Raw genomic sequence first — 72,089 nt, forward strand, 5'->3', positions numbered from 1 at the left:
TTTTAAATAAATAAAATTTTGGCTATATAAATTTTTATTTTTAACTTTTCAAACCTTCACAATAGTCCACCTTACATGGTTCATCACCATAAAAGGTACTTTGGCTTCATCTTAATAATTTCCAGAAACCCAAAACGAGTATATCACCTGGGATTACGTGAAGAAGTACCAGATCGGAACTCTGTACTTCTACAAATTGCATGAAGATGTTGAGTGAGGAAAAACTAGGAACCCGAAATCGATTCCCCCCTTTCGGCTTTGATACATCCGTCAGGATGCAACCTTAGCGACGGTGGATAGAAATTCCAAAGCAAACCTTGACTAAACCTTAGCACACAAAACTTGGTTACTTTGCCCACCCATTGTTTGACGTGTCCAAACAACAAAGCCTCAACAAGTCAGCTTGTATGTGCTTATTTATTATACATGCATAAATCTATAATAGTTATAATAAACATCTCTAAACATATTTTTTTATCAAAATCAAACGACATGTTTGAAAAGTTGGTTATATGCTCGTAGAATGTCCCTCTTAGAGAACGAAGATTTATTCCTCTAGAGACACCATTTTCACGAAACGGAATGGTACTACCAATGCTACGATTTAAGTATCTCTCTCAAATACACTTACTTCCGAATCCATCATAAGTTTATGATGGAGATGCACGAAAGTGGGATTCGATACACAAGGCCTTCATCTTACGTGATCGCCAAATTTTTCCAACCATCAAAGAATTCAAAGTAGTCATGATGATTGACAATAAGAATATCATAAGGCTCAAGCCCTACACGGAGTCCATGTCTCTTAGGCACCTTATTCACGAAGAATTTGGGTATATTAAGACCATAATAGACAAGATCCTGATAAGAACATACTTGGACCTTCCACGTTGGGTAAAGCTGGTCACTCAAACTAGAGAAATTCCACTGAATTTCAGTACCTCTCGACTCACCATGACGATCATGATGACCCACTTTCTACTCACCCCTCCAGGCAATCGTCCGTCATCCTCCCAAATATTGGAAGTGGCTTATCACCTCAGGGGAGGAAATAAGTATCCCACTAAAATTATCCTAGCTAAAACATTGATATGATTAAATGAATCATACTTCACATACTATCTCAACAAGAGAGGGGCTCCGATCATTCTCTACATATGGCTCTTGGAAAAGATGGACTGTATACCTCCCCCGCTTCTTGGTAATGATATGAATGCCGCCCTCCAATGCCAATACATTAGGAGTGCCAAGCAAGAGATACCCATCCATGATAATGATTTTGTACGCGAACTTCTAATATGGTACGGTATTAAGAAGATGGTCTATCTAATGGATGATCAACCCATAATTATGCTTATGGGTCTCAAATTGATCACTTCTTACTACACTAGTGAGCTTCTTAAGCAATTTGGGCGAGAATGCATGCCTCCCTATCGTGATTGTGCGGTCGTCATAGACAAGCCTATCGAGCACAGTGATTACGCAAACTACCTTGATTTGTGGAACGATCAGTCAAATTGGGTATCCCTAAAGACATGAAAGATTATCTCGGCTAAATCATGGATGAGTATCGACATCAGCAAGCAAAAGAAGAGAGTGAAAGTTTTTTCACCTTTGCATGTTGTAGTAGAACTCGCTCCCCCTAAAGAGGAGGTCTAGTTTTACCAATGTTGTATAAACGCAAAAAGTTAGAAAGAAGTAATATAATCAACTAGAAAATTATGAACCCTGAAATTTTGAAATATATAAAAATTGGGATTCCATAAAGTAAGTATATAAAACGCTTATGAGATGTTTACTCTAAGTCATGTTATTTGCATATGCATTTACTCTTGTTTTTACAATTGCAATACTCCCCTCTTTTGTTATCACAGTCATCAACGATGTCTATGCTGACGGATGTCGAGTTGGTCCCTTGGATCGGTAACTTTCACGCTAACGAATAAGAATTATCAATCTTATGGCCTCATCCCCATTATTAGGTTCATAAACTTCAAAGTTAATTCAAACTTCATGATTGAATTGCAGCAAAGATAGAATCCGATTAAATGAGCTTACTTCCTCGGTGAAGGGTCTATATGCCCAACCATAGAAGAATTTCGGGTATTTTGATGACGAACAATAAAAATGTTTTACATTTAAGGTCGTTCATAGACTCAATTTCCATTAGAAAGCTCTTACTGGAAAATTACGGATAATCCAAAGTTACATATGATACTATCATCACGAGAACGTACGTCGATTTCCAGACTTGGACCAAGATGTAAATAATAGATGGAGAAATCCCTTTAAAGTTGGGATCATCTATGATAACGATGTCAGTCCTACTGGCTCATTTCTTTCTAACACCAGCAAATGGTAATCCTTCCTCAAGAATCATTGAGGTAATACACGAAATGCAAAGAGGCAATAAAGATAGCTCTTGTGTTATTTTAGCAGAAACACTAATGAGCATGAACCGCTCATGTAGGTCTTCTAACATAAGTAAAAATGGTTCTCCCTTAATCCTCTATATTTGGTTGCTTGACAAGCTCAAGCATCTACCGCTAGTTCTGCTTGATAGCATCATGTCCCCTTTCATTCAATATCAAAGAATGAAGAAAGCCTTGCATGGACTTCTAATACAGAGCAACGATGAAATCTAGGACATTCTTCTATGGTATCCCATCAAGAAGATGACTTTCATGATAAATGATAAGTCACTAATCAATTTTATGGGTTTGGAATGAATTACTTACTACTATACACATAGCATCTTCAAGCATTTCGGTTACAGCTTTAACGAAGCTACCTTCATTGTAGATAAGTCCATCGTTCGTAGGACCCATGTAGGATATCTCAAAAAATGGAATGACGCTTTTCAAATGAATATCCTATTAAAGTGGATGAAATACTTGGACCACATCCTCAACCAGTACGAGAAAGTTTAGGAAATTGAAGCAGAAGAAGATACTAGTGTTGGAATAGACTACGTCTGGACTTAAAACTTATAATTTCCGTCAAGCACTTTTTCCCATTTAGACTCTCTATAAAATATCAACAAAAGAGTCTTGTTTGTAACAAACTTTGTGAGTATATTTATATACAACTCTATGTTTATTTTAATCGAATCGCAAAAAGAGATCATCATTCTCTCATATTCATATTACATGCATTTGCATTTTTACTTTTGTTACATCTGCAAACCCTTACTACTCTCTCTTCGCAATCGTAGTCTACCACTACAACAAGCTGGGACATCCTCACGGACAAGAGACCCCAAAACTGGATGTTTTATGGGCCAAGAAATGGCCGAAGGAACTTCAAAAATGATAAGGATACGGTGTCTCCTACTGATTTTGCTGAAGTAAAGGCTACACTTTAACAAGTAACAGAATAGTTTTGCATTATTAACGAGTTTGATGATCAAGCATGTTATTCCTGTTCAAGATCAGCCATCCTCGTCACGACAACCACAAAAAAAGGTTCCACCTATCATCTCACCAATTAGGATTAACCTTCAAACTCGTTGTAACGTGGAAGAAGACTCTCTCTATGAGAAGCCTGAAGATGTTGATAATAGGTCAATGGGAACCCAACTATAAGTTGATGATGATCTTAACGCTCAAGAAGGCGTAAACCCTACGAACATTCCTCCTACAGAATATGAGGTACAAATGGCTCAACTAAGTGCCAACCAAGCCAAATTTTAATATCAACTGAATCAATTGACCAAAGATAGCATTGATGAACACCATGATTGAAAAAATGCTATGAAAACTATCGAATGAGCAATCATCCCATTTGGGGTAAAACTTTTGTCTTTATCAAAATACGTAGGCAAGAGTGACCATGTCGCTTTCTTTTAGATATATATAATGGCTATGACACATTTATATCTAGGAGAACCAATGTTCCTCCATCTATTTCCACGATACTTAGATGATGCAGCCTTACGTTAGTATCACCAAAAGAAGGTAGTTTACCTTCAAACTATTGATGAACTCGCGTAAACCTTTATAGAATGTTTCAGCATGCATCTTAGCTTGGAACGGCCTGAGAAGAAGCTCAAGAACGTGAAACAAGGCGAGAATGAGAAATTCACGTTTTTCATCGAAAGATGGAAGGCTATTGCTGAAGAAATCGATTATTTACCTAGCGAACAAAGACAAATCGATATGATTTTGGATAATGTTAACGGTCGATATTCTGTTGGATTTGCCGTTAAAACCTTCTAAAACATGAAAAAACTCCTCAAAACAGGTAATAACCTTGACGAAGAATTTGAAAAAGAAAAGGAGGGTAAAACTATGAAGACATATCTTGCTCATGTGAGACCTTAGAGGAAGGACAAAACTAGAGTTCATCAGGTCACAATTGTCTGGCAAGCTCCGTCCTCTTCTAAGCTAAGTCCAAGAAAACCTGTGTTGGCTAAAACAAATGTCCCAACGGCATCTAAGCCGCCAATACCAAAGGCCCTGAGGCCTCTTAGAACTTTTGATGACTTGGGTATGACCTTGAGTCAAGCCCTTACTCTTCTCCAATAAAGAAATCTAATCAAACCCTTAACTCTAATAGAAGGTAAAGAGTTCCTCGGAAAATTCGAAAGTTCATGGTGTGCATACCATCAAATGAAAGGTCACTCCACTGATAACTGTAGTGTCCTTAAGTACCAGTGTTAAGACCTGATCGATCAAAAGATCGTCCCTAAACCTAAAATCGCAAAAAATACTTTACCCGATCACTAGGTAAATATGATCTTCGTGAATGAACTTATTGATAACTTGAAGTTAATATGGTCAATCCATAGCCTAAAAAGGAGGATTAAAGAATCCCACCTCCGTCGATGGTGTCTCGAAATTGGTTGATACCTGATAATCCTAGTGTGAGTCCTCCTAGGAAGAATGTGCGACAAGAAGTCCTAGCAACCCGAAGTGAATCTGACTTCTAACCCAGTTTTATGAAAACAGCCCTACCAATACGGCTAACCTTCCTAGACTATTTAATGACCCAAGGAAGAGAAATGGGCACAAAGCTCAAAATTCGGGCGACAGTCTTCTTACTCAACTAAAGAAGACAAGTGCCAATATTTTCATCTTAAAACCTTGATGTAATCTATAGAATATAGGTAGGCTATGTTAAATGAGTTAAGCAAGACTATTATACCAGTAAACACAACCCCCACAAAGTTGGTTGGAATCATTTAAGCAACTTCACAAATCAACATGATTGGATTCGAGGACAAACACTTACATGCTCCTAACGAAATCCATGTTAAGGCACTCCCGTGACTCTAATCGATAATGGTTCAGCATTAAATATATGTCCATTGAGGACTCTACAAGAATTGGAATCTCCACCAATAAAATCATTCCATCAGACTTGTGTGTTCGAGGTTTTGATTATTCTCGTCGAGAAATTATGGGTAACATACGAACAACGATTTATGTAACTGATATATCATTTGTGGTAGAATTATGCGTGATCAATATTAAGGGTGTTCAATATTTGGTCTGAACTAAATATCCAACCGAATTTTAATTCACCGAATTTGAATAAACTAAATTCGAATTACATTTTCGGTTTTCGAATCGAATTTTAAACCGCTTCGAATTTAAATACGGTTTTCGGTTTGGTTTTCGAGTTTAGTTTCAACTCGAAAACCAAACCGAAAACTGAATTCATTCTTATTATTTGTTTTTATTATATATTATATAACTTATTGTATATTAAATTATCACGGGCCTCCTACTAGATCCCTACATTAAATCCATAATCTCTAATTCATTTTCCCATTTCTCTAGTTGTCAACACCTCTCAACCGCCATATATTGTCGTTGTCGACACTGTTTTACTTTCGTCGTTTAATTGTCAAATATATATTAGAGTTAGTCACTAAGCTAAATTTGCGTGATTTATATTTTTTTTATAATTTAAGCAGATAAGATCTCTTTAATAACTTATTTTTTTTGTTAACTCTTTTAAAAAGAATTATCCTATGGGTAGGTGATGTTCTATATTTGGTCTAAATATACGACCGAATTCGAATAAACCGAATTCGAATTTATTCAAATCGGTTCGGTTTTTGAATTTGCTTAAAAAAATAAAAATTCGAAGAACTCGAACCGAAAACTCGAATAACCCGAAAACCAAATCGATAAACACCCATAATCAATATGCGACTATCATACAACCTAATCTTGTGTTAGATTATAATTTATGAAATGGTTTTGATAATGAATAGATAAAACTAAGACCATATCCAACCCATAAACCCATTCTCAAACCCAAAATGCAGTAAACATTACATCAAACAGTAATTCATCTCCAACCCAAAAACTCATTCTCAAACCCAAAAGAATATTCTTAGAATATTTCTTTCTTACACTAACTTTTTAACCTTATTAATATTATTTATATATTTATCAACTTTACATATTTAACCCCAATATTTTCTCTTTTATTTAATAAAATTAAAATAAAACTAATTATATATAAATAATTAATAAACAATAAAATAATTTTAATACATTTAAATAAACAAACATATTATATTAAAACAAACATTGTTAACATATTATAAGATAATTTATAAAATTAAAATTATAAAATATAAGTTAAAAATATATAATAAATTATAAAATATAAAATAAATTAAATTAAATTTCAAATATAATAAATTTAATGATTTAATTATATATTTAAAAAATAATTTAACTTTTTATCTTAAAAATAAAAAGAAAATATAAGTTAAAGGATTGATTTAAATGTAAAAAAATTAAAAGTTATAAATATATATATATATATAAACCTAAGAGTCATTTTTTAAAAATTGCCCAAATGCAGGATCTACAGTCCAAACGCATATATGTGTTTGGTATGCGTTTGGCTGGAGGAGAGAGAGTAAAAAAACTCATTTTGAGTTTTTTTTCAGTAGGGTTGGAGCAAAAAAGGGCACCCAAAACCTATTATGGGTGCCCGTTGGAGATTATCTAAGTTCAATTATATATATAAGTTAAATTATATATATATAATTGTTAAGTCATATCAAGTATATTAATATATTTAAATATAATAACAAGGTGTTATAGTACAGTGGTAAGTACTCACATTTGTTATACAGGTGATCAGGGTTGGAGTTTTATTATTTCAGGGAAGCGTCCAGCTAGATTCGAGTTCGGTTGTGCGCATCCGGTTTGGCTGGAAGTCCTAAAAAATCGAACTCCAAAATACTGAAATTGCCACGTAGGCGCATCCGGTATTACCGAAGTTATAAAACTGGACGCGCTCCTAGTACACCACGACCTATTTGGCACATTATCATCCAGTACAGACAAGATCAAAATAGCATATTTTGATGCACTATCCTCGCACTTATCCAACGGAAGGAGGACAAGTGTCCATTGAAGAATATAGAACCGTTGATGTGTTTTGGATATATAAGAAGATTAAAGGAAAACAGAAATACAGACTTGACTTTCGAGGCACCCTTGCTAATTAAAAACTCTCTCTCTATAACTTTATCTTAGAACTTTTGTGAGAGATTGTTCATACCGAAAAGCATTGTATCACTCTTATTTAATTGTGAGCTCTTTATAAGTTGAATAGATAGTATTTATTCAACAAGTGTTGTGTGTGCTAGGAGTTCAGAAATAGGTAGTGTTTAAGACCTGGTTTCTGACTGAATTTGTGTAGAGGTGCTATTCAAATCAAATCTTCTAGTGGAATCCTTCTCGAGGTCGAGAAGAAGGGGTGACGTAGGAGGGTTTTGCTCCGAACATCCATAAACAAACTATGTGTCTTGTGTTCTTTACTTTCTGAATCTTCCAACCCTTTATTTGTCGCTTCAAGTCTAAACAAACACTTCCGCACTTGACTCAGTTCAAGAGTTTGTGTAGATTTGTGAAGAATAGAAACAAATATTAACTTCTAACAGGTTAATATGAAATCAAAGTGTGTAATCATCCAACATAGTCAGACACCGACTCTATTGTTATACCCGATCCTAACATCTTGGGAAGACCTTAGTTGCATCGAGCTAAGGTTTTGGCCTCCACCCTACATCAGAAAATACGGTTCATGGCTAACGGTAAACTCATCACCATAGAAGGTGAGAAGTACATCACGATCATCATTGGTTCAACGCATTCTAGTATCCTAGAGGTTGTGTTAAGTGGATTCGATATATGTCCTATATTTAGTTAAGGCCACGATTCATCTCACATTACTAACTTTACACCATATAGTGTCATGTCCATGCGTCTCATGCTAAAAATAGGATATTTCACAAGAATGGGTCTAGAACCAAATGCTATTGGCATGCCTTCTTTTCCTTGGTTTTATTAAGACTCAGATAACTTTGGTATTGGATATATGGGTGTAAATGAGTTGAGTCGTTCGTGAGCTGCTTGTGAGTGGCTCGGTCAAAGTTCGATTCGAATTCGGTCAAAATCGAATTCGAGACGAGCTTGAGATAGCTCGTTTAAGATTTGAACCGAATTCGAGCTTAGGTAAGACTCGCTTGATGGCTGGTCGAGCTTTTTTTAGCCTAATCATATCAATCTGTTTTATTATATTTACTTTTCAATCAAAATTTGAAAAATACCCATACATATATGGGCTTTTTGTTTATGGGTCTCCCCAAAATATACTTATAAATTAAAAAATATATATTATATAATACTTATAAGGAAATAAATAAATTTGATATTAATTTAATTAAAGAAACATAATTTTTGAAAATCAAATCCAAATATAATTATACAGTAATATTATTTAATATATACAATCTCAATGTATTATATTTTATAAGATGTAAAATTATTTTCATTTCACTATAAAGTATTTATTAAGATATACCAAAATAATATTTTTAAATTAAAAAATGTATATTATATAATATTTATTAGTTATAAGGAAATAAATAAATTTGATATTAATATAACTATATAAACGTAATTTATAAATCAAATCAAAATATAATTATAATGTAACATTATTTAATATATGCAATGTATTAGATTTTATAAGATTTAAAATTATTTTTATTTCACTATAAAGTGTTTTATTTTTTAAAATAAATATAGTATAGTCTAATATGATTTCAAGTTCAACACAAATACAATACACGACTTACAAATATTTTTCTCAAACTTGCTTGAATATGAATAACTCTCTTAGGTATTCTACGTGTATTCTTACGCGAACTAATACGTCCATTCTTACGTGAACCAAGTCCCAATTGAGGAAGAGTTACGGGGCGTAAAACAAAAAAATATGCGAAGGGTTGTACGGTCCGATGAATGGAATCTCGACTTCTATTATATTTTTTTAATATAAGAAATTAATATATAAATATATTTAAATTCGAGCCTTTCGAGCCGAACTCGAGCCTATGGTTATTTGATCGAGTTGAGTTCGAGCTTAATATTGAAAGCTAGATCGAGCTCGAGTCAAGCCAATAAAACACGAGTCGAGCCGAACTCGAGCCAAGGCTAGTTCGAGCTCGGCTCAGCTCGTTTACACCCCTAATTGGATATACTCTAACAAGGTCATGTAGGACTGGGACCGAGAAATTTGACCAAGGATCGAGACCAAGGAACGATGTTCTTAAGTTAGGATCGAGACTTATGACCGGTATTCTTGAGAAATGACTGAGAAATCTGACCGAGGATTCTAACCTAGGACTAAGAGGTCTGAACTAGGACCAAGACTCCCAAGTCCACGACCGAGGAAGCTAGATCTAGGACCGAGCCTCCTAAACTCTAAAGACAAACCCTCTAATCTCTTGACCGAGTGTCCCGAGCCCCGATTCAGACCACCCCGGTCTAAACCGAGCCCGACTGAGTCCAAATCGGTAAAAATGAACCCAAGTCCTAGGACTCCGATAGAGACCCGTTTGGTTTCACTTTTCAAAATTCATAATTATTTTTATAATTTTGGAACCCCAATTCATTTTCAAATAATTCCAAAAATTCAGAAAATTATATTTACATATTTTTGGGATATTTCCCCTACAAATATTCTGGCTAAGGTCCCATTTGGAATTTATTTTTAAATTCTAATACTTTTTTTATATTTTCAGGGTTTTTAGTCAATCTTATATCAACGCAATCGTAGATATGTCATTTTAAATAATTTTGTACAATTATTTACGTAATTTAAACATATACTTGTTTAGGATCCCTAGATTACTAATTAAAGAAAATAAATTGTTTGATAGCCTGACTTTTACATTAAAAATAAATACCGTCATTTGACGGGCGCGGAGGACATAGCGCGAAAGTCTTTTATCGAGCGTAACTAAAAAACGAACCTCTTATGGAAACTCTGGTATAAAGTACGTTGATATACGTACCATTTTACTCATTTTTCTCTCTCTTCTCACATTTTTATCATTTTTTATCAATGATATGGTGACACATCACTTTCTCTCCCAAATTCTCTCCCCTATCACTCCTTTTTTTTAAATCATTTAGCGACTTATTTTTTTCAAATAAATAATCTTTTAAATTAGTTATAATCAAATTGTTATTTGATCTCCAAATTATTAAAATTTGAATAAAACTGATTATTTTTATATCATTAATTTCAAAAGCTTTCAAATATTTTTAAAATCTTTTAAAATAATGTTTCATTTTAAAATGATGTCTAGCACACAAACCAATGTTGAAACACATCGAATCTTGAGACACCCCGTGATTCTCCGTATTGTCACGTGTCCATCAAACACGTGCTAAGTTGCGAGGAACTTCTCGAAGTTACAAACTCATATATTATAGATTTCTTTTTATTTGATTAAAACTAAAACCAATAATGTTTGGTAGAGAAAGTTGATAAAATCTTGTATCTCTTTTTTTATATACTCTTTACTCAACAAAATAGTTTTATATATTTAAATAATTACATATTTCATATATAATTTTAAAAAAATACTTTGTAAATTTAAATATATAAATATATATATATATATATATATATATATATAAAAAAATATATATATGATTATAAGGGTAACAATAACAAAATAATAAATTTCAATTATGGTTATAATCATTATATGTGAAGGGATAAAACTAATAACAAAATAAGATTATAATAAATTTACATGAAATATTATCAAAAAAAATCCACTATTCCAATTAAGAAAGTATTTGGTCATATTACAAAATTAGTATTAATCTAATTTTATAAAAAAAAAAAAATCAAATTTAATAAAATAGGATCATGCTCATCATAATTATTACTTTTATTGCAATTCAAATTTTTATTAAATTTAATTATCTTCCACTAGACTTTTATGTCTTTACCTAATTAAATAACATTTCATTTAATTTTATCACTTAATTTATTGATAAAAATATTCAAAATATTTATTTTAAATTATTATTTTTTATTAATATATAATAAAACTCTTTAAATCTTTTATAAAAAAAATCATCTTTTCAAAATTTTATCCCTAATTATTTTTTCTCATAACCAAACTATTTAAGAATTTATTAAACAAACTCATTGATTTGATTTTCAAATTATTTTATTTATGAGTTTAAAAGTTGTGTGATATTTAATTATTGTAAGTATTTATATAAATTTTAAAAAAAATTGTTTTTATATTATATTATTATCATTCTAATTATTAAATCACTTTATCTGTTAATAAAATATACATTTTTATTTTTATTTAATTTTTACCAAACAAAATCTTTTTAGATAAAAATTTTAAAAAATTCTACAAATTTGATATTGTTTTTTTCCTCAAAATTTAATATTTTCTATTTTTTAACTTCATCAATCATCCCACTCATTATTTACTAAAATGCAATTTTTTTTTATATTTTTTTTCTCATCTCATCCTCTATTTAGAGAGTAGATTATTCAATAAACCTTCAAAAACTAAATTACAAAAATTTATATCAAACAAAATTCTTGCACAAAACCCAAATAAAAAAAAATAAAAAAATCAACATATAATTTAAATTTTAATAATGTTATATTTAGAAGAAACTAAATCATTTAAAGTATAATTTCAAGCCTTAACCATCATTACGGTCGGGAGTGCACTGCTCTCTCTCTCTCCTCTCCACTTCACTCTACTTCTGAAGCTTCTCCGATTGCTCTTCCGTCCGTTAATCCTCTCTACTTATCACTTTTGCGAAGAAACCCTAATAATTTTCAGTCTATAAACCCTCATTCTCTCCAACAATCTCTCATCTGTTCACAATCAATGCGCCATATCATCAGTCAGTATCTTCTCCTCTTTCAATTATTTTCCTTATTTGTGTACTCAAACACTCGAGTTATACTTAACTTTTCCAATAGATTTACGGATTAGGTTACTATATCGTCTCTCTTTGATCTTTTCTCTTGCAAATCGATACTTTGACAGATAGATCTTGTTCAATCGCGAGGATTTAGCTGAGATTTACACTTTCCGAAGCATTTATTGTATTTTAAAATAGGATATTTGTCGTCTATGAACTAACTGATGAACCAAACTTTGTAAATTGGAATTTTAAAATGATATTTTGTCTATTTTTTTATTCATTCCTTCCTTTGGGTGGTCACAACTCACATGCTCCTTATAAAGTATAAACAATTGAAGTTTCCTCATCTTCTCCAACACAGGACCACTTTGAACTGAGGTGAGGACAATGGGTAGTTGTGTTTCTACCAGTAGACAGAGTTCTTCTTGTTGTTGTATTGGTATTGGAAAGAGGGCTATAAGAACACATTCTGATCATGCTGCTAGATTACAACAATTATCATCAATACCTAATAGGATAATCATGAATGGAAATAGTACAACTTCTTGTGTTTTCACTCAGCAGGGACGAAAGGGTATAAATCAGGATGCCATGATTGTTTGGGATGTAAGTGTTGAGAGGCTTACAATACCATTCTCCTTTTTTTTTTATCAGTTTGTAGCTGATTTTAGTTTTGTCGATCTTTATAGGATTTTATGCCAGAAGATGTGACCTTTTGTGGTGTATTTGATGGTCATGGTCCAAATGGTCATCTTGTTGCTCGAAGAGTAAGGGATGTTTTTCCTTTGAAGTTGTTATCGTTCTTTTCTTCTCACGATTCAAAGTCAAGCGGAGATAGAGAGGAAGATAAATTACATTCGTTATGGAGAGATTTATTTCTTAAATCGTACAAGGCGATGGACAAAGAACTAAGCACTCATCCTTCTTTAGATTGCTTCTGTAGTGGCAGCACTTCCATCACTTTACTGAAACAGGTAAGGAAAAAGTTTTTTACAAAATTGATATGAATACTTTTTTATATATGTGTGTGATTTTGTGTTTTTCTTCTTCTCAATGCAAGGGTTCGAATCTATTCATGGGGTATATTGGGGATTCTCGAGCAGTTATGGGGTCTAAGGATGAAAATGATTCCATGGTGGCAATTCAATTGACTGTTGATCTTAAGCCTGACTTGCCAAGTATGTTTTTTTTTTTCTATTACTTTCGCATAAGAAATAAAAATGTATTTTGCTTATTATTTGATGCAAAAATGTTAATATAGGGGAAGCTGAAAGGATAAAAAGTTGTAAAGGAAGAGTTTTTGCATTACAAGATGAACCTGAAGTTTCGAGAGTTTGGTTACCTTTTGATGATGCCCCTGGTTTAGCAATGGCTAGAGCGTTTGGTGACTTTTGCTTGAAGGATTACGGAGTCATCTCTATTCCTGAGTTCTCTCATCGGATTCTTAACGAGAGAGATATATTTGTTGTTCTTGCTTCGGATGGGGTAAGCTTCTCTATTCTTGAGTTTTACATCTAACTAGTTACATCCTTATATGGATATAAAGTTATTAAGTTCACCCTTTAATGTCGGTTGTTGGCTCGACCCCTACTTGGCATGTTTAGAAAAAGGTCTTAGAACTTAAAATTGAGATTTTAACTTCAATTCTCACTGAAAACACCTTATTTAAAGTTAGTGTCACGACTCACGATTTTAGGATTTTGCATGGTTATTTCAGAACTTAATGTTTTGAACTTAATTGAAGTTTTTGTTCTTGAAATTTCTTTTTGATTTTTGTAACTTGGATAATTACTAGATTGTCATAGTTTTTGTTACATTTTTACTTAAGTAAGAGACTTAATGGCTTCATATATGTGTGTTTGGGTCTTAATGGAAAATGTATGTTATAGCAATCCATAATATTTGGTATAAGGGTGGATTAACTAGGATACATGTGAATTCGCATCAACCTCAAATTTCTTACTTCAATGATATAACAAAAGACAGTTAAGATCTTGAAATAACTCTTAAATTTTACGATTCTGGCTAAGCAAGATTTTACAAAAAAAACAAAAATTCATATTTACAAATTCAAAAAAGTTATTATTTATTCAAATAAATGAATTCCTGTAATTTATTTTGTAAATATAATTTCTTTATAGTGTCATTTGTCTATTATTATTTTTTATATTTAATTATATATAAATAATAATAATAATATTAGTTAATATTCTTTCGAAGTAAATTTTTATTATTTGAAAAAAACTCTCGATTTTACGAGTTTATAACTAGCCAACAATTTTGACTAACTTAGATCCAATTATCTTGAATTTCAAAGCCAACATTTTATGCCCTCACCACCACCGAGCCCAATCAGATACCGATCAGATCACTATCCCCTTTTTTTCTTTTTTTTTTCTTTTTCCTTGCTTGCAACGTCTTACCGTAATAACCCATACTTCAATCAATGTTGTTTCAGTCAGAATTGAACCTAAAGTATAGCCTTAAGTGACAAATCCAAGTTAGTTAGACCATTCCGAACTATTAGTTTTGATGGTTTGATTGATTTGTGTTCAGGTTTGGGATGTCTTGAGCAACGAAGAGGTAGTCCAAATAGTATCATCATCCCCAACTAGGTCATCAGCGGCTAAGACCCTTGTGGAGTCTGCAGCTCGAGAATGGAAATTCAAATACCCCACTTCAAAAATGGACGATTGTGCGGTTGTATGCTTGTTCTTGGATGGGAAAATGGATTCCGAATCCGATAACGAAGAACATGGTTTCTCTTCCGCAACACATGATAGTAACGCGATCGAATCGGATGATGGACAACAGTATAATAGCGAGCCATGCCTGCAGAGAAATTTCACTGTCAGATCCTCCTCCGATGAAAATGACCACAATTATAAGAATGTGGCAGCAGTTGAAGATAATAGTGGAGACTTGAATTGGTTGGGATTGGAAGGGGTTACACGAGTCAATTCTCTTGTACAACTTCCTAGATTTTCTGAAGAAAGACCAACAACTTCCTAGTTTTTTGTTTTGTTTTTTATTTGCAAAGCAAGTATTAGACCCAAAGTTTATTAAGTGTTTTGATTCTATCAGCCTTGCACCGAGGACAAACTATATGTGTTTTTTCGACGATGAGAATGGGTAATGTATAATGTTGAATGTAGATTTAATGGGTTTTTTACTGGTAAGTTGATGTTGATTTCATTTTCTATAATATCCTTCTGGTTGATAATTAATCTACAAAGAAAGTCCTTGAAAATACTTTGAATTTGAATTCCAATCTAGATTAGAATTTTTCAATAAAATTTTAAATATATCCAAGTATTAGTAGTACAAGAATTTAACATTACTATGGAAAAATTGGAAATTTGAAGTTTATTTCCTCCTTATCCAACCATTACTATACTTCTTATTGGAAATTTTTATCAAACAAGCATATCATGTTCCAAATATTTTTAAAAGATAAACACTCATTTATGTTTACATATTAATTTGAATGAATCATTTAAATTTCATTACGCTATAAAAGAATAGTTTAAACAAAATAACAACAGACAAATACTCTTTTTCTTGAATCAAACCAGAGAATTCGAATTTCCAAGTGCTATTGGTTTTGGCCCGACACGGTCGGGACAACAAGAATAAAGTTCATATGAAGTGTGGAGAACATAATTGTTACTTACATAAAACTTATACAAGTATCTTCAAAAGTGATCAACAGCCTAACAGTACAGTAAATAGAATCGGTTTCGAAAGCTTACGCCATCAAATTATTTATCATTAGACACAATTAATTTGATGAAGAAGCACGATCAGATTCAATCATCGATTTGATATAATATTCACCCGCCTTGTATGATGACCTCACCATCGGACCAGATGCCACATAACGAAATCCCTGCAAAGTCCAGGCAAAGAAAACACAAAGAAGGATACAATAATATGAGACCAGGATTCTTCTTTTAAATGAGAAGAAATGAATAATATTAGGGTTTTCACCATTTCCATGCCAAGAACTTTATACTTGTCAAAAGCTTCTGGAGTGATGTATTCGGAAACGGCCATGTGTCGCTTTGATGGCCTCATATACTGACCGAAAGTCATCACATCAACGCCCGCTGCCCTTACTTTCTCCATCGTAGACACCACTTGTTCAGGTGTTTCACCACAACCCAACATTATCGAAGTCTTGGTAAGAGTCCCGGGAGGAGCAAACTCTTTGGCCATCTTCAGAACATCAATTGATTGCTTGAAATTGGCCCGATGATCTCGAACTGAACTCTGAAGCTCTTCGACAGTCTCGATGTTATGGGCTAAAACATCTAACCCTGACTTGGCTACTTTCTCCACACACCCACAATCACCTCTAAAGTCAGGAACTGTTCCAATAACCAAACAAATCACACCAAAAATGAGTTTAGGGTTTAATGTATACACTAGATTCATTTGAAAACAAGATTTCTCTCAGATTTCACATCCAGATGGATCAAAGATTCAGCAATTTATTAACAAATTTCTCTACTATCCAGATTCAGATTGAGAAACCAAAATGTTTTCAAATTCAAACGGGGTTTCCGTCAGTTTTTCCATCCAAATAGATCACATAGAAACAAATATTTCTCAACTTAGTGCAACACAAATTCATATATTTATTCCTATCCAGATTCATAAGCCAAAGTGCTTCCAAATGGAACAGCTAACTTCTTTCATATTTCCCATCCAGATGGATCACATTTGGAAACAAATAATTCTCAACTTAGTACACACATTCAGAAATTTATTCGTATCCAGATTCAGAAACCAAAGTGTTTTCAAATGGGGCAACTAATTTCAATCAGATTTCCCACCTATATGGATTGTGTTTGGAAATAGATATTTCTCAACTTAGTGTGATACACGTTCAGAAATTTATTCTCTACAATTCAGATTCCGAAACCAATGTGTTTTCAATTGGGGCAAGTAATTCTATGATCTTAACCTAAGAATAGCCGGAATTCAAAGAATATACAAATGATGTCATAAATTGCAAACACTAAACACATACCCAATGCTTCGATGAGTATATTTGGCTTCAAGGTCTTTAACCTCTGCACAGTCTCAGCAAAATGGTGGCTTCCTTGGTCAGCTAAGTCATCACGGTCAACACTAGTAATGACTACATAATCCAAACCCCATGATGCAATTGCCTCGGCAACGTTAGCTGGTTCATTTGGATCTGGTGGAGGAGGTGTTCGTGATGTCTTCACATTGCAGAACCTGAAGAATCATAAAAATTGAACCTCTTTCTCTAAGATTCTCATCAGATATGAACACCTTTTAACAAGTTTCTTTATTGAACAAAAAAATCAGGTTATGGTTGTAAATAGTAGAGTAGGATAAGTATGATTGTAAATAGGCATATTTGCAGTCTCCTCTCTTCTTTTTTTAAACACTTAAAGATTAAACTACTTCTACTGGTTACAAAGATATCCAATTGAGGTCTACTATATTTCTCATACTCTTATCTGTTTACTTACCCAAGGGGCATAGTTCATTCAATTTCTGACCACAATCTCTCATTTTGTCCAATTTTATTACCAGACTAACACAACAACTCACTGACATGACCCCTCATTTCTTGTGTCAATGAGCCAACATGTATATGCATAACCTCATAGGCAATTTCTCTTCCATAGCTTTATCTATTTGAGTTTTTTCTTTTCTTTTCTTTTTTCGATTATCATGCTACCATGGGTAATCAAACAACATTGAGGAAGAAGTAAAATGACCAAGCAAAAAGATTTCCAGAGAAAGTTCATTTGTCAAGATTCAACCTTGTCCCATAAAAAAACAAAAAGCTCATTATCTGCATCTTTGTGTGTTTCATTGAATGTTTTGTAGCACCATAATTTCAAACTAGCTAGCTTGGTCATGTTGAATCTTACAATTCTAAAGGAAATCAATGGTAACTAACTCTGATGAGAAGCACATAAAGGGAAGAGCTCGGTATTGATTGCAAAATGCAAACAAGAATTGAAATGATGAAAGAAAGGCAGATTCACCTGCAACCTCTTGTACAAGTATCTCCAAGAATCATAATTGTTGCAGTAGCAGTCCCAGTTTCACCACCAGACCAACATTCACCCATATTAGGGCATTTAGCTTCTTCACAAACAGTATGAAGCTTCAATTCCCTCAACTTTTTCTTAATCTGGGTATACTTCTCCCCTCCAGGAATTGCTTCCTTCATCCATTTAGGCTTGGGTAGAGGTTTCTTCTTCGTCCCAACCTCTACAGAGTACTCATCAGTGGATTGAAGCCGAGTAAAGTCACCGAGCGCAGGGGATTCCTCAGCCAAACGGCGACGAAGCCCATCTAGGGTTTGAGGATACAGAGGCTGCTTTGGGGGTTCGATTGTGGAGTAGAATGAGAAGAGAGAAGGATGCTTGGACTTGAGGGATCTAGTAATGGATGCGAATCGAGAATGCATTTTCGCCGGCGATGACAAATGAAAGAAGGAGAAACAAAATATCAGAGTAATTCAACCAAAGAAGAACCAAAAATAATGAGATATTGAGAGATGGAGTTTGTCCCACATCGGAAGAGGATGAGAAATTGAGGGAGGAAAGGAAGTATAAGTAGAAGGGGTGGGCTACCGTATAACATACTTACCTGGACGGGGTCTATGGGCGATCAAGAAGGTCCATGTCCTAGGTTTGCGGCTTTCATTGCACTTTGATTGTGCGCATGCCTAAGGTCAGCCCATTGTGGTTGAGCCTACGTCATAATTTGTGGCAGAGGGGGCCTGCGTTCGCGCGGCCCCTACCCATTTATAGTTTTAAATATTTTTTTTATTTTATATATAAATTCTAATATTATAAATAGTTTACATATATATTTTTGTTAAAATATATATAACCTAGTAAATAAAAATGTTGGAAATATAAAAAAGGTAAAGGATTTTTAGTAAGCTTATTAATATTATTATTGCCTTTTTGAATTAATTTTCAATGGCATGGTGGACATTATTTTTATGTTATTTTTTCATTTGTTTGGTAGTTATTTTATTTTTATCATTTTATTTATTTTATTATTAGGATGGCTTATAATTTTTTTATTAAAAGGTCTAAAAATAGAGTTAATATAATGGTTTTTATGGAAAAACAAACCTTTTATTCGATTATTAAGAATAATAACCAAACTGTTCAAACTAAATTGATTTTTTTTTTACTAAATTGATCACAACAACCGATTAGTTTAGCGTTATTGAAACCGATTGGAATTGGATACACACTCTAATAATTAGAATTAGAATTTCAATGAAATATAATATAATATTATAGTTCTCAATTTTAATTTTTTTGAGTCGGAATTATAATTCCAAAATTTTTTTATATGTTTTTCAACAATATAATTTATTTTTTAAAATACGATTAAAGTTTTCAATCGATAATATTAGTTTTTGGAATTTAAGATGTTAAAATATTGAACTGATATTTTTTAGTTGAATAAGTTTAACACGTTTTTGACATATTTAACACGTTTATCACATTTATGTCACGTTTAACATGTTTTCACGTTTTTGGCACGTTTAACATGTTTTTTACATGTTGAACACGTTTAACAAATTTTTGGCACGTTAACACATTTTTGGCACGTTTAACACGTTTTTGACACGTTTAACACATTTTTCATGTTTTTGACACGTTTAACGCGTTTTTTATACGATTAACACGTTTTTACACATTTTCACATTTTGGCACGTTTAAAAAGTTTTTTTACATATTTAGCACGTTTAACATGTTTTGGACACGTTTCACCCGTTTTCACGTTTTGACACGTTTAACACGCTTTTTACACATTAAACATGTATATCATGTTTTTGGCACGTTTTTGACACGTTGTTTAACACATTTTTTACACGTTTAACACATTTTCACATTTTGACACGTTTAACACATTTTTCACGTTTTTATATGTTTTTCATATTTTGACATGTTTTTTTACGTTTTTGCACATTTGACAAGTTTTTCACATATTTGGAATGTTTAACACGTTTTTGACACGTTTAACTTAAAAACTTGTTAGCATGGATAGAGAATAAAGATATAAGCAATTACCAGAATAGACTAATAAAAGCAGACCAAGGATTTTATTCGTTTATTCAAGCGCGTCAATCTGTCTTAGGATCGAGTGACAGCCTCGGCCTGAGCTACAGTACGATGTGTCTGGAAACTCGAGATCGTAAATGGATTTAGGAATTGGAGTTGGGTTAGGCTTGAACAAAAATTGGGATGGACTTAAAATATAAGGAGAAAATTTTGGATAAAAAGAATAGACAAAGGTAAGTTTTCCATTTTTTTAATAATTTGATAAACAAATAGTGAATTAAATTAAAAAAATTAAGAATATAGGAGCACATTTTTACTTCGAAGTGGGCTTCAGTGATCAGTCCACTCAAGCCCCTACATAGATCTGTCTCTGCTCGTTAGAATACTATAAAAAATATTAACTATTATTAGTAATAAAAAAAATAATTTCATAATTGTTACTCGTTTTTAGTGTGATGTTTAGTAAAAAAAAATAAATCATAGTATTAAGGGTGAGAAAAAATACTGATATTATAGGTATACTGAAAATATTATACCTAAATATATGGAAAATATCGATTTTTAAGGTATACAAAAAAAATGTAAGGTATGGTACCGATACCAAAATTATTTATACGGTTAAGGTATGAGATTTTCAAAATTTTGATATATCGGGATATGTCGAAATAATATTTATAAATTAAAATATATATAATATTTATAAAAAAATAAATAGATTTAATATTAGTTTAATTATAGAAACATAATTTTGAAAAATAAATCAAAATATAATTATATTATAATATTATTCAATATATGTCATATTTAGTCTCTACCTTGTCGATAAGATTGAAAAAATATTCAACCAAATTTTCAATCACTTGAAGTGGTGGAAATGAAGTGAAACTAGGTATTCAATCTTTTCAATTATTGTCAATGATATTTTTACAATCTCATCTTAAAGATTGCTAGTAAATATGTTTTCAATTTGGGTAAAAGAATAGTGGATCATTTTATGAGCAATTAAAGTCCTAAAATGGAGATGTATTAGTGTACACAAATGATTGATTAAAAGGAGAAATATTCAACTTATAAAAAGATTTTACAAATAATTAAATTGAATTTTTCGAGGAAAATTAATGAATTAAAAAGAGTGGTAGTTTTTTTATTAATTAAGTCTAAATTAACTAATTATTATTATTATCTAACTTGTATTATCAATATATAAAACAAATTGTACATATAAATGTGAGTAAAGACCGTTCTAAATCTCCCTCTCTCGTCTTCACTTTAGTCTAACTTAAAGACTATATTTATGTTTACTCTTTTTAACTCTACTTTTTGGAATTAAATTTATTTTTTTAACAATGTCTAGTTTTTAAAATAGTTGATTTTTTTTTTAAAAAATATTTTATTTTATTATAAATATCTTTAATTGTTAGTTTTGTGTAACGTTTATGTAGTAACTATATTAAATTGTTTTTTTGTTTAATTTAATATGACTTTAGGTATGAAATGTATAATAACGATACCGTACCAAAATTAAGGTATACTGAAATCAAGGTATATCGAAATGAAGGTAAGGTAATGTATGGATTTTTTTATACCGAAACTTTCAGTAAAGTATAAGATATGAATAAAAGTTAAAGTATACCGTACTAACACATCCCTAAGTATAATACATTTGTGTTTTGGAAATTATGCTAGTAATTCATTAATTAGGTTATAGAATCTTATTTATAATATTTATATGTGTTCATATAGATGAAAATAGATATAGGTTGTTATTGATATATATTCAATATATTTTAACAAATTTGCCAATTGTTCATACCGACCAAATATGTATTCTAACCGTTCAAAGCTATTTATTAAATCGACGTCAACGATTTAGATGTGCATTTCGTTCAATAAATCGACCAAGTCATTCGGCTTACACCTTTAGGTAAGGCAGACCCGGACTTGCTGTGTAATAAGTGAGGCAATTGCCTCAGGCCCAAATATTTTTGGGGCACCAAAATCTTCAAAAAAAAATTATAATGATATGTTCATGGGCTTATTTTTAAAAATTCCATAAATAATAATTGATAACCTATCAATGATAAGCCCTAACTTAATTTGTATCCAAAAAAACAAAAAAAAACATTATCTTACTTGGAGAAAAGAATCGCACGATTCTCATTTATCAACAAAATCAAGGAAAAAGAAAAAAATAAGAACAAACATTCTGGAAAAAAGAAAAGGAAACACTTCCCCCAAACCCCAAGCCCGTCGTCAATCCTCCAGCTTGCCGGAATCGGAGCAGAAAACTCGGTCGTCTCCTTCCCCGAGCTCTTGGGCCTTTTTCGCTCGTTGTAGCCTTATTTCTCAGCACTATGTCACTGCCCACTAGAGTTCTTCCTCCGATTTCGATGAGATTTTGGTTCGATTTACTTGATTATTTTTTGTTGTTGAGGACTTGTCTGGTGGATATGTATCTTGCATTATTGTATAGCGAAAGTGCAACATTGTGGTTAATCATAGATTCATAGAATGCTGGTTAATCTATAAATTTTTAATGCAAATTAACATTTAGAGTTTTATCAAGCATGCCTCCTATAAGAAAACAATTGTCTAGGGCATAAAAAAGAAAGAAAAAACAAAAGGAAGATGCTTTAATTCAAGCCAATTATATTTAAATCGATAAAAAAATATATGTATGAATATTAAGCTTTGAGGGCGTCAAGTTTTGTGCTCGCCTCAGGCCTCGAAATTTCAGGTCCGGCACTGAGGTAAGGCCAGTTAGGCGGTTGCCTAGCTCCCACATGAGCACCCAAAATCAGAAAAATAAAAATTAATAACATCAACAATATTTAATCTATAGGTCACTATATGTGTTAAAAAATCATTTAATCAACTAAAATAGTTACTTTTATTTAAAAGAATGCAAACTAATTATATTTATTTAATAAAACATAAAATATAACTACTGAATTAAAAAATAAGAATAAATTTATCTGTTTCGTTTAGGTCACCCAATCCTTAAGGCCGCTACGGAGAATAATACATAAAATGAATCTAACTAACTCGTGTTACAATGAGTGGTTTTGTGACTACGAAAAAATTAATACTAATATTTTGACATGTTTCTTAGTTATATTGGGTGATTAAAATTCTTCTCTATATGCGAGTGACAAATGAAAGAAGGAGAAAGATCGGTTGTTAGAGTAATTCAACCATTATCATTTCATATCATAATGATTAGATTACAACCTTCAATTTTAACTCAAACAAGATTATTCAATTTTATCCAATTTTAAAAAAAAATTCAATTTGAGGTTTTTTATTTTAATTTTTACAATCTATGTCAACAATCAAGATTCAAGAATAAACAAATGAAGCATATAGAATAAATTTACAATGTCTATTCAATGAATCATCAGCTATATTATAAGAAATTCAAGTTTACATTATAGATTGAAAATTTGAAATGATAAGGACTAACCTTAGTAGGCTAGACCTCTACCAAACAACTCTGCCCAATGGCCAATTCAAACTTAAAAGCCAATCCTGAAACTAATTAACCCTTTAACTTTAACTTTAACCTCCAACAATATTCCTTCTTTTTTCCTATTTAGGAGAATTTTGAATTTTATTTTAATTATGATAAAATCCCGTCAAAAACGATTTTAAAACAAACATAGATTTTTCTTTTTTCTTTCTATTGGACTTTTGTAAATGATTCGAAAACTTAAATCCATGACGCCATCCAAAGTTTTGGGTTGCCCAAGTACAAAAATGTGAAAAAAATTTATCGGTCCAAATTCTAGTTAGAAAATTAGTTTTTTTTTGAAATTTGTACCCATGACAAAATAAAATATTCCAAATTTTCATCCTAAATCATTAAGTTAAATTCTTTTATTTTAAAAAAAAAACTAATAAATTTAACTAAATATCATTTTTATTATTAAATGGGCTACTATTAGATGATTTTCCTTATTACGTGGGCTTGCTAGACTTATAAGGCCGGCGATAACTTAAAGACATGAGTTATTGTGTTCTACTAAAGACTCGTGTATCATTTATATTTTGTTTCTTTCAATTAAACTCTTAATTATTTTTATCTTTTATTTTCTTCACGAACTTTGTCTATATGATCTACAAAACATACGCAAGAAATTAACATGATAATTTTAATTTGCTAGGTTCCTTTATTTATTTATTTATTTATTTTGAATTATTTAGGTTTTATTTAAAATTATCAAGATTAATTTGGTGTCCAATTAATAGGCTCTTATAGGAGTACTTTTTTAAAATAATTTGTTTACTCATTTTTTTTTAAAAAAATTTATAAATTAAAGTGTAAAAAATTACTATACATATACTTATTGTTTGAAAGGACTAGGTAGAAGACATATTAGGACATAAATTGTTCTAATTTAAAAATCAAAACAAATGATATAAGAGATATAAACTACAACTTCAATTCGTGCCCATGAAAATCAAATTGAACAAGGCAGTTCTTTATGTTTACTGAATGAGTAATATAATGAAATTTATATTCCCAGTCATGTATCCACCAGAACATAAAAGAGTACAAATATGATCATTTGTATTTATAAATTATCAATGTCATTGATATGTATATTTATACTTTATACATTAAAATTAGGATATGAAGGATAATAATTAATATTTAATGTGTCTCACAACCCAACAAAATATTTTTTTGTTACTTGACTAACTATCTATAAGAGCAACCACAATGAGTATGCTAATCAAATCAAATTCATAAAGTATCAATAAATGCAAAAATAACCAACTTGAAAGTGGTAGTCATACATTTAATTAAATAGCTAGGAATCATAAGATTATTATTCTATTGCCCAATCTATCCATTACCATTCATTCTCAAATGTATTTGGTACATAGCAAATTTGTGGCACCATCATAATTTAGTACAAATTGACCCCCAAATGGTTCATAATTATCAAAATCAAATGCTCCAATTAAGTTTGTTTGCAATTTTTTTTATAAATTTGATAGTGTTTTAAAATAGTCGAATTGTTAAATTGGACTCCTTATTGAGGATGAATTTGAGATTTCGAACAATTTTTTTTAAATCTCACAATTTCGGACTCCCTATCATTAAAGTTATATACGAAATGATGTTTTTTTTGTCTTAAAAGTTTCAAACACCGCTAAACTCTCAATCCACTTAAATCCGGTAATTATATATATTTTTATATATTTAATAACATTTTTCATTCAAATTCAACCTTATTTATTATGTGTTATAAGATGGACTTAATTTGACGGGGAATGTATTTCAAACATATTAACAAACTACCAAAGTTTTATTTTCTCCAATATTAAGTTAGTAATGGTTAAATTTCAATTAAAAAAAGTGATTGGTCAAAAATGCTTAAATATTAGGTTAAAATTAATACTTTTTATAAGTTTAAAGGATCTATGTGCCTTAAAATAAAGTTAAAGGAATCTATGGTCCTTAAAATAAAGTTGAAGGGTTCATATCTATATTTCGAAATTGTTTCAAGAGAAGGTTGGCCAAAACCCTAAGTCTTAACCGTCAATATCTACAGTTTGAGAAATCTGCCGAAAATATATAGAGAGAGAAAGTAGGGTTTAAGGAAACTTACGTCTTCAGACAAAACCCTAATCTGATTTTCTTTTAATAAGCTTAGTCGCGCCTCCTTATTTTCAAATTTATGGGTTCTTGTTCAGAAATCTTGATTTTGCAGCTCGGAAATGGTGGATTTTTCCAACAATCTCACCGATGAAGATGATGACCTGCTGAATCACTCTCCAGAATCAGACAACATCGATAGCCATCCTCTTCCTCTCGACCTCTTTTTTTCTGAAGAACTTGACGAATTAACTGTATCTTTTGTTGATTCATTTTTTGACTTTGAGACTATGGATAATTTGATCGAAGGGATTCCGATTTCAGTAACGCCTGATATTAACGCGGATGCTGTACAAGAAACGAAAGCCGAAGATGGATTCGTAGCATTGGGAAATTCACGCTCAGGCTCAGGCTCAGGTTCAGGTTCGTCTATTGTGGATGATATTGAGATGGTAAGTCTGCAAGCGGCATCAACTGACTTGATTGTTGAGAATGATAACGTTAGTAAGCCGGGTGAACCGATTGTTGACAATCAAAACGCAGATGGGTTCGTAGCATTGGGAAATTCAGGCTCAGGTTCGTCTATTGTTGATGATATGGAGAAGATAAGTCTGCAAGTGGTGTCAACTGACCTGGTTGTTGAGAATGCTAACGTTATTAAGCCGGATGAACAGATTGTTGACAATCATAACAGAGATGATGCAGTCAAGATTGGTGAAATTTCGCTTTCTACGAAGGAAGATAAGAAGGAAGAAGTTAGCGAGAGTAGCTCGGATTCAGAGAGCTCTGATTCATCATCATCTTCTTCTTCATCGTCTTCAAGCAGTGAAGATGACGATGATGATTCCAGTAGTGAAGAAGACGATGATACAGATGAAGATGTAGAGAAGAAGAGAGTAAAAGATCCCAACATGGAAGAAGGCGAGATAAGCGATTCAGATATTGAGAATATGATTGCTTGCAGCGATGAAGATGATGAAAATGGCTTTGTCGCCAAAGAGCCTATTAGATCCGCCAACGAGCTTGTGGTAATCCTCCTTCCATTTTAATGATTCTTTTCTAGGTCTTTAAACTGTTTGATTGCTGCAATGATGCATGAAACCTATTTATACATTTGAATTAGCTGCAATGAAATCGATTTTCACAGATTCTCCCTCATGTTCCTGAAATAACCGCACGTTTGGAATCAAACCACATAACTGAGCCCGTTGGAATAATCCAATCTGTAAGTTCCCTTGATTGTAGAACAGTTTCAGATAATTTTACACATTTAGAAATATACGTTTCAATCTCTGTTGCTTACACAGATTATCGGGAACCAAGTAATTGTGGAGGGAGTTGAAAAACACAATCCTCTAAACGAGGGTTCTATCATGTGGCTAACTGAAAGCAGATCCCCATTGGGACTCGTTGACGAAATCTTTGGACCTGTCAAGAATCCTTTCTACATAATCCGATTCAATTCAGAGAATGAAATTCCGAAAGGAATCAAAGAAGGTACAGCAGTGTCGTTCGTTTCCGAGTTTGCCGGTCACGTTCTAAACGACCCAAGTGTCCACAAGAAAGGGTACGACGCTTCCGGTTTGAACGACGAAGAAACCGACGAGACAGAGTTTTCCGACGACGAGAAGGAATCTAAGCACAAGAGATTGCTAAAAGGGAAGAATAAGGGTAGTAGTAACGATATTCATGCGTTTGGAAATTCGAAATTCAACAAAAGGAACAAAAACCGAGGAACAACAACAAGTACATGGAAGAACAACAATAAAGAAGTTCAAAATGTGCAAAGCCAACAAAGTGTTCCAACCGGAGGTGGTTCGAATCAGAACATGAGTCATCCTCCTATGATGTTTAATTTAGGTCAACCTCCCTCCGGGCAAGTAGTTCCACCTACAAATGGAGTTTGGATGAATGGAAATCCTAGCCAACAGCAAAACCAACAACCTCAATTTCATTCCGGGAACCAACAACCTCAATTTCATCCTGGGAACCAACAACCTCAATTTCATCATGGGAACCAACAACCTCAATTTCAGCCCGGGATGAGTAATCCAAATGGGTTTCCTTCAAACGGAATGCCATGGCCAGCTTCTGTTAATCCCCCCACTCCTTTCCCGATGGGCATGCCAATGCAGTTCGGCGGTCAATCGGGTTGGCCTGTAAACATGGGTCAGTCGTTCCCTTTTGGGATGGGTATGCATCAAAATACGACACCTACTGTTAACCAACAACCGGGCATGATGGGGCAGGGATTCGGGATGATGAATGGGCAGGGACAAGGACAGCCGAATATGAATGTCGGTTTTCAAGGGTTCAATGGAAATTGTCAAGGATTCAACATGGGTGGTGGTGGTGGTAACAACAGTAGTGGCGGTGGTGGTAATAGTGGTGGTGATGGTGGTTGGAGAGGAGGCGGTAGAGGTGGCGGTAGAGGTGGCGGTAGAGGTGGTGGAGGGCGGTTCAGAGGCGGCAGAGGGCGGCAGCAGCGTCATTGACTGAGTGAAAACATTAGTAAGTTGTTCTATTATACTTTTTTTTTGGATGGCAACAGACCAACTTGAATTTTGTTCTTTTTTTCTAAGGTTTGATTTCTTATTATGCATAGGCATTTTAAACTCTTAATACAGTGAAAGACTAATCTTAGAAGAAAAATCTCAACTTTTTTCTATTTTTTCTTACAACTGTTCCTATATTCAAACCATTATTTTTAATCATAAATGACCATGATGATGGATAAGAGAGAAAACAAATATGAAAAATAGATTCCATACATTCATTGATTACATTTGTTCTTAAATTCATTAGTCATTATTAAGAAATAAGCTTAAATCTTTTTATAAAAATTAAAAAATAAATAAATATATTATTAATATTATATATTTAATTGTTTTTATTAGTGGTAAAGAGGTGGGTTTGGAGTTATTAGAAGTGGTTGTAACTTTATTTTTAAGCAATATTAAGTTATATTTATTTATTCAAATAGAAACAGGAACAAGCTGTACTTGGTATCCTGTTTTATATATAATAAAGTATAATTGTGGCCCTTATTATATCCAAGTTAATGTCGGTGCGTGATTTCTATGTATCAAAATAATTCAAGTTAAATTGGGTCTATAGAGAAAATCTATTTAAAATGTTTTTTTTTATATTTGATATAATTTTTAATTTCTCCAAATATATAATATATATATTTAAATTTTAAATCAATTTTTGTTAGTTAAGACAATAACATAAATTCAAAAGCATCAAACAAATGCTACTAATATATATATATTCATTTTATTTCCTCAGCATCATAATGACTCATTTGACTCTCTTAAACTATGTTGAACTTATTTTTTGTTGAGTCATTCTTTTATTAAATTTAAATTTAGTTATACTTAGTTGGTTATATACTTGATAATTTTTTGAATATACATTTAATAATATTCATATTCAATATGTTTGTAAATTAGTTTCAACACAATAGAGTAAGTTAAGTGACATATAAGTTAATGTTTAATAGAAAAAAAAAAAGTTCTAACATGAGAGATTTGATCACTTTCTAAATTTTAAAAATATAATAATAAATTAAACACCCACATAAAATTTAAATAATCTTTTTATTAATCAATAATGAAAAAATAAAATTGTTATTTTGTATGCATCACAACTTTAATTGAGAATAAAATTGGTTCGATTTATTTGAATAATCACCATATTTAAAACTCAATATTTGGAAGATCAATTTTTTTATTCAGATTGAGGGGTTCAAATATGCTTAAATAATACATACCTAAAAAAAAGTCAAATTTCTTCATCACTCCATATTATTTTAACTTGGCCAATTTTTAAAATTATATCTACACAATTGAAACCAAACAAGGCATTGGAAAATGGGAGTTACTTCTCCAAAGTTAGGCAGCCATAGCACCTATGTCTGAAAACTTATCACCACAAAAAACGTACTGCCTAAGTAAAAAAACATTATTATTAATTAATTAATACACTTTTTAATTACAACTATTACTTAATTAATAGAATAGGTTGCGTATTAGTAATACCTCATATTATCCCAAAAAAAAACCATTTAGGCCTGGTTTGAGGAAGTGGTTTTTGGATTTTGTTTGAGTTTTATCCAAAAAAACCATTGTTTGATAAAAAGTAGGAAAAAACTGGTTTTTAAAATTTAAAGACTAATTTGCTTTGACTTTAAAAGATATGATGTAAGTGAAAGAATGATGATTTAGAGAGAGAAAATAAAATTAAAGAATAATTTTGGTATTTAAATGATAAAATAATTTGATTTTATGATTGATAAGATGTTTGAGTTTTGGAATAAAAACGGAATTTTATCTCAAAAACTCCTTTAATAGGCCTTAGTCTTAGTCTGCTGGTTAGAAATCATTTCACAATAAAAATAAATTAATTAAGATTATTCATGTCAAATTATTACAAAATAAAATAAAAAAGTATGAATTTGTTGTCATTTTGATGATTATTTATCTAATTATTGTTGATTATAAAAATAAGGCTTAAAGAAGCTAATGTCTTTTGCTCTCCATTAAAGCAAATCTCTTTCTATCCTTCTCTTTCTTCTGTCTCATTTTGCCCTAAATTTTCTCATCATGTCCAACGAATGATTCTCACAACAGCGATTCTTCAACTCAGCTATAAAAGCTTCGTTTTTTGCACTAGGGTCTGCTCCAATTCGGGGAATAAAGGTGATTCTTCAGCTTATCTAGTCGAATCATTCAGGGTGGGTTGGTGGGTGGTTGGATTGAATCATCATCGTCTTCTTCCTTCAAATCATAGTATATTTTCCATGCCGGAGAGCTAGCAGTTAGTTAATGGGCATGAGGAAAGCTGTTAATGGTCATTCCGCAAGGATATTCAGTGATAGGAAATGGATTCTTCCATTTTTCGCCAGTATTCTCATTTCAATTACTCTGTTTACTGCTGTTCTTCATGGGTTGTATTCGTCTTCTTATTATATTGGGGATGATCAACTTCACTATGATCTCATTAATCCAGATTCAGGATTCCATGAATCTAGCTCTAGTGGGTACTTTGTGGAATCAGATATTTGGAAATCTTTTAACTCTTCTTCTTCTGATTCGAAAGATGTTGCTCCTAGATTTGCTTATCTGATATCAGGGACAAAAGGTGATAGTCAGAGAATGATGAGAACTTTGCAGGCTGTTTATCATCCGAGAAATCAATATGTTCTGCACATGGATCTTGAAGCTCCAGCTCGTGAAAGATTGAATCTGACTATGTTGGTGAAGAATGATCCTACTTTTCGTGAGGTTGAGAATGTTAGAGTTATGGCACAGTCTAATTTGGTGACTTATAAAGGTCCAACAATGGTGGCTTGTACTTTGCAAGCAATTGCAATTTTGTTGAAGGAGAGTTCGGATTGGGATTGGTTCATAAACCTTAGTGCTTCAGATTATCCTCTTGTTACTCAAGATGGTAACTTCTTTCTCCACTTATTCTCCTTTACTAATTCTTCAACAATCAATGAATGTCTCGAATTTGTTATTCTTTGGATTTGGCCAAGTTTTTTTTTCTCTCTAAAGTTTATCTCATTAAGGAAATGTATAGAAGTCATTATAGAGCCTATTAGGAAACACTTTTGTGGATGCATTTGAAAAAACCTATATAATTGGTATCTAAGTTGAGTTTCCAAATGTGATCCATCAAGATCCACATCCGAATCTAGGGGGTCCATTTGAAAACACTTTCTGGAGTTGAATCTGAGTTTGAACGAGAAAACTACAATAAATTCCTTGGAAACACTTCTTTTTGTCTAAGTGTCTCGTCCATAAACATAGCATAAGTAGATGTATAATGATAAATTTGCTGACATTTGTTAGTCAAAGTTCAGTTTCCAAATGTGTTTTTTATATATGTACTTAGAACAACTTGACATGGATGAACAAGTTTGGTTTAGATATAGAGACATTGAGTCTATGTGGAAACATTTGTTCTTGTCTAAATGCCTATCCTTATAAGATTGTTGTTTAGATATCGTTGATTCAACTGAAATCATGTTTGGAAACAGAACTCTAGTTGGACACAGATTCCGAGGTTTCTTATCTGGATCCAAATTCATATCGGAAATTCAATTATCATTTTAAGTTTCATATCATCTTCAATTCTTGAACACCAATAACTAATGTATGTCACATGATTGCAGATCTTCTTTATGTTTTCTCCAACTTATCCAGAAACCTGAATTTCATAGAACATGAATATATCCGCGGATGGAAATTGTAAGTTTTGTTTAGCAATTCACTCGCTAAAACTCGTACTTTTACGTCCTCATTCGTAAAAGATATATACTTTTTTTTTGCAGGACACAACGAGCTAAACCGATCATGGTTGACCCGGGTCTATATTTATCGAAAAAATCTAACCTTGCACTAACTACTCAACGTCGTTCTCTACCCACTTCCTTCAAGTTATTTACGGGTAACTTTCGATATTTTCACAAAAATAATCATTTTTTATGTTTTTGACAATGGTGTATTGATCAATACTCTAGGTTCGGCTTGGGTGATGCTAACTCGATCGTTTGTCGAATACTGTATTTTGGGATGGGACAATCTTCCGAGAACAATCCTAATGTATTACGCAAACTTCATTTCCTCTCCCGAGGGTTATTTTCACACGGTTATCTGCAATAATGACGAATTCAAGAAAACCGCGATCAGCCATGATCTACACTACATTGCTTGGGACAATCCTCCAAAACAACATCCACTTTCTTTAACCATGAAAGAGTTTGATAAAATGGTGAACAGCAGTGCCCCATTTGCTCGTAAGTTTCCTAAGAATGATCCTGTTCTCGATAAGATTGATAAAGAGCTTTTAGGTCGTAAGGATAGGTTTTCAAATGGAGCTTGGTGTATCGGAAATGGAGAAGGTGGATTGGATCCTTGTTCCGAAAGAGGCGATGATTCTGTGTTTAGGCCTGGATTGGGCGCGGAAAGATTACAAAAGTTGATGAATCAGTTGTTATCTGATGATTTTAATAAATTGCAGTGCCAGACTCCAACGTAAAATTGTTGGGTTTTTTTGTTTGAGATGATGATTGTTCTTGTTTGTCATAGATTGAAATGTTCTAATGGTGAGTTTTGGGGGGTAGTATAGGATTTATATTGAAGTTTTCTAGGTAGCTAATACTTCTGTGTATATTTTGATGTAATGATAGATTAAGATGTTCATATACATACACATTTCTTCTTCATCTTCTTTATATAAAAGTTTCATATTTGAGCTTATTTGAAATGTCACAAATCTCCATAGATAGCATTAAAAAAACTGAGAAGAAACTGATTTTTTTGTTGTTGTTTTTGGTAAGAAAATATTGTTTTTTGATTAAAAATGTTAGAAGGTTGCCAATATTTTGGATGGTGGTCAATATAAATTATGTTTTATTTTGATTATTTGTTAGTGACAAAAAGACCAATTTTAGGTTGAATCAAACAAATCATTGTAACTTGTTAATTTATTCAAGTGGTGGTTGATTTTTGGAAATAGATTTATTGTCGGATAAACAAATTGATAATATATATATGGATAGATAACTGAATTCTCGCACCACTAGGGACGGAACTAGGATTTTGAACTGGGGTAGGCTTCAAAAAAAAATTAGGGTGGGTTTAAAATAATAACGAGAAAAATGAAAAAAAAAACAAGTATATAAATGTAAAGTTTTACAGTTTTTTAATAATTAGATAAAAAAACAATGAATTATATTAAAATTTTTCAAGAAATTAAGGGTTAATTTCATATTTTTACCGTAAATTGTTTTTTTTTTTTTCGGGGTGGGCTTCAGCCCACCCGAGCCCTTACATAGATTCGTCCCTACGCACCACAACAAAAAAATTGTGTTTTGTGTTAATAAATCGGTTGAGTTATTAAATTGCGGGTTGATTTATTCACATAATATATAAGTTTTGAATCTATATTTTAAATTTCAACACAAAATTATAATGAAATTATGTTTATTTAGTATTTACATATCTAGTAAGACCATTTCATTAACCATAAATGAGTCAAGATGACAAATCTATTATTTTGTCTTTCATAATGCAATTTTGTTTTTGTAATTTATTCTTTTAAAAATAACTAAAATTGGGGACAAACCAAATTTTGAGAGCGAGTTTGGGTTAAACAAAAATTAATAATAAAATAATTAAAACTTCTAAATAAGACATGTTAAAAGATATTTATTTTAAATCAATATGGGAATAAATTTTGATGGGTTAGAATGAGATTAAGCTCTTTTGAGTTATGAGATTTGGTATCTGGAATCTAATGATTTTCAATAGTCTATTATATAAACTATTATGAAAAAGCTAATTTAACACAAAGTTGTATACTTGTGTCAAATTTACTTCTTAAATATCAAAATTCTCTCAATATTATAAATTAGTCAAATTTATTTAAAATTAAAATTTTGTCACATGTCATGTCTATGTATTTTTTTTAACCATATTATTGTTGGATTTTATCCTATTAGGTGTGAGCTTTATTTAAGCCTAAAGTATATAATGTGAAGGGACATTATGTTTCATTTAGGTTTTAGTAGGTTTTATAGAACAACATGAGAGAGAATAAAATAAAAACAGATTTAGAGTTTGAGGTAGCAGTTAGAGAAGATTTTTGTTTGTCGAAGTTTGCACCGTTTGATCGACTTCAAACATTGACAACTTATTGATTATTTTTGGGATTACATTCTGAACAATAAAAATCTGTTTTCTAAAACTTCTAAGTCAATCCAAGAGAAACCAGAATTACAGAATTGATAAGGTTGATTAATCTTGCTTTTTCTATTCTTTATTATTATTTACCAAGATTGTTGTGTGATTTTGATGCAATTGATCTCTAGTTTGGTTATATCTAGAGTGAACCCTTACTTGTAACATTATTGATTGTTAAGTGGTCTGTTCAGGTCCCTTGATTTTTTGTTCTCAATTTGAAGAGAGGTTTTTCAACGTTAAAACTTGTCTTGCATTATTGTTTCAATTTCATTATGTTTTGCTCATCTTTGATACTCAATTAGTTGGAAAAATGTTATGTTTTGCAAAATACATTTTCCCATCAAAATGGTATCAACACTTGGTATTATTTGAGTATAAGGATGGAGACTAACAAATCTAGAATGGTGAGCTTGAATGATTCCAATTATAATATCTGGAAGGCTAAAATGGAAGATTTGTTGTATGTGAAAAGTTTTCATTTACTAGTATTTTCTTCAACTAAGGCTATAGAAAAAAGTGTGGATGATTGAATTTTTTTGCACAGACAAGTATGTGGTTTATTCATCAATGAGTTGATAATAATGTTCTGAACCATGTGATTTCTATTGCTGATGCTCGTACTCTTTGGACTCAACTTGAAGAATTTTATGAGAGAAAGACATGTAATAACAATTTATTTTTGATAAAACAATAGATGTCCTTAAGGTATCAAGTTGCTTCTTTGATGACTGACCACTTGAATACTTTTGTGGGAATATTAATCAATTGGAGGCGATAAAACTCAGCTTTGATGACGAGATACATGACTTATGTTTACTTGCTACTCTACCTAACTATGGGAGACTTTTAGAACAACTCTGTCTAATTCTACTCCAGATGATATTCTTTCAATGGATTTAGTAAAAAGTACTGTGTTGAATGAAAAGATGAGACGAAAGACACAAACTATTATTTACAATCCGAGGTCTTGGTTATAAAATCTAGGGGGAGAAGTAATGGCGATATATCAATAATCATAACTATAATAACCCCTAGAAAACCCTTATTCTGGAAAAGCTTAAGGTTTGAGAAATTTTAACCTCGGTTTGCATGTTAGGAATCTTTTTAAAATAAAATATAATTTTAAAAGATGAAAACAAATCACAATAGTTTGAAAATAATTATAAAAATAATTATTTGAGTTCAAATTTCAAATAATCTTTTGGATTTGAAATAATCAAATTAAAATTTGATTTTTAGAAATATGTGTTTAAATTAATTAAAAATAATTACTTTAAAAGATTATTTATTTGAAACAAATTCGTCAATTGATTTTTAATTTAAAATCAAGAAAATGATATACATATACAAATGTATTTTTAACTAGAGTTTTGTTTGGTTTGTAGTTAATATTCGTGAAAGGACTCTCGCGCATTATCCTCTGAACCAATTTATAAAAGGGTCTCTACTCTATAAAATCTTGGCTTTTGAAAATTGATTGTATAACGTTTTATATTAACCAATTTGATAAGATCAACTTTAACGATAGAGACGGGGGTCTGGCTAAGGATGAAGGCTTATGAAAAATGGTTTGATAGAAATCCTGTTAGAGATTAATATCTCTTTCTATTCTACGCAAACTTGTGTAAACACTTGAAACAGATTCAAGACGGAATTGTTTACTTGGGTTTGAAGCACAAGATGAAATATGAAAAGATGACAGAAATGAAGAACACAACAGTTTGTTTATGGATGTTTGGAGAAACTCTCCTACGTCACCCCTTCTTCCAACCGCCGGAAGGATTCACTATAAGATGATAATAATCAAATACAGTTTACACACTTAGCTCACTATTGAACAAAACACTTTCTGTTCAATTACAAGATGAAGAAAATCACTCAGCTAATAGTGTTTTGATTCTAGCTCTCTCTCTCTCTCGATTCACACACAGTACAATAAAAAAGAAGCTTTTCAGAATAAGTTCAGTAAGCAAGATGATTGAGTAGTCTCTCTCTACAAAATCAGATTGCTTGTTCGTAAGGCAAAAGCTCAAGATTGATAAGGCAGATTGTCCGTTGTCCTTAGGATTTGTTAAATACTGAGCAGGAGCTAACGGTCGAATCTTCAAGAATGATACATGTCACTCTTCCATTGGAAAGCCTCCATTGTACACAGCAGGTTTTGAGCACAAGGATCGTGGCCGTACAGAACTGGTAGTGCACCGAATATTCCATCAGTGATGTACCTGCAAAACGGGTAATGTGAGGAAAATTCTCTTACGTGGCATTCCTTGATTGGATGCATGTAGCTGCTGTACTAATCTTTACAAGAAAGTGGAGCAGAAGTAGGGTACAACTATAGCACGTGGGTAGGATAAATGCTAGATTCAAGCGTACTGCTTAAACTGAGCATTAGACGTATTTCAGTTAGACGGATTGTAAAAATCAGTCTAATAAAATAAGTCTAATAAAATAAGTTAACTCCTTCTAATGAAAAACGTATATTAGACCGCCTAGTCTAATAGAATTAGACTCACGTCTAATTACAATAACCATTAGACTGCCACGTCTAACTCCACTGAGTTAGACTGGCACGTCTAATTCCGGTTCTACCTTAGACTTGTCTGAAGGAGTTAGACGCACGTCTAACTTTCACTAATTAGACCACACGTCTAATTATTCAATAACCATTAGAACGGAACGTCTAACTCCACTGAGTTAGACTGCACGTCTAATTCCGGTTCTACCTCAGACTTGTTTGAAGGAGTTAGACGCACGTCTAACTTTCACTAATTAGACCACACGTCTAATTATTCAATAACCATTAGACCGGCACGTCTAACTCCACTGAGTTAGACTGCACGTCTAATTCCGGTTCTACCTCAGACTTGTCTGAAGGAGTTAGACGCACGTCTAACTTTCACTAATTAGACCACACGTCTGATTATTCAATAACCATTAGACCGACACGTCTAAATCCACTGAGTTAGACTGCACGTCTAATTCCGGTTCTACCTCAGACTTGTCTGAAGGAGTTAGACACACGTCTAACTTTCACTAATTAGACCACACGTCTAATTATTCAATAACCATTAGACCGGCACGCCTAACTCCACTAAGTTAGACTGCACGTCTAATTCCGGTTCTACCTGAGACTTGTCTGAAGGAGTTAGACGCACGTCTAACTTTCACTAATTAGACCACACGTCTAATTATTAAATAACCATTAGACCGGCACGTCTAACTCCACTGAGTTAGACTGCACGTCTAATTCCGGTTCTACCTCAGACTTGTTTGAAGGAGTTAGACGCACGTCTAACTTTCACTAATTAGACCACACGTCTAATTATTCAATAACCATTAGACCGGCACGTCTAACTCCACTGAGTTAGACTGCACGTCTAATTCCGGTTCTACCTCAGACTTGTCTGAAGGAGTTAGACTCACGTCTAACTTTCACAACAATTAGACTATCCGTCTAATTACAAATATATTAGACTACACGTCTAACTCCGATGAGTTAGACTGTACGTCTAATTCCGTGTATTCATTAGACCATCCGTCTAATTCTTTACATCTATTAGACTACACGTCTAACTCCGATGAGTTAGACTGTACGTCTAATTCTATTAGACTTATGTCTAATTCTGTGTATTCATTAGACTATCCGTCTAATTCTTTACATCTATTAGACTACACGTCTAACTCCGATGAGTTAGACTGTACGTCTAATTCTATTAGACTTACGTCTAATTCCGTGTATTCATTAGACTATCCATCTAATTCTTTACACATCTATTAGACTACACGTCTAACTCCGATGAGTTAGACTGTACGTCTAATTCTATTAGACTTACGTCTAATTCCGTGTATTCATTAGACTATCCGTTTAATTCTTTACACATCTATTAGACTACACGTCTAACTCCAATGAGTTAGACTGTACGTCTAATTCTATTAGACTTACGTCTAATTCTTATGCGAATGAAAATCAAAATCGGTCTAATGACCTTCATTAGATTCAAGTCAAGGAGGATCGGTTGGACTCAGCTCTTTTCCAGGAAGCATGTTCATAAAGTGAGGATAGCCGCGACCACCACGACCGCCTGGACTTGATCTTCCTCCACGTTCAGCAACACTAGCACGTCCACCTTGATCGATATTGGATAGCCTACTCCTGTCACCACCACTTCTAACTCCACGCTCAGCACCGCTTCGACCACCACCTCTCTTGGTTGGCCTAGGATTGTCATCAGAATTTGGAGCTCGCCTGAATCTTGTCCCGGTTGATACACCATCATTTCTCCTGCTTGACTCACCTTGAATTGGTCGAGGTTGAGCACCTTCAGCATTGGACTTTGCATCCTCCTTTGCTTGAAACTTTCTAGCAATGGAGTCAGCAAATTCTTGGCGTTCATTGTCGTTCCTTCTCATGCATCCCTACATCTCTACCATTTGGCTCTTCACCAGACAGAATTCCTCCAAGGTTTCCTTGTGGAGTTCATCATTGATATGCCTTTCAATATCAAATATTTCACTTTGGCGGCTGTATATTTCCTTTTCAAACTTTGAAAACTTTACATTCGCGACATGGGTCTCATAAATATTCTTCTTCAAAGTGTTATCCAGCTCAGTGAGGATCTTGAAAATATTGCGAAAGTTCTCTCTTTCTTCTTCTCTAGAGTTCATTGTCTAACACATAGTCTTCTGAATTGAGGAGAGCATAGTCCTCATAGATCTTAACACTTTATTTCCTCCAGCAGATGACTCTTCGTGAGATGACACTTCTTCAGATTCTGCTGCCATACTTTGAATAGGCTCAAAGTTTGTATGAACCTATAAGGATTGCTTCAGCTGATTCATTTCAGCATTCTTAGCAGCTTTTTCTAGTGCCTCTTCTTAAATTTCTTTTTCTGCTCTTTCAAATCTCTCGAGAAGATTTCCAGAGTAGTGACGGGGAATGTTGATGTTTTCGTGAACACTTCCCACAACACCATCGGGAAATAAACGGGGCTTCACAAACGTTGGTTGCTCATCCTGTTCCTCCTCAGATGAGGAACTTTCTTCTTCATCATCTTTCTCTTTAGAGGGTTCCCCCTCAGTTCTTGCAGTTTCTGGCTGAGTGACCTCCAATGAGTTAGACTGTACGTCTAATTCTATTAGACTTACGTCTAATTCCGTGTATTCATTAGACTATCCGTCTAATTCTTTACATCTTTTAGACTACACGTCTAACTCCGATGAGTTAGAATGTACGTCTAATTCTATTAGACTTACGTCTAATTCCGTGTATTCATTAAACTATCCGTTTAATTCTTTACACATCTATTAGACTACACGTCTAACTCCGATGAGTTAGACTGTACGTCTAATTCTATTAGACTCACGTCTAATTCCGTGTATTCATCAGACTATCCGTCTAATTTTTTACACATCTATTAGACTACACGTCTAAATCCGATGAGTTAGACTGTACGTCTAACTCCGATGAGTTAGACTGTACGTCTAATTCTATTAGACTTACGTCTAATTCTTATGCGAATGAAAATGAAAATCGGTCTATTAACCTTCATTAGATTCAAGTCAAGTAACGTATTGTCTCAATACACCTGTATCAGAACTCATAGGTTATTGCATCATCAAAATATCAATGGTTAAATTATTTCAACACTTAGTCGAAATAATTTGACCCAACACAATTATTCTTCCGGTCCTAGGCATGCATAAGTTTTGTGTATTTAATAATTGTAACAACAATATTTAAATGTTGGTACTTGTATCTGACGAATGTCGGTAATGACTAAGGAGGAATGTACTTGAAGAATATAAGTTCTAAAGGAATTATGGTTTAAAAATAAATTCCAAACGAGCCCTTATCAAAATATTTTTTTATGAAAATATTCTAAAAATATTTTGAAATAATTTTCTACTTTTTTGGTATTTTTAGAAAATGGTTTAGCATCCCAAAATTACAAAAATAATTTTGGAAATTAAAAGTGCAACCAAATAGACCATAGGATTGGTCTCCTCGGTCCTAGGTGCAATTTTTATCGGTCGAGGTATAAGGCCCTCGGTCTTGGGTCGGACCTCTCTCGGTCGGGGTTTGGAGATCCTCGGTTGGGGTGCTGAAATCCCTCGGTCGGGTGTGGAAATAGCTGGTCATGGGTTAGCTTGGGGCTATCTTCGTTAGTCCTAAGTTTGGGAATACTCAGTCGGGTGCGAGATTCCTCGGTCGGACTTGTTGGTACTAGATTCAAAAATCTTCGGTCGGATGCCGAAAATTCTCGATTGAACCTCTCGGTCCTGGTCGAAGATACTCGGTCGAACCTCTCGGTCATGGTCGAAGATTCTCAGTCGAACCTATCGGTCATGGTCGAAGATTCTCGATCCTTGTCAAACTTGGGCTAAGTTCCTCGGTCTTCAAGAGCATCAAAATGACAGATTTTGCAGTTTTGATTAAGGCCTGAATCCTTTGATCCAAGTGCATGAAAAGCTTCACAAAGCTCCAAGGATCATTATGAACATCATCCCTACGTGCCATTCGACCAGGATGATGTTTCTTTTAACCAAAACATGTTAGGATCGACACTAACAATAGAGACTGGGTTTAACTATTGTTAACAACTTACAAACTTCGATTTGATTTTACCTCTGTTAAAAGTTAAATTTTGTTTCTATTCTTCACAAATCTTCACAAACTCTTGAACAAGTTCAAGTGCGGAACAGTTTGTTGGATTTGAAGCTTCAGACAGATGATTGTAAATGGCAGAAAGTAAAGAACACAAGGAGTTTTATGGAAGTTCGGAGATAAAACTCCTACGTCACCCCTTCTTCCTCAACAAGAAGGATATTCACTAGAAGAGTTTGATTTGTATAGAATACACTACATAAACCCAATCAAAAACCACAAGACTTAACAAGTGCTTGTTTCTGAACTTCTAGCTAACTCTCTGTTGAACATAACACCCTCTGTTCAACTTATAACACTGAGATTTTATACAGAAAGAACAATATACTAATTACAGAGTAATCCCACAGTGAGTAATTTGTGTTTGAGATTGAGAGATTGGATAATCAAGAGATAGATCTTAAGAAACTTGTAAGACCGGTTTCTTGGAGTTAGAGTCACTTGTCCGTAAGTTGTGTTTCAAGAAGTAGTCTATTGTTTTTCGGTTCGGTGTTTTGTCCATTGTCCTTGGGCTTCTATTTATAGTTGAAGTGAACCAACGATCAAAACTTCTTTGAGGACACGTGTCTTCCTTTTGTTGGACGACCGCCACTAGTACGAGAGTATATCAGACTCTAAGCATTTGGATTGTGGCCGTATCGGACAAGTAGTGCGCCGAATATCCTATGATATTGTCTTGTACTGGAAAGATATAACATGGGAAATTTGAATATTGGAGTACGTGGCAATTGTTCATTTGTTGTTGGAGCTGAGTTGTCATACTATTAAAAATGGTAACTGCAGATGAGCTGAGTTATGTAGTTAGACGCCCTTCGAACGTCTGATCAAGTTAGACAATGTTTGCTTGCGCTCTTTCTTTAGATCGCGTCTAAGAAGGAGTTAGACGATGTCTAACTACACGCACTCCTTAGACCACGTCTAAAGGAGTTAGACCGCATCTAACTGCGCTTCCCTTTAGACCACGTCTAAAGGAGTTAGACCGCGTCTAACTGCGCTTCCCTTTAGACCACGTCTAAAGAAGTTAAACCGCGTCTAACTACGCTTCCCTTTAGACCACGTCTAAAGAGGTTAGACGTTGTCTACCGACCAAAACGTCTTCTTACGTTTCCTTGAGATATGCCTGTATAAAGACAGTTTCACAGTTTAGTCTTATTTGTTTGCAACATTAAATTAACCTTTTCAACTTTTCATAACTAAGTTTTATTTTAATTAATCCGCACATCATCAAAATAATGTCAACTCATAATTAGAACAATGTTGATTTAAATAAACTTATTTCCTAAGTTCATTTCTAATTGACTCAACAATTTCCCCTTTTTGATGATGTTAAAACTTAGTTAGAAGATTAGGAAGATTAACAAAAATTCTAGCCAATTAGATTTTATATAAAATCAAAGTTCCCCATTAACAGACAAGAAGCAAAATTTCTCAAAATGGGTCACTCATATCCTCCTCTTCCCTAGTTGATAGTCCCTTTTGATTAATCTCCCCTCTTGATAGTAGGCCGATTATTTCCCCCTTTTTGACATCATCGGGAAGATCAATATCCTGATTCCCTTAGAGCCCTTTGAAGCCTCTGATTTATTCTCTTTTCCCTTGCTCTTCCCACCCTGAAGAAGTATTTATAGACCCTTTGACAATCCAAAACTTTGGAAGACTTAATGCGGACCCCATGTTCAACATTAACTCATAGATAAGTGAGCAACATGCTAAGTTGGAAAAGAGCAACATGCTGAGCAGCATACCCAGTTGACTTCCTAGGAGAAGAGATCATCTTCAGCAAGTTATAGAAGATGATTTTTGACTAGTTGATGGCTATTCCCCTGGTTATAGCCACCATCATCTCAAAAATCTTTTTGGAAAAGACATTAGTGGTTGTCTTAGCCAAGAGGGATTTAGAAACGATGTCATTGAGAATAGAAAACTCAGGTTTTAGGGAAGACTTCTTCCCATGAGTTTCAACAGGGAAGGAGGTATCTGAGAAGACACTCATCATTTCAGATAGGATATCAACTAAAGCGGTAGGGAACTTTGTCAGCCCCTCCGACGGAAGCTCGAAGAATAGAGCGAAAATTTCTTCAGAAAAGGAGACTTCATCTCCTTTTATTATTGCCAAGATAATCCTATCACCTATTATCCTTGCAGACTCAAAGAACTCACAAACCTCTTGTTCGTGAATTATGACGGGTCCCCCGAGGATCTTCCTTGGGCCTAAGGCTTCAAGAGTTTCGAACATTGCAACCATTTCTAGAAGCTTCAAGGAAGAGACAGACTCGAAGTTTATTTGCAGAGTATTTAGAGCAAAAAGAAGCCATTTCTTAACTTCAAATTTTGAATGACAAAGAAGACTTATGGTTACCGACAACTCGGAATCTCAAGAGATTTCTAGAGAGAGAAGACGAATTCATACACACAAAGAGAATAATGAGTCTCTTCAGATGTGTTAGTTACTTTTATAGATAGTAGTTAATATGTAACAATAAATAATCATAAATGACATCTACTGAAAAAACTTGCGTGTGATAATGAAGTGTGATAATGAACCGTTATTATACTAAAATTTTTTTTCTCGAGAAATCTCATCATAAAGCGACGTCATTTAAAAGAAATATCATAGAAACTATCATTAGTTAAAAGACGTGCATTAACTGTCAGAAATATTAGTCATATTTATAACATTGAGAGACACGTGTCTTCAAGTTATTCGGAGTTTAGAAATATGATTATTCACTTTCTGAGTGGGAAAAGTATATATGGACAACTCATGAGACGATGGACAATTGTCCCACTCGTCCGAAGATGAATTGTCTAATGACGCAAGTAGTTAGACGTTTGTGCTATCCACATGCCTTGTGTTTAAGCTGGGTAGACGTCTTGTTAGGAAGACGTCTAAACGCGCTCGTCTATAGACGTCTAATATGCGTCTGTTCGGACGACGTAAAAATGCGCTTGTCTACAGACGTCTAACATGCGTCTATTCAGACGACGTCTAAATATGTTCGTCTACAGACGTCTAACATGCGTCTGTTCAGATGACGTCTAACCAAACTTATATGCAAGTTGTTTAAACAACCACTCGTCTAAGTACATGATTTCTTTAGACGACTGATCTAATCAGTCCTATTGAGACCTCTGTCTATTCACGTTCGTCCAACCACTTTAATCAATAAATTCCCCTCTCAATTTGTGCATGTTTAATTAAGATAAATTAATTGAGATCTACAAGACCCAAAATATTTTTAAAGTAAGAAAACTTAGTTTTGAGGAGTGGCTTTGTGAACACGTCTGCTACTTGTTGCTATGTTGGAACATATTCTAGACGAATATGCTTATGACTAATATGCTCCCAGATGAAATGGTGTAGGATTTTGATATGCTTCATCCAAGAATGCAACACCGGGTTGTATGTGATGGCTATAGCACTAGTATTGTCGTAGAAAATCGGTGACTCTTTTACCTCAATGTCTAAAGGAGTTAGACCGCATCTAACTGCGCTTCCCTTTAGACCACGTCTAAAGGAGTTAGACCGCGTCTAACAGCGCTTCCCTTTAGACCATGTCTAAAGAAGTTAAACCGCGTCTAACTGCGCTTCCCTTTAGACCACGTCTAAAGAGGTTAGACGTTGTCTACCGACCAAAACGTCTTCTTACGTTTCCTTGAGATATGCCTGTACAAAGACAGTTTCACAGTTTAGTCTTATTTGTTTGCAACATTAAATTAATCTTTTCAACTTTGCATAACTAAGTTTTATTTTAATTAATCCGCACATCATCAAAATAATGTCCACTCATAATTAGAACAATGTTGATTTAAATAAACTTATTTCCTAAGTTCATTTCTAATTGACTCAACAATTTCCCCCTTTTTGATGATGTTAAAACTTAGTTAGAAGATCAGGAAGATTAACAAAAATTCTAGCCAATTAGATTTTATATAAAATCAAAGTTCCCCATTAACAGACAAGAAGCAAAATTTCTCAAAATGGGTCACTCATATCCTCCTCTTCCCTAGTTGATAGTCCCTTTTTGATTAATCTCCCCTCTTGATAGTAGGCCGATTATTTCCCCCCTTTTTGACATCATCGGGAAGATCAATATCCTGATTCCCTTAGAGCCCTTTGAAGCCTCTGATTTATTCTCTTTTCCCTTGCTCTTCCCACCTTGAAGAAGTATTTATAGACCCTTTGACAATCCAAAACTTTGGAAGAATTAATGCGGAACCCATGTTCAACATTAACTCATAGATAAGTGAGCAACATGCTGAGTTGTAAAAGAGCAACATGCTGAGCAACATACCAGTTGACTTCCTAGGAGAAGAGATCATCTTCAGCAAGTTATTGAAGAGGATTTTTGACTAGTTGATGGCTATTCCCCTAGTTATAGCCACCATCATCTCAAAAATCTTTTTGGAAAAGACATTAGTAGTTGTCTTAGCCAAGAGGGATTTAGAAACGATGTCATTGAGAATAGAAAACTCAGGTTTTAGGGAAGACTTCTTCCCATGAGTTTCAACAGGGAATGAGGTATCTGAGAAGACACTCATCATTTCAGATAGGATATCAACTAAAGAGGTAGGGAACTCTGTCAGCCCCTCCGACGGAAGCTCGAAGAATAGAGCGAAAGTTTCTTTAGAAAAGGAGACTTCATCTCCGTTTATTATTGCCAGGATAATCCTATCACCTATTATCCTTGCAGACTCAAAGAACTCACAAACCTCTTGTTCGTGAATGATGACGGGTCCCCCGAGGAAATTCCTTGGGCCTAAGGCTTCAAGCGTTTCGAACATTGCAACCATTTCTAGAAGCTTCAAGGAAGAGACAAACTCGAAGTTTATTTGCAGTGTATTTAGAGCAAAAGAAGCCATTTCTTAACTTCAAATTTTGAATGACAAAGAAGACTTATGGTTACCGACAACTCGGAATCTCAAGAGATTTCTAGAGAGAGAAGACGAATTCAGACACACAAAGAGAATAATGAGTCTCTTCAGATGTGTTAGTTACTTTTATAGATAGTAGTTAATATGTAACAATAAATAATCATAAATGACATCTACTGAAAAAACTTGCGTGTGATAATGAAGTGTGATAATGAACCGTTATTATACTAAAAAGCATTTTCCCGAGAAATCTCATCATAAAGCGACGTCATTTAAAAGAAATATCATAGAAACTATCATTAGTTAAAAGACGTGCATTAACTGTCAGTAATATTAGTCATATTTATAACATTGAGAGACACGTGTCTTCAAGTTATTCGGAGTTTAGAAATATGATTATTCACTTTCTAAGTGGGAAAAGTATATATGGACAACTCATGAGACGATGGACAATTGTCCCACTCGTCCGAAGATGAATTGTCTAATGACGCAAGTAGTTAGACGTTTGTGCTATCCACATGCCTAGCGTTTAAGCTGGGTAGACGTCTTGTTAGGACGACGTCTAAACGCGCTCGTCTATAGATGTCTAATATGCGTCTGTTCGGACGATGTCAAAATGCGCTTGTCTACAAACGTCTAACATGCGTCTATTCAGACGACATCTAAATATGTTCGTCTACAGACGTCTAACATGCGTATGTTTAGATGACGTCTAACCAAACTTATATGCAAGTTGTTTAAACAACCACTCGTCTAAGTACATGATTTCTTTAGACGACTGATCTAATCAGTCCGATTGAGACCTCTGTCTATTCACGTCCGTCCAACCACTTTAATCAATAAATTCCCCCCTCAATTTGTGCATGTTTAATTAAGATAAATTAATTGAGATCTACAAGACCCAAAATATTTTTAAAGTAAGAAAACTTAGTTTTGAGGAGTGGCTTTGTGAACACGTCTACTACTTGTTGCTATGTTGGAACATATTCTAGACGAATATGCTTCTGACTGATATGCTCCCAGATGAAATGGTGTCGAATTTCGATATGCTTCATCCGAGAATGCAACACCGGGTTGTATGTGATGGCTATAACACTAGTGTTGTCGCAGAAAATCGGTGACTCTTCTACCTCAATGCCGTAGTCCTTAAGCTGTTGTTGAACCCACAAGAGCTGAGAGCAACAACTTCCTACTGCAAGGTATTCAACCTCTGCTGTAGACGTGGCAACGGACGTCTACTTCTTGTTGAACCAAGACATTAGACGATCACCAAGAAACTGGCAAATTCCACGGGTGCTCTTCCGATTAATCTTGCACCCTACATATTCTGTATCTGAATAACTAGTTAAATTGAAACTAGAATCCTTCGGATACCACAGTCCCACATTTTGAGTTCCCTTTAAATAATTCAAAATTCGCTTAGCAGCAACATAATGAGATTGTTTAAGGTTAGCCTGAAATCTTCCATAGACACCGACAACAAACATGATGTCTAACCGACTAGTAGTTAAGTAGTGAATAGAGCCAATGATCCCTCTATAAATAGTGATATCAACACTCTATCCATCTCCATCCTTGTCAATCTTGCTGGAGGAGCTCATTGGAGTAGCTGCAGTAGAGAAGTTCTCCATGCCAAACTTCTTTAGCAGCTCCCTGGTGTACTTGGCCTTGTTGATGAAGTGCCATCTTCAAGCTGACAAACTTGAAGGCCGAGGAAGAAATTCAATTCTCACATCATACTCATCTCGAATCTGTCCTACATCAACTTAGAGAATTTCTAACATAGTTTGGGGTTAGTTGACCCAAATATGATATCATCAACATATACTTGAACAAGCAAAATGTGAGAATCTTTAACAAATCTAAATAATTTTTTTTTACTGTGCCAATAACAAAATCATGATCAAATAAGAACTTAGTTAAAGTATCATATTAGGCTTTAGGAACTTGTTTAAACCCATATAAAGCATTGTCAAGTTTAAAAATATGATTTGGCAAGGAGTGATCTTGAAAGTCATGCGGCTATTCAACATACACATCCTCATTTAAAAATGCACTTTTCATATCCATTTGAAAAACTTTAAAATTATTTAAAGATGCATAATCTAGGAAGATTTTAATTGCTACAAGTCTAGCAACAAGGGGCAAATGACTCCTCAAAGTCAATTCCCTCCGCCTGTCTATAGTCTTGAGCAAATAATAGGGCTTTATTTCTCACAACTAAGCCATCTTCACTTAGTTTGTTTAGAAAAACTCATCTGGTTCCAATAACCGATTGATTAGTCAGCCTTGGAGTCAGATGCCACACTTTATTTCTTACAAATTGATTCAACTCCTCTTATATTGTATTGATCCAATCTGGATCAAGCAATGCTTCATTGATCTTATTTGGCTCAATTTGAGAAATAAAGGTGGAGTTTGCCATTTCATCTAGTAATTGGTGTCTGGTCCTAAAAGGAGTGTTAAAATTAATAATTATCAATTTAGGTGGATGATTTCTACTCCATTTGAAGCTTGGTCTAGAGGATCAAACGTCTGGTCAGACGGCCCCGCGACGTGTAAATTGTTAGCCATCTACTAACTTGTTTGGACGTCGGGTTGACTCTCAACCGAATCAGCCATTTGATCAGATGAGTATATCCTGTTGACTGGAGCTTCATCATCACTATCAGATTCAAGACTTATAATTTCTAATCTACTAGTAATTTCAATGGATTCGTTAGAATTATTTTCAACAGATTCATCACAAACAACATGATAGGATTCTTCAATAGTTAATGTTCGATTATTAAACATTCTTTAAGCTTTACTAACTGAAGAATATCCTAGTAAGATTCCAGCATCTGCTTTAACATCAAACACAATCAAATAATTTTTCCCATTGTTGTGTATAAAATTCTTACACCTTAGTAATTCTTCCATAAAATATTTCATAAGGTGTTTTGCTATGGCATTTATTGATCATTGACCGATTTTGTGTATAGCAAGCTGTGTTTATGATTTCTGCTCATAGCTTTTTGAGAAACACTTGAGTCGGCTAGCATAGATCTCGCTACTTCCTTTAGTATTTTGACTCTCCTCTTAGCAATACCATTTTGCTGTGGAGTTCTGGTATTAGATAACTCGTGTCTAATACCAAATTCCTCGAGGTAAGAAGCTAGACGTCTGTTGGTGAACTCGGTTCCCCGGTCACTCTTAATTTTAATGATACTTAAATATTTTTTATTTTGAAGTCTTTTAAGGATCCTTATCAAATTATCAATAGTTTGATAATTAGAAGGTAGAAAAATAATCTAATTAAATCTTAAAAAATCATCAATTATGACTAGAGTGAATCTCATTCCTCCTAAAGTTTTTATTGAAATTGGACAGAGCTGGTCCATGTGCAACAGTTCCAAGCATCGGTTAGATTGAGATTTCCCTTTATTATTAAAAGTTGATCTGTCCTGTTTGCCCAACTGGTAAGCAAAACAGACCCCGTCCTTTGAAAACTTCAGTTTTGGTAAACTAGAAACTAAATCATGTAAGCAAATATTGTTAATGGTTTTTAAAATTAAGATGATTTAATCTCTTATGCCATAGCTAGTTTTGATCAATTTGGGCTATCATGCATATGATATTAGATATCTTATTTTTCCAGTTCATTTTATAAGAATTTCCTACTCTGCTTCTGGTCAGTAGAGTGTTTCCCTACTGATCCTTAACCAGACATGCATGCATTTGAAAATCAATAGTAAATCCATTGTTACAAAATTGGCTAATGCTAATCAGGTTATAACACAGGTTTTCAATAAGTAACACGTCGTTGATGGTGAGGTTACCATGGATAATCTTATTCTTACCCATGGTCTTACCCTTACTGTTGTCACCAAAAGTGATCTTAGGACCTGAGCATTTCGTCACTTCAGTAGCTGTCTATCTCCAGTCATGTGTCTGGAACAACCACTATCCATATACCAGACGGATTCCTCCAAGCAGCTGACTTGTTGTACCTATAAAATACATATTTATAGCCTTTTGGTACCCACATTCACTTGGGTCCTCGGTCAATCAGTCATTTGATCATCCATAATTGAGTTATCTTGATGGATTTCGCATGTTGTGTTGTAATTAGTGCGTAAGATTTCGGCTTAGCAGATGTCTTCCTACTAGCAGCTGATCCATTAACCTTATAGGATGGTTTTTTGTCTAAAATTCTTTGACTTCTTGTCAAGTTTTGGTTTGCCAAACTTACTAGTTACTCCCTTACCGAGCTTTAGTCATCTTTTTGTTGGCTTAACATAAACTATCTCATCCTTTAAGGTTAGATTTTCACAGCTTGTATTAGTTCTTTTATAAGTTAAATTGCCCCTCACAAAACTTATTGGCTTAAGCTTGTCTTTCACCGGGTTTAAATTTTCACAAGACTTGTTTGGACTAGCATTATCAAATCTTAAACCAGATTTGCATCTAGCAGCCTCAACAAACTTTGTTGGGTCAAATTATTTTAATTAAAATAATTAAGAGAATAAGTATATTCTATGCCAACTTTATTTTGATGATATGTGATTAAAACTTAATTGTGATTAAAACTCAGTTATGAATAAAGTTAAGTTGTCTAATTGATTTTGTGCAGGTGCATCAGACTCTGCTAACTTAGACGTGGTCTAAGTAGGCTAATTAGACGTGATACATAGTTAGACGTTGGCGTCTAACTCTGTCAGACAAGTCTAAAGTGATTTGTAGTTAGACGTTGAAGTCTAACAGATACGTAGTTAGACGTTGAAGTCTAACAGATACTTAGTTAGACGTTGAAGTCTAACAGATACATAGTTAGATGCTGAAGTCTAACATATACGTAGTTAGACGCTGAGGTCTAACAGATACGTAGTTAGACGTTGAGGTCTAACAGATACGTAGTTAGACATTGGCGTCTAACTCCTTCAGACAAGTCTGAAGTGATACGTAGTTAGACGTTGAGGTCTAACAGATACGTAGTTAGACGTTGCAGTCTAACTCCATTAGACATGGTAGTCTAATGGGTAACGTAGTTAGACATTGACATCTAACTTCTTCAGACAAGTCTGAAGTGGTACATAGTTAGACGTTGAAGTCTAACAGATACATAGTTAGACGTTAAAGTCTAACAGATATGTAGTTATATGTTGCAGTCTAACTCCATTAAATGTGCTAGTCTAATGGTAACGTAGTTAGACATTGGCGTCTAACTCTTTCAGACAAGTTTGAGGTGATACGTAGTTAGACGTTGGCATCTAACTCCTTTAGACAAGTTTGAAGGGATGCATAGTTAGACATTGCAGTCTAACTCCATTAGACTTTTTGGTCTAATGGAATATGTTATTAGACGTTGACGTCTAACTTCATTAGACTAGGCAGTCTAATGGAGCACGTCTATTACCTCGTTTCAATAGTTGTTTAAAGTTAGCATACGTCTATCCACGATCAACTAGCTATCTGCTACTCTACTCCACTCACTCATGTACAGTCTGACAAGCCAACTAATTGCATCAAATGAACGAACGCCACATACACAAATGTCCTTCCAACGGTTTTTCCAGTACAAGACAATATTAGAGAGGATATTTGGCGCACTACTAGTTCGGTACGACCATGATCCATTTGCTCAGAGTCTGTTGTACTCTTGTCCATTGGGCGACCTTCTAATGGACGTTTTCCACGTGTCCATGAAGAAGATTCGACCGTTGGTGTCCTACTACAAATAGATACTCAAGGACAACAGACGAATCACTAATCAATCACCGATTACTTTGCTCACATCATTGTCTTACCAAATTACTCTTGCACTTACTGATTCCTATCATCTTCCAAGTTCAAGAGAGAAAAAATCAAAACACTGTCCAGCTGAGAGATATTTTTCATAATATTGTAAGTTGAACAGAGGTTGTTCTGTTCAACAGAGTGTTAGCTAGTTCAGTAAACTATATTTGATTCAAAGAAGTTAGTGAAATCCTTCCGTTTGTGGAAGAAGGAGTGATGTAGGAGAGTTTGCTCCAAACATCCATAATTAACGTGTTGTGTTCTTTACTTTCTGCCTTTCTTCTTTCATTAGTTCAAAGCTTCAATTTCGACGAACACTTTGTCCCTTGAAACCGTTTCAAGAGTTCGAAGGATTTGCGAAGAATAGAAACAAATTTTAACTTCTAATAGAGTTAAAATTGAGTCATTTATCGTATATTGTTATCAATAGCCAGACCCTAATCTCTATTGGTACCACCGATCCTATCAAACTTGTTTTCTATCTAACTGCATCTTTAGACCTCGTCTAGAAACTAACCACATAAGTCAGACATTGGTTTTCAGAAAATAGTGTTTGAACATTTTCTTTGAGCTTCTCATTCTTAGATGAGAGCTCAGTCACTTTGTTTCAAAATATTTTGGTTCAAAAGTTTGAGATGAAGAAGAGTTATCAGTTTCATATTTCAATCTTATTTCATTAAAAAAGTCGGACAACTTCTTGTAATCAATGACCATGTCATTAAGTGCAATAGTTAATTCATCTCTTGTAAACTCTTCAGAGGAGATATCAAATACCTTAGACTTTTCCTCTTCCATGAAGCATGTAACGTTTTCATCATCGTTGTCGTTGGATGATGAATCATCTGAGTCGCTTTGGGCCCACTTGGCCTTGCTATCAGCAGCCATGAGAGCCTTCAACTCTATGTTGTTCTTCTTCTCATCTTTTCTCTTCTCATCTCACTTTGGTTTCCTACATTCCGCCTTAAAGTGTCATAGTTTATCACAATTAAAACATTTCAAGTTAGCCTTATAGTTACTTTTATCATCATTTTTATTATTTGAAGAGCTTGAGTTAGGATTGTTCTTCTTCATGAATTTCTCTAATTTCTTCACGAAGAGAGCCATGGCGTCGCTACTGATCTGCTTTGCAACAGACTTCACATCAGTGGCAGCAGGTGGCTCTTCAGCAATCACCAGTGCCTTGGTTGAGATGATAGATATGGAATGCTCCTCTTCATTTCTAGAGTTTATCTCAAACTCATAGGCCTTCAGATCAACTAGAAAATCATAGAGCTCTATCTTGTTGAGGTATTTAGACTCCCTCATAACCACCGTCTTAATATCCTACTCTTTTGGAAGAGCACACATTGCTTTGATTGCAACCTATCTGTTGTTGTAAGTCTTGCCCAAAGTGAAGAGAGTAGTGATGATCTTACTGAATCTCTCATCGAATTCATTCATCGTCTCTCCAGGACGCATCTTGATATTTTCAAACTGCTGTGTGGAAACCATAAGTTTGTTTTTTCTGGTTTGCTCGTTGTCTCACACAATTGAGTCAACTTCTCCCAAATTTCTTTGGCAGTGGGGCATGTGATGATCTTGTTGAACATGTTATTATCCAATGTCTTGTAGAGGATGTCTTTAGCCATGTTGTCGACGTTGTTCTTCTACTTATCTTCACTGGTCCATTCACATCTTGGCTTCTCGATCTTTATCGAACCATTTGTGATGATAAACCACATGTCATCATCTATGGTAGATAAATGAGTTTGCACTCTCACCTTCCATCCGTTGTAGTTTTCCTTATAGAACATAGAAACCTTGTTGGTGGCTGCCATAGACATGATTTCAGATTTGATGATGCTTGAGAATAGAAAACATGGCTTTGATACCGCTTGTTAGGATCAACATTGACAATAGACACTTGGGTTTGACTATTGTTAGTAGCTTACAAACTTTGATTCGATTTTAACTCTGTTAGAAGTGAAATTTGTTTATATTCTTCACAAATCTTCACAAACTCTTGAACAAGTTCAAGTGTAGAATAGTTTGTTGGATTTGAATCTTCAGACAAATGATTGTAAATGGAAGAAAGTAAAGAACGTAGGGAGTTTTATGGATGTTTGGAGATAAAATTCATACGTCACCCCTTCTTCCTCAACATGAATGATATTCACTAGAGGGATTTGATTTGAATAGAACACACTGTACAAACCCAATCAAAAACCACATGAATTAACAAATGCCTACTTCTAAACTTCTAACTAACTCTCTGTTGAACAGAATACCCTCTGTTCAACTTATAACACTGAGATTTTACACAGAAAGAACAGTATACTAATTACAGAGTAATTCCACAGTGAGTAATTTATGCTTGAGCTTGAGAGATTGGATCATCAAGAGAGAGAGCTTAAGCAACTTGTAAGAAGTAGTCTATTGTTTTTCAGTTTGGTGTGTTATTTGTTTTCCTTTGGCTTCTATTAATAGTTTAAGTGCACCAACGGTCGAAACTTCTTTGAGGACACGTGTCCTCCTTTTGTTGGACGGTCGCCACTAGTACGAAAGTACAACAAACTCTGAGTATTGGGATCATGGCCATACTAGACAGGTAGTGCGCCAAATATTCTATGATATTGTCTTATACTGGAAAGATATAATGTGGGCAATTTGAATATTATAGTACGTGGTAGTTGTTCATTCGTTGTTGGAGCTGAGTTGTCATACTGTTGAAAACGGTAACTACAGATGAATTGAGTTACGTAGTTAGACTCTCCTTCGGTCGTTTGATCAAGTTAGACAACGTTTTCTTGCACCTTCATTAGACCACGTCTAAGAAGGAGTTAGAAGACGTCTAACTACGCGCATTCCTTAGACCACTTCTAAAGGATTTAGATCGTGTCTAATTACGCTTCCTTTTAGACTATGTCTAACTGCGCTTCCCTTTAGACCACATCTAAAGGAGTTAGACCACGTCTAACTACGCTTCCATTTAGACCATGTCTAAAGAGGTTAGAGGTTGTCTACTGACCAAAATGTGTGCTTACGTTTCCTTGAGATGTGCCTGCACAAAGACAATTTCACAGTTTAGTCTTATTTGTTTGCAATATTAAACTAAGCTCTTCAACTTTACATAACCTAGTTTTATTTTAATTAATCTGTACATCATCAAAATAATGTCATCTCATAATTAGAACAATGTTGATTTAAATAAACTTACTTCCTAAGTTAATTTTTAATTGACTCAACAAAACAGTTTTGATGTAAAATTTGGGAAATCGAGATTTTTGTGTGTTGGCTTAAATGAAGTGTAATGAGCTTGCCAATAGCTTCCTTATGCTACATATACTTTATTGGAACCAAAATAAGAACACTAGTTGTTCGTTTTGACCAATTCAAGAACTTAAAATTTTCATTTTTTATGAAAATTTTAATATTGATCAAACATGATCGGGATGGATCAAACATGATTTTGGTAGGGGTGATTGTACCTACCTTAGGTTGTGGAAGCTTACTTGGGCTTGTCTTTTGAGGCGATTGCTTTTGCTAGGCAGTGGTTACCTAGTGTACTTCTGTCTTATCCTTTCTCGAGAAACGACTTGGAGGTGGGGTAACTCTGACTACTTTTCCCTCTCTCCTTTCTTTCTCAATAGCGGCATCGAGGTTATTGCTAGTTTTCAGCAATTTCTTCATATTTTGGAAGGTTTTGACGACGAATCTAACATAATATCGTCTGTTAACGTTTTCCATGATCATATCGATCTGTCGTTGTTCGCTCGAGAGGGAATAAATTTCCTTGGAGACATCTTTCCATCTTTCAATAAATATAGAGAATTTCTCATTTTCTCCATAATTGATGTTATTCAACCTCTTTTCTGGTCGTTCGAGGTTATGATACACTGAGAAGTGTTCTATGAACATTGCAACTAGTTCCTTTGTGCTTTGTAGATAGACTATCTTTTGCTGGTGATACTAGCATATAACATTGTCATCGAGGTACTAAGGAAATTAGTGAAGAATTATCGGTTCTCCAAGTTGCAATGGGGTTATTGTAGAAGTGTACATTTTGAAAAAGACTGACGTGTCGCTTTTTCTGATGTACTTGGATATGTCTGGAAGCTTGACGCCTAAAGGAATAACTACTCATTCAGCAACTTTCATATTATCTTTCTAGTCATAGTGTTCTTCAGTACTTTTTCCCTTAGCCATTTTGTTTAGCTGGGCTTATACCTCTATCGGCATGGCATAAACTTGATCCATGTGGCGTTCATATTCCATTAGAGGTGGTTGATCAACCAATGGAATTTTTTTCATGTGATCCTAGGGGGTTGAGTACCTTCTCATGTTGTGCCTGTGTGATTATGTCGATATCCTCTTTGTAGTCTTCGTAGAGAGAGACTTCCTCTTGAGCTTGTTGACTAGTAGGAAGGGGTTAATGGGGGTGAACATAACTGGGATATGTTTGTTAATTAGCTAAAGAAGTTGTGATCAACGCGAGTTGTTCCGTTACATGTTGCAAAGCTGCCTTCATTTCCCTAAATTCGGTTACATAGACCTTTTCAGGTACTGGGAGCTATTCGGCCATCCGGTGGCGTTTAAAACGTCCAGTTTTGTGTCTCTTTCTAGGGGTCGTGTCAGCTGTCGCAATCATGGACTTTTACGAATAGAAAGAGGTAAGAGTTTGTAGTTGTAACAAAGTATAATGTAATGCATATGCATATAAAATGAATCTTATAGTGTGAGCATCTCCTTTGTGATTCGAAAAGAAAAAACATAGAGTTGTTATGTAAATATACTCGTTATGTTTGCTATAGACAAATCTTTCTTGTTGATATTTTATAAAGAGAGTCTAAAAGGGAAAAAGTGTTGACGGAGATCACAAACTTTAGGTCCAATTGTAGCATGTTCCCACACTAAAAGTTTCTTCTTCTTCATTTTTCTTCACATTTTCGTATTCTTCAAGAATGACAGTTAGATAATTCTTTTGCTCCTTCGGAATACCCATCTTATAGGTGTTGTGCCATTTCTCGAAATATCTCATATAGGCCTTGTGATCGATTGGCATGTCTATAGAGATGATATTTCCCGTATAAGAGGGGGCATGAAATCACGACCAAACTGTTTGTGGAGGTCGTGAGTGTAGTATGAGGTAACTTATTCCAAGCCCATAAGAATTATCATGGGTTCATCATCCATCATGTATGCCATTTTCTTGATGGGATACCACGAGAGCAATTCCTTAGCTTCGTCGTCATTCTCTACGAGGGGCCCATGTGAAGCCTTCCTCATTCTTTGATATTGAAGAGAAGGGGACAAGATGTCTCTAGTACATACTAGCAGCAGGCATCCTAGTTTATCGAGTAGCAAAATATAGAGAATCAAATGTGAGCCTCTTCTACTCACGATAGAGGTTAAGAACGAGTCGTTCAAACCCATTAACATTTCAGCCAAAATGATACCCGAGTGGTATTTATTTCCCCTACGCATGTGGTATGCTACTTCCAGGATTTTAGAAGATGGCTTATCATTTGCTAGAGTCATGAAGAAATGGGACAATGGGACTATCATCGTCATTAGGGAAGATCCCATAGTTAGGGGACTTGCCCATTCCTAATTTCATCTTTGTCCATTTCTGGAAGTCGATAAAATTGTTTTTTAGGATTGTCACGGATGTTGTTTTAGTATATTTGTATTCCTCCTACAAGAGTTTCCTCAAGGACATTGATTCTATAAATGGTTTTAAATGCAGAACATTCATGTTGTCCATCATCAAGATAACTCGAAATTCTTCTATGGTTGGGCACATGGGCCTTTCTCGCATATAGTAAACACATCATGTATGGCTCCACCTCCTTTGCATTTTCATCATGAATGTGTGGTTTATTTTATAGTTTTGATTGTCTAAGCACGATAAACAACCAACTTGGTGATATTATCTAGATTTTTCGTTTTAAGAAAAATTATAAGAGAGTATTATTCGTCGATAGTGGAGGGGGTAAAACTACCGCCACAAACTAGGGAATATGAACTCAATTGAGAATTTCTCCTACCTCCACAATGCCTACGTCCTATTGGACGACTTATCGCCAAAGGATGAAGTCGATCCTGTTCATTCTAGTTTTTCCTCTCGTGACATCACTCTTTTTGTAACAAGTTGTCATTCCTCATTGACAATCTTTGCACATAGGTGTAGAAGTAATGGTCTCAGTTGTATATGTTAAGATCTAGGTCGCGGCTGGGGAACCGGGGTTGGCATGTTATCGCGTTTCACCTGAAGGTTGGTGATTAATCCGGTTAGAGACTAACACCGAGGTTTCAATACTACACAAATTGTCACAAACCCTTGAACCGAGTTCAAGTGCGGAAGTGGTTTGTTTCAGGTTGAAGCAGCACACACACAAGATAGGCATAACCGGATTTGGATGAGGTCGGTTTGAGTATGGTAGGTTGGTTTTAGGATTCGGTAATTCGGTTATAATGATGTAGATCGGTTTAAGTGGAATCGGTTAGAATACAAGAACGACAGAAAGTAAATAACAAGACATAATTTTATAGATGTTCGGAGATAAACTCCTACGTCACCCCTTCCTCTCGAAACCGCGAGAAGGATATTCACTAAGGAATACACAAACACAATCCGACCGAGACTTATTTTCTGCTCGATAACACCCGTACAATTGTAACCGAAATTGTAATCACTCTTCAACTACACACTATAGCTCTTTCAATTTAGAGAGATAGAACACGATTTGTGACTTAGGTTGTAGAAGACTCTCAGAACTTGTAGCCGCATTTATTCCTCTTCAGCTCCTTCTTTTATAGGTGAAATGTGCCAACGGTCACATTTCATTTCCTTGAATCTGATTGGTTGAGCAGAGGTTTAGTGATTCAGACCTGGCGGTCAACTCTTCAGACATGTCGGTCTAGTCTTCAGACCTGGCGGTCTAGTCTTCAGACTTGGCGGTCTAGTTCTTCAGACCTGGCGGTCAAACCGGATAGATTTGTCTTTTACTCAATATGGCAACTGTCGGTTGGACAGTTGCCTGTACCTGGAAGATTTCGTCTCTGATTTATCCTAGAGTGGAAAGATCTTGTCGGACGATCTTCTGCAGCCTTCAGACTTGTATGAATATGGCAATACTAAAGTCTGTTCCTTCGGTATCATCCTCAACAGATACTCGAAGTATCTATTTGTACTGGTCGGTTGTTTATGTTAACCGGATGACTTCCGATTTTTCCATAGCTTCTGATTGACCAAATGCTTAATGATTTTGGCCTTCTGTTTTGACCGATCTTGTCTTCTTGTTCGGTTAGGTTTTTGGTCGATTGGATTGCTTGACCGGTTGAGTTTCTTAACCGGTTGAGTAATTTGACCGGTTGAATTCTTTACCTGTTCCTACACAAGAGATTTGTTTTTGTTAAGTTTTATTTAACCGATCTAATTTTATCTAACAATTTCTCCCTTTTTGATTATTTTAGTTAAAATATTCAAAATCATGTAGGAATGCAAATGTAGGCCGGTTGTTTTTAAGAGTTTATTTGGCCGGATTTTTGGAAACTGACTTGGGAGAATTTTTCGAAAAATTTTGGAAAATTTTGAAGAATTTTATATTTTATTTTATCAATTTCTCCCTTTTTGATTATTTTATTTAAAATATTCAAAACTTTGTAAGAATGCAAACGTAGGACGGTTTCCAAAAATTACTTGATATATACATAAAATATACTAAGGTAAAATACTTTATATATATATAAAACCGAAGTAAACATAAGTAAACAGAGTAAATAGAGCCCCTATTTCTTCGATCCGGGCGGCAAGAATTTTTCCAATTGTTCATTGGTTGCCTTTCCCTTGACCGCTGGAACCGGCCTTAATGAAGATCCTTGACCGCCTGAAGTGCCGGTGAAGGGAGAGAACAGTGAGGCAACTGATCTGATTGGATCTACCATAAGAGCTCGCGGTCTTTTGGTGAGCGGTACTTCCTCTTCCTCGAGAGCTTTAATTCCCTGCGAGACCGGGTTAATTGGAAAGTCGATAACCGAGTCAGTAACCCCGTCCAATAATGTTGTGATTACCGCCTTCTTCGAAGAAGCCTTCCTTTTTCATGTAACTGGAACAGACGGGGAGGCAACCGCCTTGGACTTCTTGGGAGCCTCGGCGAGCTCATTGTATGTTTCCTGTTGGACCATTAGCCGAATAGCATCTTTATTTTGTCAGATTACGATGGCCGGTGCACTGTTCTCTATATTTTGAATATGTCCGGCCAGGTTCACATCTGCCAGAACCATTTCCTTCTGAATTAGAGCCTGCTCGTCCAGGGCATCTTGGAGCTTTTGGGCCGCGTTAGCATTAGCTTCCTCAAGTGCCTTATCAGTAGCCAGCTTTGCCTCTATTAACTCCGCCACCTGTTCGGTGACCGCTTTAAGATCGGCTTCAATCTTGGCATGCTTGTCTTCAAGCGATACCACCCTCTCAAGTGTAGCTCCGGCTTGGACACCGGATTGAGCCAGGTCCTCATCAACCTTCTTCAGCCTTTGATCAGTTGTTTCCTCAGATTGTTCCATCATAGCGACCTTTTGGCTGACAGAGGCGAGGTCGGTCACCAGCTTCGGAGTTGTCTCATCCAATGCCTTTGTTCTCTCAAGATGACCGCTGTACAACTGATCTGTATTACCGTAATTTACTTCAACGGACGTGATCCGATCGACCGCGGTTTTTAGATCTTCCTTTGTCGTTTCATCCATCTCGATGGCTTTAGCCGCGGTTTCTCTGATCTTCTTTTTCCATGGCCGAACCGCGGTGTTGACAAATTCTTCGATAAGGTTCTTTACCTTATCTTCCGTTATGGCCTGTACAGAGTCCCAGGTTTGAATAGAGGCTCGCTGGTCTGTGAGCGGTGTGCCCGTCCTGAGATCGGTGATGTCGATATCCTGTTCCGGTGAAGGGGAGGAATGCTCATTATTGGTCGGATTCTGACCGCCATCATCCTGAGGTGGGGATCTGGAGAAATTTGACGTCTCCTGGTGCTCGGGCTCCGCCTCAAGTCGTGCCATCTCCTCGGTCAGTTCCTTTTCCTTGACCGCTAGCATGTTTAACACCAAGAGCTCAAGTGAGGAGTCCGGTGTCCCTGGAATGTGCTTTTCTTGGAGGCGTCGAATTTGTTCGGTGAGTCCTAATAACCGAGCATGCGGTTCGACCATCTTGCTTCGTCCTAGGGCGGTTGTGACGCTCTAAGCCTTTGTGAGGCTGATTACCTCCTCCTCCATCTCAACCAACCTCTCGAATTTCTGGTGAACGGTGAGATCCGGTAGCATATTTTTGAAGAATATTTGATGCTGGTGCAGAACCCATTGATAGTAGACGTCTGATGCCGCGTGAGCCTGCTCATGAATCTCGTCCATGATTCTGCTGACGAGATCCTCGGCCGCTTGCCTTGTGTTTTCATCCGCGGATTCATCTTCCTCCCGAAGTCTGTCCGAGCCGGCATCAACATCATCCTGTCGGACCGATTGTTCGTTGACTATTGGTCCTTTCCCCTTACCAGACTGATCTCCTCGGGTGTGTTGGGAAATGGTTCGGTCAGAGCTTGATGCCGAATTTTCAGTGTTGGGTGTGTCGGACCGCGGATTAGCCGATCCGGTTGTTTGCTTCTCCCTCTTGCTTCCGGATTTTTATTTGACCGAAACTTCTTTCTTACTGGCTCCTTTCTTCTTCCGGCCGCTTATAGAACCGAAAGCCTTCTTTTTGCCTTGTCTGTCCTCCGGTTTGATGAACTAATGGGACTTTATAATCTTGCTGGGGGCGAGGAGAACACCAGGGTCGGTGTTAATGTTGAAATGACGCATTATTTTACCAAGTGGAATGGCGTATCCCCATGACCAATTGGATGTCGGATCCACCATTTCACACAGGTTTGCGAAAACCACCTTCGCCCAGTTGATGTTGATGCCGTTGACCAAACCGGCAATCATTTCAATTTTGATCCGGGTGAGGCTGTCAAAGGTGCCTCCTTGCGCCTGGACCGATTTTGTGAAGAGATCGCACAGCGGTCTGTATTCCGGTTTAAGATATGACTTTTTACTGGATACCGCGATGGGGACCTCCGTGTCCGAAAGATCCCAGCAAGCCGCCTGGAATGTTTCTTCGTCCGTGAACACCGAGAAGTCGCTCCCCTTGGTTGGCAGGTGTAGTATTTCAGCAACTGACTCCTTCGTTAGTTTAAGTTGTTGTCCGTAGATGGTCGCGATGATTGTTCCTTCGGTGAGGATGACGGTTTGAAAGAATTCGTTAACCGCATCCTGATATAAAACAAATGGTCTGCTCAGAAAGTGCTCGAGACCGGATTCGGAGATTTGGGTTAACACCCGCTGCGCCTCCGCCGAATCGTTTGCTCGAACTTCATCGAAATCGACTTGGACTATGTGTTTGAACAACACGGATTCGCGACCCATTGTAGTTTGAATAAATCGAAGGATCGAAGAATTAAGAGTGTTTGAAAGGTTTGAGAGCCAGAGGGAGAAAGCCGATTCGCGTGAGAATGAAAGAAAATGGCTAAGGACCCTATTTATAGTCGCGGTTTGGAATTCCAACCGGCACGAACCATCACATCAGGTTTGAGCGGGAAGTTTCCTTCCAAAGGCTTTGAGCGGGAAGTGATGGGCGGGAATTGATGGGCGGGAATTTTCCCTCCAAAGGTTTTGAGCGGGCTTTTGATTTTGGTTATTTAACCGGCGATGAAGCGGTTTTTCTTGCAACAGTTTATTAAGTGAGTCGGTTATTTAACCATGAGAATATGGTTTTCAATTTTCACCGGAGCGTTTTTAATGGATTAATTTAGCGATATCAGCCGGTTAGTCAGTTAGATATTCTGATATTGCGATTTTTGACCCGGTTATCAAGCTTAAAAATCAAATAATCATTGAAAGAAAAAGATACATGATAGAAACAGATACATTGATCGGTTTGAAGAACACAAGATACTTATGTAATAACTATCTTAGAGAGCTTTTCCTCTACCCCTTCCTTATCGAGAACATTTGATGGGCACGCCAGTGTACCCGGTCCAAAATCTGAACTGTGGTCTATAATGAGCTCACTGATGTGGGGGGCGTAGCCGAGACCTTTCTTTGTCTCGACCATTGTCCTCAGGTTTTGGAAGAGGACCGATGCCCAATTTATGGGGGTGTTGCTGACAATGTAGGTCATCATGTCGAAGACCTTCTTGGAGTAGTGTTGGTTCGGAGATTGACAAATGATGTAGCGGTTGACAATCTCGTGAAGAAGTTGGATGTGGTGGGCGAGTCGGGTTTTTAGCCCATAGTTCTCCACCGGTACGTCAGTTCCGGAGAACAGTTCCGAATAATCGGTTGCTGCGCTTCCCACCCTGGATGGGAAGTCAGAAAACCCTTCTGTGGGCAGATTAAACATTTCAGCAAATTGGGATTCGCTCAGAGAGATGGTGTGCCTTCTCACCGTGGAGACAATGATATCATCACTTATGTAATGCAATGTGAAAGAATTCCAGCACTTCTGGAATGAGCATAAGTCCGGATTCTTCGAGAAAATCACGAAAACCGGTATCGATTAGTGATTCAAACATGAGTTCCTTTGTTTCCAGATCATCATGTTGAAGGCATGAGTCGAAATCAATGCTCAAATAGTTCCTTAGTGTGCGGCTCAACATGATTTCAAGTTTTGCTAAGAGAGAGTTTAAGAAATTCTAATTTGTTGGAGGTATGTTGGATTGTTAAGGGAAGGTTTCTTATATAGTCTTAAGATTGGAGGGAAAGTAGGGGCATTTAATGCTGAAATTCAGTTTTGTCTTATTTAAGAAGAGAATATTTATGTTTCCAAAACTCCTTGGGAAGGAGTTACTTTTGACCGGTTGCGGAGCTCGAGGTAGGGAATCTAGTTAGAAAGTAACTAAGTTTGTGTAATTACTCGTGTAGTTGGGAGTTGAAAGTTACGTTTCATTAATGGAGGAAAGTACATGAAACCTAAAGGGACAAAGTTAAAACCGAAAATAACATAGACTAAACCGAAGTGATCATGATAGAGTGGGATAATGATACAACCGGTGCGTACAGCAAAATGACCGGTTGTAAGAAGGAGTGACTTAGTTGCCGGAGGAGTTGAAGTGTCGGTTCTTCCTCTTCCAGTCCTTCTCGAACCGCTCATAAAATGAGTCGGCAACCTCCTTGGTTATGACCTGGGCCTGGTTCAACCCTTCACCCGGACATAGTGGAACCCCAAGTTCCAAAAGTAGGCAGCTTATCTGGGGGACGAGGCCGATTGCGCGAATACCGATCATCCAGATTAGGACATCGAACAACACCCAATCGATTATTTCACAAAGTGGGTCGAAGCTCAATCATATAAGATTCTCAAGTCATCACATGTTGCCAAGTTCATACGAAACAACATCATTGCACGTTATGGAGTTCCTCATGCTTTGATCTCAGACAATGGTGGACACTTCCGGGGAGAAGTACTCAAAGTACTAGATGAATACATGATTGAACACCACAAATCCTCACCTTATCGTCCTCAAACGAACGATGCAGTAGAGGCAGCGAACAAGAACATCATCACTATCATCAAGAAGATGACTCAGACATACAAGGATTGGCACGAGAAGCTTCCATACGCCTTATGGGGATATAGAACAACCATTCGAACGTCAACGGGAGAAACGCCATTTGCATTGGTCTACGGAATGGATGCAGTGCAACCTATCGAAATCGAAGTTCCTACTTTAAGAGTTTTACTCGAGACACAAGTAGTGGAGGAAGATTGGTGTAAGTCACGGTACAATCAGCTAGCCCTTATGGAAGACAAGAGGTTAGACGCATTATGTCACACGCAAGCATACCAAAGAAGAATGACCAGAGCTTTCAACAAGAAGGTGAAACCTAGGAACATTCAAGAAGGCGATTTAGTTCTAAAGAAGAACTTATGGATACTAGACCCTAGAGGGAAATTCCAAACACCATGGGAAGGACCCTACCTCGTCAAGAAGGTCTTTTCAGGTGGCGCCACGAGATTGACCACCTTGAATGGAGAAGAACTCTCAACACCCTTCAATGTCGACATGCTCAAAAGATACTTCATCTAAAGCATGCATGTTGAATCCCATACATCAAAGTTCATAACTTCATAAATTGTGAACTACGTCAGACCTGATCTCTCTCGAGAGTACGTAGGCAACCCATCCAGGGTGCAGTCACCACTATCAATTATCGAAACAAGTTGATAGACATTTCATTTCATATAACATGCATTCATCGCTCATTACATACATCAAAGTTCATAACCTCACAAGTTCTGAACTACGTAAGACCTAATCTCTCTCGAGAGTACATAGGCAACCCATCTAGGGTGCGGTCACCACTATCAATTATCGAAAGAAGTTTATAGACATTTCACATTACATGCATTCATCAAAGTTCATAACTTCACAAGTTGTGAACTACGTCAGACCTGATCTCTCTCTCGAGAGTACGTAGGCAACTCATCCAGGGTGCGGTCACCACTATCAATTATCGAAAGAAGTTGATAGACATTTCATTTCACTTCACATCGCATACATTCATTGCATATACATTAAAAAGGGAGTTAATCACACTCTAAGTTTGACTCCTAAACCAAAAACTCTTAGTTAATACTAGGGGCATTTTTATTAAAATAAAAATGACTATAAGATCCTCACAGAGTCCCACTTGAGAAAATATAACGCCCAAAGCTAAAATATTTTTCTCTTCGACTTAGGATTTCAACGTTTTCACAAGAATTCAAACAAACATTTTCACAAGCATGTGCATGGAACTACGTTGGACCTGAATTCCCCTAGCTATGGGATACGTAGGCAACATGTATGAGCCCGACCCTAAACACTTTCAAAAACCAAACTCCTAGTCAATACTAGGGGCATTTTTATTAAAATAAAAATGACCACAAGATCCTCAAAGTCCCACTTGAGAAAATATAACGCCCAAAGCTAAAGTATTTTTTCTCTTCGACTTAGGATCTTAAAAGATTTTCAACTTACGTCAATTGCCACTCCAGTAGATACTTAAGAAAATTTCCCCAGCTTAGGTCAATTGCAACTCCAGCAGAAACTTAAGAAAATTCCTCAACGAAATGCGGAATCACGATATATCCGTGATACAATTTCGGAACTACGTTCGGACTGAATTTCTCCTTTTCTGAGAATACGTAGGCAACTTTTCACAAGTATGGTCCCCAAACCCCAGCAAGCCAAATCTTGAGCTAAGACAAAATAAATTCCCAAAGAGTTAAAGCCAACGAGAAATTGGGATCACAAATCTATCCAAAACAATCAAACCTCTTATGTCGACACTAGGGGCATTTGTGGAAGATAAAAAAAAAGATAGACCCATGAATTTTTCTAATGCCAAGAGAACTGATGAGCGAGTGCAAGAAATAAGTAGGGATGCGGGAAAATACGTTTCTCCGTAATAGATGTCTCTTGATGAACTAATGTAACTAGTGGAATCCGAGTAAAGCGCTTCGCAAACGGATCTATCTCGAGCCTAGACAAAAGCTTAAACTACTGATGTTTAAGAAGGAGCTCATAAAAAGATGAATGCCCAAACTCGGAACCATGTCATCAACCAAGGCGATGTCTCGTCTCAATTGGAGGTCAAGTGCCAAAGATCTAAGACCTCAAGAAAAGTAAAATCAATTAAACAAAGACTGTGGTGGTTGAGATATGAAATACAATACTGTTGTTCATTTAGATTCTATCTAATTGCTAAGTAAGAACAAAGTGTTTGAATCTATCAGATACACCCCGGTCATAAAGAAAAGAGGCCGAATAAAATAGAAAAATACTCGTAGAGGTTGAGATATTGAAATCACCATTTGTTGTTCATCTAGACTCTTGTCTAAATTGCCAATGCAAGAACAAGAATGTACCGATTCTATTAAATATACCCTGAGTATAAAAGAGCCCAAAGCCATAGAATCTAAAGCACATTCACCTCGTAATTCGAGAAGCGAGGCTCAACCTCATGACGCATGGTTGAAAGATTAAGCATTCGAGCGAATAAATCCCTCGAAAAACTCAGGGCAAAACGTCTCGGCGAAAGACAAGTCCCCAAAAGTGACAGCATGAATCTCGAAGAACATCAATTACATGTGGTTTCCTCTCGACACACACTAAGGAAGAAAGTATGGAACCGATTCTTGAAAGTATTTCAAGACCGTTGAAGAAGATGCTAGTGTTTTGAAAATTAAGGAAGTTTAACTTCGAACTTAATCACTAATCAGAATTGTGATTAAAAAGTATTTCGCTAAACTGACCAGCGATACTCAAATCCATATAATCACTAAGCAGAATTGTGATTAAAAAGTGTTTCGCTAAACTAACCAGCGACACTTAAATCTATATAATCACTAAGCAGAATTGTGATTAAATAGTCTTCGCTAAACTGACCAGCAATACTTAAATCTATATAATCACTAAGCAGAATTGTGATTAAATAGTATTTAGCTAAATTGACCAGCGATACTCAAATCCATTTAATCACTAAGCAGAATTGTGATTAAAAAGTGTTTCGCTAAACTGACCAACGACACTTAAATCTATATAATCACTAAGCAGAATTGTGATTAAATAGTATTCACTAAACTGACCAGCAATACTTAGATTCTATATAATCACTAAGCATAATTGTGATTAAAAAGTGTTTCGCTAAACTGACCAGCGATACTCAAATCTATATAATCACTAAGCAGAATTATGATTAAAAAGTGTTTCGCTAAACTGACCAGCGGCACTTAAATTTATATAAATCACTAAGCAGAATTTTGATTAAATAGTATTCGCTAAACTGACCAGCGATACTTAAATCTATATAATCACTAAGCAGAATTGTGATTAAATAGTATTTCGCTAAATTGACCAGCGATACTTAGATTCATAATAATCACTAAGTAGAATTGTGATTAAAAAGTATTTCGCTAAATTGACCAGCGATACTTAAATCTATATAATCACTAAGCAGAATTGTGATTAAATAGTATTTTGCTTAACTGACCAGCGATACTTAAATCTATAATAATCACTAAGTAGAGTTGTGATTAAATAGTATTTCGCTAAACTAACTAGCGATACTTAAACCTATAATAATCACTAAGTAGAGTTGTCATTAGAATAATCATTAAGATTTTTTCGCTCCATGTGAAAATCGAGACAAACTTAATCACTAATTAGAGTTGTGATTAAAATGACTATTAAATTGCTCAATGAAAAGAGTAATAAACAATAAACACAATCAGCAAACTAAGTCAAGATGTGTACTCATGTACAATATAAAGACTAGGCGTGGTGTGTAGAAATATAGTCGAAACCACCAGGCTCGATCTACACGATCGATAAACCAGGAGCGATGCATATTCTAAACAAAGGTGAATCGTCAACGAGTGGATGATAAACCGACTTTGAAGAATGAAGGGTAAATTATACGGGTCTCCCGAGAGACTCATCAGGTTTGTTCTCTTTTTATTCAAGGAAGCCAAAAATAAACTATAAATTGGGTATTTTCAAAACGCAGTGCCTATTTTCAACCTTGGACATGCATTTTTCTAAACCGAGTGTTTTCTACAAATTTTGTCCAAGAGGGGCATTCTGTAGACACTCATTTTTCACACACCTAATTTTATAGTTTATGCTTTTCATAAATCTGAGTCTATAAAATTTTCTCGAATTCATTCACGGACTCATTGCACGATTTATATTAAAGACGATTATTTTTAGAACAATTGAGTTTTTGAAAATAATTGATTTTGGATTCTTAATAAAGTTAAGGTAGTAATTTGTCTATGTTACAACACTTAGATAAGTTATTATACTTAGAATATTCAAGGTTTTATTTAATTAATTACCTTGGGTATTTATAAAAAAAAATTAAAAAAAAAATTTACAAAATATATATTAGCGTTTTTATAAAATTTCGTTAGTTATATTTTGTTTTTTAGATTAGTTATGTTAAACTTTGAAATTTGATTTCTTGAATAAGTTAGTTAGCATTTTATTTATTTAATTAGAATTGTTCCTTATAAATAGGAATAATTAAAAATAAAATTGTTTATTTGTGTTTTTAATAAAATCTTTTATTTGGTAGGATGAAGGGATGTGTAAAGGGGATAACGTGCAAAAATAAAAAGATAACGGTGTCTACACAATAATGAGAAGCATCCTAGGTCAAAGAAGGAAAAAAAATTGCTAAAATAAAGGAAGAAGTTGTCAAACGAAGCATAATTCAGCCGTGTGTTGAAGAGAAGCATGAAGGCTTGGTCATTTTTAATTAAAAATTAAAATGACCAAGTATTACATCATTTATTAAATAAAGCTTAAATCTCATTAGATGAAAACTTGATATTTATTGACATGTCAAGTGGAGGTTGCTCCATTATTTTAAACATTTGTAAATGTTTAAAATAGTTTTTTCCCAACGGTCAAGTGTGTTAAATGGGCCTTTGGGCCCTAGGGTTTCATAGTTTTGCCTATAAAATACCCCTCTTAACACCCTAGCAAAGCAAAGGACTGAACTCTCCACCTCCAACCTTCTCTACCTCTCCTTTCTACCTTCTCTATTGCATTTTATCTAAAAATCTGCCCTCTTTCTTTCAAGAATCTAAACAAGAGCTCCAACTAGTTTTGTTGGGTCATAAGCCTTTTGTTTAAAATTTCCATTCCTCTTTGCAAAGAATTGTAAGCCTCTTTGCACAATTTTATTTATTTTTTATATATTTCAATTTGAATTAGAAATTATTTTATTTATTTATTTATTTTATTTTGCACTCAAATCCCATACATTATTCCTCTTAAGTTTGCTATTTTGATAGGCGCGTAGGATTTTCTTTATTTTTATTTTGTATGTATATATGTAACATAATAAAACATAACTAAAATAATAAGATAAAAATTTCAATGTAAATATAAGGTCCTTGACCAAAAAGAAAAAAGTTTCTTTTTAAAACCAAAATCGGTCCTTGAATTGGCAATTTAAAAAGACTCTAAAGCATAACAAAAAAAACAGCAAGTATAAAAAAAAAATTTAAAAATTAAAAAAAAAAATATGTTTTTTTTAATTTTTATTTTTTTATATAGTTTTATTTATTTATTTCATATTTTTTAATGGATACATTTAAGTATTTTGCATATATAAATGTATACATATATGTTAATAAAAAAAATTGGATTTTTTTATGCAATTTGGGATCCATTTGGATCACCATAAATACGTTAGAATATGGTCATGTTGAAAACCTGAAGCTGACCCAAGACCGAGGATCCAGGACTTAGGACTGAGGAATGAGGACCAAGGACCGAGCATCAGAAGACGGATGGAGGACCTAGCTGGATTTATTTTTTTATTTATCTTTTTATTTATTTATTATTTTATTTTCTGTTTTCTTTAGTTTTAGTTTTAGGGTTTGTTTGTTTGACATTTTTTATTTTGCTTAGTTAAGAGTTTGTAGCTTGCTTGATCATAGGTTAGAAAAAAATTAAAATTAAATCCTAACTAAAATTGAACTTAGCCTAAACTTAGACTTAGAATTTTCTTTAGACATAGGACTTTTTATTTTATTTTATTTTTATTATTATTTTTATTATTTTCATTATTATTTTTATTTAAATTAAAAAACCCCAAAATAGTAAAATTTTAGACCTTTAAATAATTCACTAAAGTTTCTTAAAAATTAATCTAGACTTAGGCCAATTAATTTTTGATTAATAACTTGCCTAGTTTTGACTTTTAGGATAACTTTATGTGTGAATTATTTGTTATCGTTTTCTTTTATCTTTGCTTATTTGTTTATCTCATGCAAACCCATTAAATGTTTAAAATGGAAAATTCTAAAATGTAAAGCGTAAGAATGTTTTAAAAAAAGCCAAAATTAATTAGTAGAGACCTTAGGGGCGTTGTGGGACATAGCGTCTAAAAAACTCTTTCCCACACGTAACCAAACGCCGAACATCAAATCTCTTAAATTCCTAATTTTTGAAATTAGGTGGCGACTCTCTAGTCGTGAGGTTAATTAATACTGAAAAAAGTTAAAAAAGGCCTATGACATACTTCCCATTGAAAAAACTCCCAATCTCTCACAGATTCGACGGGAATGTAAGATATGGAGTTGTCTATAAAGCCTCGTTTTTAAAACTTAAATTTTTTTCAACATTAAAATTAATTCTCCTCACGTTTTCAAAAAATAATTTTTTTAAAGAGTGTCCCAGAATTTTCAAACTAGTTGATCAAAATTCTTTTTTTAAAATCGATCACAATAATGCTCAGTGCCTTGAGCTGAATCGAAATCCACTTGAAGGATGTTTGGAAACTGAGACATTTTGTCTTAGTAAGAGGATAGGTTGGAGCTTGTGATTGTTTTGTCTAAGGTTTGCCTAACTTATATATTAGTAGAGGGATGATAGTATTATGCAGTGTGTAGCAGGTAACAGTGTCTATTAACCATAGGGTAAAGCATTTTGCATGAAATAAGCATGTCTACAACCTAGGATGTGAGTCATAGGCATGGACGGTGAAAGATATCATATCTTCACGTCTTTTGAGGTATGACCGTTTTGCTTTGAAAAGGTAGTTTTTCAGAACAGATAAGTTTAAACACATATAATTATTCCACTTTTGTTTGGAGGCCAAATAATCCAAAGTAAACTATTTCCAAACCGGTTGGTTTTCAGTCATTCGTTCCGATGCGGTTAATTGGTACATGCACTAAGTAACCGGTCGGTTTACTCTAACTGATAAACAAAGCGGTTCTTCCATAGATACCTTGGTGAATTTGGAATCCAACAGTTTAGGAGTAACTACCGGCTTTGTCTGATCGAACCGATTTCCCTTTTAAACATTTATAGAGATAAGCTGATTAATATCGGTTAAACCAAGTGTGAGTCTGAATTGAGAAAACTTAGCTTCCTGCAGAGGCTTTGTGAAAATATCGGCTACTTGTTATTCTGTTGATACGTATTCCAGCCGGATATGCTTCAACATGACATGTTTCCGGATGAAGTGGTGCCTTATGTCAATGTGCTTGGTTCTAGAGTGTAAAACCGGATTGTATGTAAT

At 34.8% G+C, this 72,089-nt stretch overlaps 4 protein-coding genes and 1 non-coding gene across 5 annotated transcripts; 4 read left to right on the forward strand and 1 right to left on the reverse strand.

Annotated features, from left to right (window-relative positions):
* Window positions 1-12,028: 12,028 nt before the first annotated feature.
* On the forward strand, window positions 12,029-15,444 carry LOC124910583 (probable protein phosphatase 2C 52). Its single transcript, XM_047451254.1, has 6 exons — window positions 12,029-12,218; window positions 12,604-12,848; window positions 12,932-13,216; window positions 13,303-13,420; window positions 13,504-13,727; window positions 14,799-15,444. Exons 2-6 carry the CDS (start codon window positions 12,630-12,632, stop codon window positions 15,252-15,254), a joined length of 1,302 nt encoding a protein of 433 aa, XP_047307210.1. The 5' UTR covers window positions 12,029-12,218; window positions 12,604-12,629; the 3' UTR covers window positions 15,255-15,444.
* A 322-nt stretch (window positions 15,445-15,766) lies between these two features.
* Window positions 15,767-18,843, reverse strand: LOC124910510 (lipoyl synthase, mitochondrial-like). Its single transcript, XM_047451155.1, has 4 exons — window positions 18,275-18,843; window positions 17,278-17,489; window positions 16,233-16,612; window positions 15,767-16,131 (listed from the first exon to the last, which is right to left on the reverse strand). The coding sequence occupies exons 1-4, from the start codon at window positions 18,700-18,702 to the stop codon at window positions 16,024-16,026; spliced, it is 1,128 nt and encodes a 375-aa protein (XP_047307111.1). The 5' UTR covers window positions 18,703-18,843; the 3' UTR covers window positions 15,767-16,023.
* A 33-nt stretch (window positions 18,844-18,876) lies between these two features.
* LOC124910930 lies at window positions 18,877-19,038 on the forward strand. Its single transcript, XR_007096536.1, has one exon. It is a non-coding gene; the product is annotated as a U1 spliceosomal RNA (small nuclear RNA).
* A 6,843-nt stretch (window positions 19,039-25,881) lies between these two features.
* LOC124945749 (H/ACA ribonucleoprotein complex non-core subunit NAF1) lies at window positions 25,882-28,596 on the forward strand. The gene is made up of 3 exons (XM_047486238.1): window positions 25,882-26,956; window positions 27,076-27,153; window positions 27,236-28,596. Exons 1-3 carry the CDS (start codon window positions 26,051-26,053, stop codon window positions 28,421-28,423), a joined length of 2,172 nt encoding a protein of 723 aa, XP_047342194.1. The 5' UTR covers window positions 25,882-26,050; the 3' UTR covers window positions 28,424-28,596.
* Window positions 28,597-30,502: 1,906 nt separating this feature from the next.
* On the forward strand, window positions 30,503-33,196 carry LOC124944929 (beta-glucuronosyltransferase GlcAT14B-like). The gene is made up of 4 exons (XM_047485276.1): window positions 30,503-31,382; window positions 32,110-32,185; window positions 32,269-32,384; window positions 32,458-33,196. The coding sequence occupies exons 1-4, from the start codon at window positions 30,758-30,760 to the stop codon at window positions 32,973-32,975; spliced, it is 1,335 nt and encodes a 444-aa protein (XP_047341232.1). The 5' UTR covers window positions 30,503-30,757; the 3' UTR covers window positions 32,976-33,196.
* The last annotated feature ends 38,893 nt before the right edge of the window (window positions 33,197-72,089 follow it).

This window comes from Impatiens glandulifera, chromosome 7 (assembly GCF_907164915.1).
Source record: "Impatiens glandulifera chromosome 7, dImpGla2.1, whole genome shotgun sequence".
NCBI lineage: Eukaryota > Viridiplantae > Streptophyta > Magnoliopsida > Ericales > Balsaminaceae > Impatiens > Impatiens glandulifera.

Coding starts and splice junctions, on each gene's coding strand:
- LOC124910583 (XM_047451254.1), top strand. CDS start 12,630: ATGGGTAGTTGTGTTTCTACCAGTAGACAGAGTTCTTCTTGTTGTTGT. Junction 12,849..12,931: donor ATGCCATGATTGTTTGGGAT/GTAAGTGTTGAG, acceptor CGATCTTTATAG/GATTTTATGCCAGAAGATGT. Junction 13,728..14,798: donor TTGTTCTTGCTTCGGATGGG/GTAAGCTTCTCT, acceptor ATTTGTGTTCAG/GTTTGGGATGTCTTGAGCAA.
- LOC124910510 (XM_047451155.1), bottom strand. CDS start 18,702: ATGCATTCTCGATTCGCATCCATTACTAGATCCCTCAAGTCCAAGCAT. Junction 17,490..18,274: donor ACTTGTACAAGAGGTTGCAG/GTGAATCTGCCT, acceptor ATGATTCTTCAG/GTTCTGCAATGTGAAGACAT. Junction 16,613..17,277: donor TATACTCATCGAAGCATTGG/GTATGTGTTTAG, acceptor TTATTGGAACAG/TTCCTGACTTTAGAGGTGAT.
- LOC124945749 (XM_047486238.1), top strand. CDS start 26,051: ATGGTGGATTTTTCCAACAATCTCACCGATGAAGATGATGACCTGCTG. Junction 26,957..27,075: donor GATCCGCCAACGAGCTTGTG/GTAATCCTCCTT, acceptor CGATTTTCACAG/ATTCTCCCTCATGTTCCTGA. Junction 27,154..27,235: donor CCGTTGGAATAATCCAATCT/GTAAGTTCCCTT, acceptor TTGCTTACACAG/ATTATCGGGAACCAAGTAAT.
- LOC124944929 (XM_047485276.1), top strand. CDS start 30,758: ATGGGCATGAGGAAAGCTGTTAATGGTCATTCCGCAAGGATATTCAGT. Junction 32,186..32,268: donor TATATCCGCGGATGGAAATT/GTAAGTTTTGTT, acceptor TTTTTTTTGCAG/GACACAACGAGCTAAACCGA. Junction 32,385..32,457: donor TTCCTTCAAGTTATTTACGG/GTAACTTTCGAT, acceptor TCAATACTCTAG/GTTCGGCTTGGGTGATGCTA.